Source organism: Amborella trichopoda, chromosome 10 (genome assembly GCF_054954075.1).
Source record: "Amborella trichopoda isolate Santa Cruz 75 chromosome 10, AtrichopodaSantaCruz75HAP2 v2.0, whole genome shotgun sequence".
In the NCBI taxonomy this organism is placed as follows: Eukaryota; Viridiplantae; Streptophyta; class Magnoliopsida; order Amborellales; family Amborellaceae; genus Amborella; species Amborella trichopoda.
The window spans coordinates 4,039,057-4,099,233 of NC_142345.1; the positions used below are offsets into that span (position 1 = coordinate 4,039,057).

Genomic DNA, 60,177 nt, shown 5'->3' on the forward strand with positions numbered 1-60,177 from the left:
GAAAACCACGTCCGCTAAAGGACGTTGCCAGCTGCAAGCAGCAACTGCAAAGACTGCAAACAAAAGCAGCAGCAAAAGTTTAAACCAAGTAAAAAGTTTTGAAAATAGTGATGGTCCCCAAGGACCATCATACTCAATCAGACCATCACCTATTTAAAAGCATCTTTTTTCCCTTTTTTTTTTTTTTTTAAAGTTTTAGAATTGTTACATTCTTCCTCCCTTAAAGAAATTTAGTCCTCTAAATTTGTGTACCTGATTACTGAAAAAGATAGGGGTATTTTTCTCTGATTTCGTCTTCTTGTTCTCAAGTTGACCCTTTTCTTGAATGGTACTGCCATAATACACGGACTAAAGGAATCTCCTTGTTACGCAACACTTGCACCATTCTATCCAGTATCAAAATTGGCTGCTCAATGAAGGATAGGTCCTTCCTGATCGGTAAAGGTTCATATTTTAATATATGGGACGGGTCGGGCTGATATTTTCGTAGTGAAGATACATGAAAGACATTATGGACATTTGCCAATTCGGGTAGTAAGGCAAGTCTATAAGCGACACCTCCGATTCTTTCCAGGATTTCAAATGGTCCGATGTAACGTGGGCTCAACTTTCCTTTCTTGTCGAATCTCATAATACCTTTTATTGGTGAGATTTTTAGGAAAACTCGATCACCTTCCTCAAATTCAAGATCTCTCATTCGGTTATTGGCATAACTCTTTTGCCGACATTGAGCTGTCCTGAGCCTTTCACGAATTAATATTTTTTATCTGTGGTTACCTGGACAATTTCGGGCTTCAAAAGCTTTCTTTCACCAACCTCGTCTCAACATATGGGTGATTTGCATTTCCTTCCATACAGGGCTTCATATGGTGCCATCTGAATACTGGCTTGGAAGCTATTATTATAAGCAAACTCAATCAGGGGTAAATGGTCATCCCAGCTTATTGTAAGGTCAATAACACAGGCCCTCAGCATATCTTCCAAGGTTTGGATGGTCCTCTCCGATTGTCCATCAGTTTGAGGGTTAAAGGCAGTACTAAAGGTGAGTCTCGTCCTCATGGCTGACTGTAGTTTAGCCCAAAATTTAGAAGTAAACCGAGTATCTCTGTCCGATACAATACTGACAGGAACTCCATGCAACCGCACTATTTCCTTAATGTACAGCTGAGCCAGTCGATCCAAAGTGTACGTCGTGCGAATCGGTAGAAAGTGGGCAGCTTTGGTTAACCGGTCCACAATGACCCAAATGCTATCATGTCCTGAATTTGTTCTAGGCAAGTCAGAGACAAAATTCATAGAGATGTGCTCCCATTTCCATTTTGGCACAGGTAAAGGCTGCAACAACTCAGCGGGCCTTTGATGTTCAGCTTTTACTTGCTGGCATGTTAGGCATCTAGACACAAATAGTGCTACCTCTTTTTTCATATTATTCTACCAAAAGGTTTTCTTCAGGTCTTGATACATTTTAATACTTTTGAGATGTATTGTATAACGAGAATGATGTGCTTCTTCTAAGATATCTTTCTTTACACTCTCATCATTCGGGATACAAACCCGACTTTCGAATCTTAGCAAATCCTCACTACATATAGAGAATTCATCTCTCTTTCCTTGCTTCACCTCTTCTATAATTGTTATAAGCTGAGGGTCTTTCTTTTGTGCCAATCGAATCTGTTGGATTAATTGGGGTTCCGCCTTAATGTTGGCAATCATACTTATCACACCATTAATGGACGGAGTTGGATGCCAATCCACTATTTCCTTTAATAATCGCATTTCTTGGATCATTAGATGAGCTAAGACTCTCGTAGCTTTTCTACTTAGAGCGTCGGCCACAACGTTAGCTTTTCCTGAATGATAATGGATTGTACAATCATAATTTTTTAAGAAATCCATCTATCTTATCTGTCGCATATTTAACTTATTCTGAGAGAAAAGGTATTTCAAATTCTTATGATCCGTGTATATTACGAATTGCTCACCATATAGATAATGCCTCCATTTTTTCAAAGCGAATATTTTTGCGGCTAGCTCCAAATCATGAATTGGATATTTTTTCTCATATTCTTTCAACTGTCTGGATGCATATGCCACTACTTTCCCATATTGCATTAATACACAGCCCAAACCTTTATGTGAAGCATCACTATAAATCACAAATCCCCCACTCTCCTCAGGAATAGTTAAAATAGGTGCTGAAGTTAACCGAATTTTTAGTTATTGAAAACTCTCCTCACATTCACTTTTCCATTCAAATTTGACACTTTTCTGTGTCAATCGAGTCAATGGGGTTGCGATTCGAGAAAATCCTTCTACAAATTTTCTGTAATATCCTGCCAATACCAAAAAGTTTCGAACTTCAGTCACATTGCTTGGTTGTTTCCAATTAACAACGGCTTCAACCTTTGAAGGATCAACTGATAGACCTTCTTTTGATATGACATGTCATAAAAATGTCACTTGTTCAAGCCAAAATTCACATTTACTAAGTTTGGCATACAATTTCTTCTCTCTTAATATTTGCAATACTATTCTTACATGCTGCTCATGTTCCTTCTGATTCTTGGAATAAATTAAAATATCATCGATGAATACCACAATAAATTTATCCAAAAAGGGCTTAAAGATCCGATTCATCAAATCCATAAATGCAGCTGGTGCATTGGTTAATCCAAAAGGCATGACTAAAAATTCATAATGGCCATACCTTGTTCTGAAAGCTGTCTTGAGTACATCTTCACTTTTAATTTTAAGCTGATGGTATCCAGATCTAAGATCAATTTTTGAAAACACTTGTGATCCTTGTAATTGATCAAATAAATCATCAATTCTAGGTAATGGATACTTATTTTTCACTGTCACTTGGTTCAATTGTCTATAATAAATACACAATCTCATAGTCCCATCTCTCTTTTTGACAAACAGTACTGGAGCACCCCAAGGTGACACACTGGGCCTGATAAAACCTTTATTTAATAATTCTTCCAATTGTTGTTTCAGTTCTTTAAGTTCTGCAGGAGCCATTCTGTAAGGTGCCTTAGAAATTGGTGCTACCCCTGGCAATAATTCAATGGAGAATTCAATTTCCCTGTCAGGCGGTAATCTTGGCAATTCTTCAGGAAAAATGTCGGGAAATTCTCGGATAACCGGAGTGGTATCCAAATTTATTTCTTCCTTCCTATCTTCTTTGATATAGGCAAGAAAGCCTTGACATCCTTTTCGAAAGAGGCGATTAGCTCGAATACAAGAGATTAAATATGATGGGGAGTCTTCTTTGATACCATTGAAGTAAAATACTGGTTGATTCGGAATACTAAAGGTAACAATTTTCTTATAACAATCAATACTTGCATGGTATGCAGAAAGCCAATCCATGCCTAAGATTACATCAAAATCTTGAATTTCCAGGAGTATTAAATCAACCAACAGTTCCTTTTTTTCTATCTTTATTACACATGATTTGTACATTATATTGGTGTTAATTGAATCTCCCATCGGTGTGGCTACCTCTAGAATGTATTCTATTTGTTCTGGTTCTATCTTTAAGTGGCATGCAAAGTGTTGTGACACAAATGAATGAGTAGATCTAAGATCAATCAAAACATGAGCTACTTTTTGGAAGATGGTAAGAGTACCTTGGATCACTGATTTTGAGGCCTGAGCGTCTTGCTCGGTAATCGCAAATACTCTTCCCTTCATTTGAGGCTTCGGAGCTATCTCTCCCTGCTTTGGAAGCTGTTGTGTCTGTAAGCTAGGACATTGTTTAATCTGGTGTCCCAATTTTTCACATTTAAAACAGGCTCCGGTATTCCAATAACAAGGGTTTGATCCATGATTTTTCCCACATTTTCTACATGGTTCTATTGGGTTTTGAAATGGTGAGGGCCTTGGCTTCTTGTTTGGCCTTTCAAACTGTTGTCGATTAGATGATGTAGGTCTAACATGACTGTTCTGATTTTTCGTCTTTTGGTAATCTTCAAAATCTTTTTCGACAATTTGGGCACGATCCACTATTTCAGCATAAGTTCTTAATTTCAAGACTGATATTCTGCTTTTAATAGCTGGCCTGAGACCCCTTTCAAATTTCTTCACCTTTCTTGCCTCATTGTTAATCATATGTGGTGCAAACCTGACCAATTCAGTAAACTTGGCCTCGTACTGTGCTACTGTCCTATTTCCTTGGATTAATTCTAGAAATTCTATTTTTTTTTTGTCTCGAATAAAATTTGGGAAATATTTTTCATTAAATGCCTCTAGAAATACTTCCCAAGTCAAGGTTTTATTTTCTTTGACCAATACTCCTTTTGCCATTCGCCACCAGTGTTGTGTTTCACCTTTTAACATAAAGACTGTCAAGGTCACTTTCCTATCATCAGGACATTCTATTACCTCGAATATTTTCTCCAATTGCATAATCCATCCCTCGGCTTCCAGTGGGTTTACAGCACCCTTAAAAGAAGGTGGGTTCAATTTCTTAAATTGTTCGATACTACTCCCACCATTTCCTTTAATTGACTGCCTGGGTGGATTGTTGTTTTCCATCTGATGTTGCATTAAAGCAACCATATTTTCCAAGGCTTTGTGAATTCCTTCCATATTGGCTGCAGCTATTCTATTGCTCTGATACGATAGTTGTCACACCCTAAGAATTTACAATACTGTTATTCCTGAGATGTGACAGACAAAACATATATACATCTATTGATAGGACAAATTTACAGTGACGAGGTCTTACAAAGTAAATAAAGAAAGCTAGTACAACAACAGTATCTTCCAAGGTTGATCTTGACTAGTACTCAAAATGAATCCGCAGTTATCTTGAAAAATGTTTACCATAGTTTGATGAGTTTGGCTACTCAGTAAGTGATCATCATAATCCTAAAAATAATCATGATTGAAAGATATCAGTATTTTCCAAAATGAGATCTATTAACAGAAATGTATCAACAGTTTCACTTTCATAATTAAGTATAATCCGAGTAATTGAAATGCTTATAACACTTTTAACGGCAGTATATAATTCAAAGGATTTCACAAAATACCCTACTGGCGTCCCAAGTAGATCACCTATATACCCCATCAGCGTCCTGATGGGTCCACTTAATCCCTATCGGCGTCCCAGATAGGTCCACTTAATCCCTGCAGGTCCACTTATACCTCACCGGCGTACCGGATGAATTCACATAATCCCTATCGGCGTCCCAGATAGGTCCACTTATACCTCATCGGCGTACCGGATGAGTCCACTTGCATACTTAAATTATTTCTAAATCTCTTTAAACATTCGAAAACAGCAATATCATGTACTCAACATATCACTGAAACCATCAATATGAATTTCACTTAAACCATTAATAACAGTCACTCTCTATAATATTTCAAAAAAACCAATCAAATATTTTGGGCTCAAATTTAGAAAGGTAGCAGTTTGTGAAGGCATTCTAGCATAATTGCCAATTTAATATGTATAGAAAAACTCTTACAGAAATTCAAGAATACGGAATTATCACAATTTATGGGATATCAATCCACAAATAAACATTTCACAACAATATTATAATCAACTGCAAAAAAGTCAATTTTTAAATAATAAGGCAGTCATTTGCACATGAATTTTTCAATGTCTAAATATTCAAAACAATAGAAGGAAATATCACAATTTATTTCTAACAATAAACAAGAAAAATAAATAAATTTATTTTTCTAATTTAAAGCATTCAAAATTTCTAACATAGATAAAATATCACAATTTTTATTAAAAAGATTATTTTTCAAGATAATGAGGTCACGTGCGCATAAAATTTTTCGCACCTGAAATTCATGATACTAAGCAGAAATAATTATTTCATTTTATTTTTAAAAAGAATGGATTATTTTTCGAGACAATGATGTCACTTACACATAAAACTGATAAAATAAAGATCCTAGACGGAAATATCACTATTTATAAAAAAATAGACTAATTTTCAGGAAAACGATGTCACTTACACATAAAACTGATAAAATAAAGATCCTAGACGGAAATATCACTATTTATTAAAAAATAGACTATTTTTCAGAAAAACAATGTCACTTACTCACAAATATTTGAGAGGGAGCTTCCGATAAAAATTCGGTTCAAGAGAGGAGTTCACTGTGTTTCGATCAGAGAGAAAGAGAGATCTCAAAATTTTCTAGGGTGGGAGTGCTCGCCTCCCCTATTTAAATTCTTATAACGTATTATTATAATATTTTATTACGCTCTACCTCATACTTGAGGTGTCGCGTTAAGCGTCTGCTTTTAACATACGAAAACCACGTCCGCTAAAGGACGTTGCCAGCTGTAAGCAGCAACTGCAAAGGCTGCAAACAAAAGCAGCAGCAAAAGTTTAAACCAAGTAAAAAGTTTTGAAAATAGTGATAGTCCCCAAGGACCATTATACTCAATCAGACCATCACCTATTTAAAAGCATCTTTTCTCCCTTCTTTTTTTTTTTTTTTTTTGAAATTTTTAGAATTGTTACAATACTGTACATTTGCTCCCTAGGGCAAGTTACCTGGTTATGGTTAGTTTCTTGACTTGAAATTTTGGGTTCGATTTTTAAATCATTTGTTGAGTGATTTCAAAGAAAAGAAGAAAAATAAGTTTAAGTTCTCATAATGTAGATGTGACTATCAAATATTAGGTTTATGTTCAATACTTGGGTGTGGTTTTTCTTAGGCAGTTTTAGAAGGGTGTGATTTCCATGAGGTTGCAATATTAAACAATCCAATTAAGGCACATCTCTAAATTTTATGATAGATGTAATTTTGATATAAAAAATTCTTGGGATGGTTTAAAAATCTATTTTCATCTCTAATCGTAAAATTTTAAACTCCAAAAATCGTTCAAATTAAGTAGATCTATAAAAACATAAAAATCTTAAAAATAGACAGTCCAGACACTGTGTTGCAATATACACTATTTTACGCGTTTGAAATCATTTTTTCCTTTCTTATTCATAGAATCGAGATGATCAATTAGAGGGTTTTCCAACATCCAAACAACCTTTTGTAAACATGCACCTTTAATTTTACATTTTAAGGTTGCAATATTATATAAATTTTTTCCCTTTTAGAATGTATATTTACTTATTTATGGTTGATCTCAAGGTTGGGTAGGTTACATCCTTTCTAAAGTGTATTTCGCCTTAGGGAATTAAAACACACCATGCCCGAGGGAGTTAAAACACACCAGCTAAGGGTTAGGTTTTCATTTTCACCTAACGTTTAAAAAAATCGCCAACGATTTAAAAAACGTGTAGGCCCATCATCCCATTGAATTACCCAAAAAAAACAAGAAGCTAAGTAAATAATCTTTTTTTTCATGGAAACAATAGTTTGCTTTCAAAACTCCATAAGTTCAAACAAGTTTTGCATAAGATAATATTTGTCTTACAATTATTCATTGGGAAAATCAATTCTGTCATTTGCTTTCAAAAAAAATAAAAAAATATCTATTTTAATCAGTGCACAAATGGATGGTTTTAGAGCTTCTACCACTGCTGTAGTAGTAAAGGACACCAATCACGCAAAATTTCCCCCTAATATAGCAAATATTCAAGTTATTTTAGTGTGAATAATGTGTAGAGCGTGCAAAAGAATAATACTTGGGCAAAAGAATAACTCTGGAGATTTTTATTTATCTAAAATTTTGGGATCCATTTAAGTATCATCAAATGTTTAATTTCAAAGAACAAGATTTGGATTTTAAGTTCTTGAACACCTAAATCTTGCCCTTCAAAAATTGGCAGGTTCTTGTTCAATCCTTGGATGTTAAGTTTTTAGGGCCATTAAAAGTCATGTTTATTTATTTATTTATATTTATTTTTAGATTATTTAGATTGGGGGCTACATCCCCAAAATTGGGATATATAAAAAATAAACCCAACATGAGTCTAACCTTGAGGGAGCAAATATACAGTACGCTCCTGCATGAGCAACCGGTCTTTTCACTAATGTATATTCTAGGGATTGTATACTATAAAATTATTTACTTTAAGTAAGTTGCTATCACTCTTAATTATGACATATGATATCTGAAAGATTGAAGTGTACCCTGACAATTGAAAAAAATTATTTTGGACTCGATGCTCTCGACCGCCCGAATTAGAATCTAACATACAATAACAATTGTAACTGCAATGTATAAATAGTCTACATTTCTATATTTTAACTTTTTCATCATTTGGAACAATAGTAAGACAATAACTCAGCCTGAATCTTGGCCAATATGATGGTCAATGTAGCAGCACTATATTTGATTTTTAATACTCGAACTTTAATATAACTATAGTAATTCTTTTTACAAATGATTGCTGAGTCAGACTCCATTAGAATTTGATTAATCAATTTTTCTGTTGTTGAGGTTGAGAGCCGAACCAGGAATTACTTTTCTTCATCATCAATCAAATCACTATTTTCATCATTCAATTCTATTTTTCCACCAATCCAATAGATGTTCATGTTTTTAATTTTTCTTATCAATAAAAAGCATGCACACTGCGCATCCTAGGGAGCATACTTCACTTCTACTCTCTCGTTCAGAAGACTTACTTGGGAGGATTATTTTAATCTCAAATTTTGGGTGCCACTTAAGAACTACTAGATGCTTATCCTCAAAGCATTATTTTTTCAAGTGCATAGAGGGGGCAATTAGGATTTTTTTATTAAGAATAATCTATTGGTTGAAAAAGTTATCATCCTAAAAATTTAAGGTCCTAAAGTTAATACAAGGTGGATTTTTGCTTGAGGGAGTACATGAACATTCATCTTGTGGCATCAATCCATAAAGGGAAAAGTTTATATAGAGCCGAGGCTCTAAACAATCAAATTTAAACTCACCTCAAAAAGTTCAAGAAGTTGTTTTGATGCCCAAATATCTTTAAAATGATCATCTCGACATCAAGATGCATGGACATAAGAAGAAAATGGATTTCAAATTTTGGAAATAATGTATTTTGTAACGCATTTTTAGACCGTCAATTTTTAAGATTTTCAAGTTTTCATAAATATGTCAATCTACACTATTTTTGAAAAATTAAACTTTATAAATAAATATGGAAATATATTTTAAGACTATCACAAAGATTTCCACTAGTAAAACCACATTTCTCGACATGTAGGCTTTGATTTGGTCGTTTAAAGCGTAAGCTCTATACAAAGATGACTCACAGACAAAAGAGTGCATATAGCGTGCTCTCATGGGAGCATACTGTCCAAAAACTCTCTCAAGCAAATAAATAAGTCAGGACGATTTCTTGATCTAAAATTTTGGAATCTATCTTAGTCATCCAGTGATTATTTTTAAGGAAAAAAATTGGGTTTCAAGTTTTTGAACACCTGCCATTTGAAAATTCGATAGTTTCTATTCAATATTTGGTCGTTAATTTTTTGGGGGTACACAGAGTTCCTATTTAGTTTTTTTTCCCTCTAAGAATATTTGTTCGATTGTAGAGGCTACATCCCCAAAGATTGGGATTTATAACATATTTCTACCGAGAGTTTTACCTAAGGGAGCGAATGCACAATATGCTCATGCCCGAGAAGCAAATCTATTCATAGTCACATGAAATGTATGGTTATGAAGATTAAATATGAGCCTTCATTGTCAAAAAAAATAAAAAATGAAAAAAGACGCATTGAACTAATACTGTTAGGTCAGTAATTGAGTTAACAATTTCTCCAATTATTTGTAGAAAAGGTAACTTAGATGGGTGAGAAGTCAGATGCACCTATAAAATTTGCTTGGAGATGTCGTTTCGGCGTTGATAATTTTATGATGGTTTCAAAATTTAAAAAATGGTATAGATCGAGCAGATCGATAAACATTTGAAAATCTTGAAAACAAACGGTCCAGATGATTCTTTACCATATGTATGATTTTTTGAACTTGAAATTCTGTTTTTTCTTTATGTCTATTCATCTCAAGATTGGGATTATCAATTGGAAGGTTCTCCTATGTGGGAACACTCTCCACTGTAGGATTTTTGAGATGGCCTTTCCTCAGCAGTATAAGGTTGCAACCTTACACAAAGTTTTTCCAACTTAGATACATTTACCAAAAACTTGTGGGAGGAAAAAAAGAAGGAAAAAGTTTATCTAAGGATACAACCTTATAATGTAAAACTACGGATGCACCTCAAAAATCCGTTGGAAAAAGTAGTTTTAATGTTGAAAAACCCTTTGATTGATCATCTCGATATCAAGATGTATGACCATGAAAAATAAAAAGATTTTGAGTCTCAGAAATAATGGATTTTACAACATATTATCTACACCGTCCATTTTTAAGATTTATATATGTTTATAAATCTATTTGATTTTAACTATTTTTGAAATTTAAAATTTTATAATTAAATATAAAATTTGAGATAATCCTAAGAATATTTTACATCAAAATTATATACCATGATAAAATTTGAAGGTGTACCTTACCTCTACAGCTACAGATGCATACGTATGTCAACTGCACCCAAAAAAGAAACTGGTAATTTATTGAGCACAAGTAAATTTATATTCTAATTTTTCTGGCTTCTCATGTAGACGACCAGTGGCTAGAGAGATGGAGCAGAAAGAGAGAAATGAACATGGTAGCGTGCGGCCAACCTTCATATTGTAAAATGGGAAAGCTTTCTATGTTTCCCCTACAACATAGAAGTTCTATCCTTCCCCTACCATCCAGCTGTCCATTTTTTATCAAGAGAGCCACTCACCATTTGATCTTAGATCCGACGTCTCAAAGGATTTTATTTTTAGTTTTGTTAATACACATTTTCAGAATATGAAATTTGGTACGTGCAATCTTCCCATTGGGGCGCATCTATAAAAAATATTAACAATAATTTTTCGATAAAAAAATAATGACCAAAATACCTCTTAAAACTTTCAAGAGTATTTGGTCATTTTATTTTATTGAAAATATTTTTTTTTTATATTTTTCGTTAGTACGAGTTTAATAGAGGAATGGACTTTCAAAATTTGGTGTCAAAATAATTCATAGAAAAAAATTAAAAATAAAATAGTGTAGAGACATGACATTGTGATTGGGGCATCTTAGCCCTCCATTAAAAATGGATGGTTGGATAAAGGGGAGGATAGATCTTTTATGTTGTAGGGAGACATAGAAAGCTTTCCCAAGTAAAAATGGGGCCTAGGCAATAAATATATTTTTAAATATAGTTTGACCCCTACTGCCAGAGAATATAAATTTTATTTGGAGGCATGGCAATAATATATTTTTAAATATAGTTTGATCCTTACCGTCAGATACTATAAAATTTTACTTGGGGGCTTGGCAATAAATATATTTTTAAATATAGTTTGTTCCTTTACTATCAGAGAATATAAAATTTCACTTGGGGGCGTAGCAATAAATATATTTTTAAATATAGTTTGATCCTCACTGTCAGAGAACATAAAATTTTACTTGGGGGCTTGACAATAAATATATTTTTAAATATAGTTCAATTTTTACTGACAGAGAATATAAAATTTCACTTGGGGGCTTAGCAATAAATATAGTTTTTAAATATAGTTTGATCCTTACTGTAAGAGAACATAAAATTTTACTTGGGGGCTTAGCAATAAATATATTCATCATGAATATGAATCTGGAGATCATGAAGATCATGAATATGAATATGAAAATCATGGAGATAATGAATATGAAATCTTTAACATGGAGATCATGAATATGAATCTGAACAGCCAACTATGGAGATCATGAATATGAATCTGAACAGCCAACTGTAGAAATTCGGTCCAGCCCGCATGAAACAATAGTTCGGGAGACATTCGTGGTTAGACGGAATGAAGAGAGAGAAAGAAAGATGGTTAGAGAGAGAGAGAGTAATAATTATTTGTATCGTCATTTCTATCTGTTGACTCACCTGGTATTGCCACCTACCACAAGCGACGTTCCCTCCACCAAACCCACTTTTTTTCAAAGTATTCTTCTCCTTCTCTCATCGTATTCTTAGTCCTCTATTTCTCCCCTCTGAAACTACTTTTCTCTCTCTACCCATCAGAGTTCCAAGGCTCTCTCTCTACCCATCAGAGTTCCAAGGCTCTCTCTCTACCCATCAAAGCTCCAAGCCTCCTCTTGATCAAGAATGGATCTTAAGCTATTGCTTCCATCTCCAAGCATCCAAACCACCCATCTTCCCAAACTATTCAAGTCCAACTGCTTTTGGGTTTCTCAAAATAGGCAAAAACCATGGTCTTGTTTCAAAGTTTCAGCTTCTGCAACAAATCAGGTTCAGCCCATTGGAGCATATGCAACTTCTCCTTACAGGTACTTCAGCATTTTGATCGGGCATTCAGTGCAGTTTTTCAAATTGGATCATGGGTTTCATTCTCCTTGTTGGGGCTGTTTTTGTAATTCAATTTGGGTTTTTACTTTTCTTGCATCCAGCAAATCTTCATTTCTCGGCATGATCTCTCCAAAACTGCAAAAATGAGAGCATTTTTAATTTGGGTTTTCTTTCTTAGTTCATAAAAATCTCAGGGGATAGAGCAAAAGCACAAAATAAAAATGAATCATGAACTTATGATCTCCATGGTCATTACCTTCTCTCTCTCTCTCTCTTCCTCTCATTATCTGTATGAAACTGCAAAAATGGAAGCAATTTGACTTTGGGTTTTCTCTCTCTGTTCATAAAAGCTCAGAGGGAGAGAGCAAAGGCCAAAATCAAATCGAATAATAAACTCACAGAGCCATTAGCCCCCTATCTCTGTCTCATTTTGTGCCTTCTCTATATTTCATTATAGGTTGGAGAAGAAGAAAAGGGTAGATGAGAGTGAAATCCTGACTCTTGACAATATAAGGCACTCTTTGATCAGACAAGAGGATAGCATAATTTTCAGCCTTCTTGAGAGGGCTCAGTATCGCTATAATGCAGAGACTTACAATCCTAGAGCCTTCTCCATTGATGGGTTTCAAGGCTCTCTGGTTGAGTACATGGTCAGAGAGACTGAAAGGCTTCATGCACAGGTAAAACTGAAAGAAAATGTGAATTTGTTCAAATTCGTTTTAGCTTTGCTGTTTTATTGATCAGTTTCATGATTCCAATTGATCAGATGGGAAGATACAAGAGCCCAGATGAGCATCCCTTCTTTACAGAGGATTTGCCTGATCCTCTGTTGCCTCCTCTGCAGTACCCACAGGTATCTCTCTCTCTCTCTCTCTCTCTCACACACACACACACAACAAACACTCTTTTCAATTATTCAGATCTTAAGCCATAACATCTATTAGCTAGCAAATATTTTCATTGGAGAACTGTATCAGACATGATTGAGAGAGAGAGAGAGAGAGAGAGAGAGAGAGAGAGAGAGCAGCAGCAGCAGCAGCAACTTATTGTTGAGTCCCCTTAATGAAATGTGGGTTCCTAATTTTTCTATCAGGTTTTGCACCCAGCTGCTGATTCCATTAATATAAACAAAAAGATCTGGACTATGTATTTCACTGATCTTCTTCCTAGACTGGTCAAGCAGGGAGAGGATGGAAATTTGGGATCCGCCGCAGTTTGTGATACAATTTGCTTGCAGGTATTCACTCTTTTTCTCTGAATCACTTATCCTTTTCTTTTATGGGTTGTTTTATCTATTTAAGTATTTATTTAATTTTGTTTATTTTATTTTTACTTGTGATAATATTTGCCTTTTTTTTTTTTTTTGTTAAGTTTATTGTATTCCTGGTAATGTTTTCTTCCTCTCATACTTATTTTTGTAGATTTAATTGTTGTGTTGTACAATCATTTGATTTTTACCTTTCAATCTGTTATTTTCTTTCTTCATTTGTAGTTCTTTTCTTTTGGCTACTGATGACGGTTTTCTTAAGTTACTCATTTCCTCTCATTGTCTTCTTCCTCTTCTCATTCTTATTTTTGCAGATCTAATTTCTGCATTGCACAAGTCTCTTAGTTTTGCTCTCTCTATCTTTTCTCTTTTCTTTTGTGGCCCCTGTTTTCTTACTAGTGACCCAATATGCAATTGGTACTCTTTTCCTCTAAATGTCTGTACTACTTCTTCCCATTCATATTTTTTGTAGGTTTGATATTTTGTATTGTAAAATTCTTTCACTAAATCTCCATTTCAGTTTTTTTATTTCCAGAAACTTATTTCCAAGTCAGTAGTAGCATGCAACTAAAAATGGCCCGGCGACATGTTCGAAGAACAGAATGTAACGATAGCAAGGTGACACGTTCTGATAATAAACTGTAAAAGTGGCACGGCGATACGATTGAAAAATAGGTCATAATAATAAAAAAACGACACGTTCGAACAACGAACTACAAAGTGGCATGGCAATACGTTCGAATGATAAGTTCTACAAATAGCAAGGTGAAACGTTCGAACTTCGAACAATAAATTGTAAAAATGGTGGCGAATAACAAGTTTTATTATGTATAAGCAGCCAAACATAGCAATTGCCAACTGGAGCTAGGAAAATGGAGGGCTTATGATTTTCGACTACAAACAAAGTACCTGTCACAGGGCTCAGATTTGAAAATTTGCTAAAATACATTTGTTCTCATTTCTAGAATGCTGAATGAATTAAAATAAGCTGATTTAGGGGAGCACCCTTAACTGATTCAAGGGAGCATACTTATCTCTTATGCCAGGCTAATTATCTTGGGGTTTAGTGTCCAGTAACATCATGCCTTAGTCCTTGCAATAAGTAGAATTGCCGCCTCTTTTTCATGTTCTTTTCTTTTTTTCTTGGAGAGAGAGAGTCCATGCCATCTAACCACTGTGTGGCTCCTTACTACTCCCCTTCTTGCAGGCACTCTCTAAGAGAATGCACTATGGCAAGTTCGTCGCAGAGGCAAAATTCAAGGATGCCCCTATCGTCTACGAGTCTGCAATCCGAGCAAAAGTACTCCATTTCTCTTCAAACATCTCATTCCCCTCTCTCTCTCTCTCTCTCAAAATTATTTTCCTTTCCTCGAACTTTAATAAATATTTGATCATGAATTTCACAGGATGGTGACCTATTGCTCCATCTTTTAACTTATGAGAAGGTTGAGAAAGCAGTCAAGGAGAGGGTGGAGGAGAAGGCAAAGATTTATGGGCAAGAGGTTGAGCCAAGCAAGAAGCAATTATGGGTTAATGGTGAGAAAGATGAAAATGAATCAAATCGCAAAATAGACCCAACCTTGGTTGCTTCCCTTTATGAGGACTGGATAATGCCTTTAACTAAGGAAGTTCAGGTCTTATACCTGCTTAGAAGGCTGGACTAAGCACTAAGCATTAAAAAAAAAAAAGGAAGTTCTAAACAAGAGAAGTTGGCAGTTCTAGTACAGTTGTGAGTGATTTCTTAGTTAAACTTCAAATGCTTTGAAGCTATAGAGTGTTTTCCTAATGCAAGAGTGAATTTCAAGGAGTGCTGTTCAATGTAAATAAATAAAGGTGTTCATATGCATGCTCCTTTTTCTTTATGAATAAATACCCCTTTTTACTGAAAACACGCACACACTCTCTCTGTAAACCTCAATCCTGGGGAGACAGATTCTAAATATTCAGACCAGATAAAATGCCATATGAAAATAGAGTGGTAAATCATGAAGAAGGGAATTCAATGCACACTGGTAAAAAATTTCCATGACTTTGTTTCAGCACTGTACATAATCATTAAGGAAAAAGATATTAAGGTATTTTGAAGCTTTTTCCTCAATGGAAGGGTTAAATACCATTTTCTTTCCACCATTTTTGACATGTATAACTTTTTGGCTACACATATGGGGAAGAATGAAAGCGCACAGATGAGGTTTGAAACCAAGATGTCTCCCATTAAGTTTACAAGGTCTACCCATTGTGCACCGACTCAGTAATTTTCTATTGCCTTTTTTTGTCTTGGATCAATTAGAGCCCATTTTATTTTGGATAAAATGCCGGATTAACTTGACACTTTTAACAAAAATAGGCATTTTTTTTTCATTAACAAGTATTATTAGATATGGACTTAATAAAAAAAGTTTATATAAGATGACCACCTCACGTGTAAAGGTTGGGCTGGTAATTTATATTGTCTATTTCAATTAGGCGGCAGATTTGACAATGTCTGAAAGGACATGTGAAATTTATGCGGTCCCACTAATCTGGATGGTCCGCCATTTGCAAACCACCACACTTTAAAGTACTTCGGATTTTTTAATTATATAGATGGTCAAAGAGTATTTTATATTATGAACCAATGATTTAAAAAGCGCGGACTTGGGCACCTTAAAAACCAATTCAGATTAGTGAATCAATAGTTCAGATCGCCATTTTATTGTGCAGAAAAAACAATGAACCTGCGAAAAAATAGTGAACCGGCCAAAAACCGTGAATCGGTAATCCAAATCTCCATTTTACTTTGTGGGACCTTTGGTTTTTTTCTGGACTCGACCTTTTTCCTATGTACAGGTTGAATTGGATCAGGGTGATCAATTCCCATATCGAAGCAGGCGAATCTATGCCAACCCGATATTTTTTTAAAAAATCACTACTATGAACCATATAAATTAAATTTTCATACTAGGAATGAGCTCATGGTTGTATCGTCAAGATGATAGGGCTCCACAATATAATGTCTTGAGTTTCATTTCTGTCATGGATAGACTATTACGACGTAGAATTAAACAGTAACGAAAAAAAGTGGCTCTGAACATGTTATTTGTGGAATCCACCCTTTTAATTTGTCATACCCTCACCGCTTGTAACTATTAATATAGGTCATGAGCTTTTGAAATTTTTAAAAATCAAAACCGTTCAAATATTATTTTGTTAAAAGTTTCTGCCTCCTTGAAACGTAGATACTTCAATTAATCTTTCCACCAATATAATCTCCCGCTCCACCCAACATCAAAGACCAGTAATCTCTCTATTTTTTATTTTTGGAAACACAAATATATCAGGATATTTAAAAGGGTGCGGTTAATATAGAGCGAGGCTCCAAACAATCAAATTAGAGTATACCTTCAAATAGTATCCAGAAATGTGGTTTAAATATTGAAAATAATTGTGATGGCCTTAAAATATAATTTTATATTTATTTATAGAGTTAAAGCTTAAAAAATAGTGAAGACCGACATATCTATGAAAACTTGAAAATCTTGAAAATTGATGATAAAAAAATACATTAGAAAATATACTATTTTCCAAGACTGCAATTCATTTTTTTCTCATGTCCATGCATCTGGATGTTGAGATGATCAATTTGTAGATATTTGGGCATCAAAACAACCTCTTCTAATGAATTTTTTAAGATAGGCTCAAATTTGATTGTTTAGAGCCTCAGCTCTATAAAAACTTTTCCCTATTTAAAATTTTATTTCAATGCCACCTTTTCTATTTATTTTATTTTATTTCCAAAATATTCTTTGGTAACCTCTGTTTTGAATCGAGTCGAATATGGTTTTCTTATCTAAAAAAGTTATTCATAAATGAGAGTACCGAACATGTTCATTCTTTTAAAGGCTTTGATAAAGTTTACGTTCATTACCCAACTATCGTTTTTTGTAGTGAGAGTATTGAACTAAATGACATTTTAGAAAAGAGGCAAATCGAAGGAAAAATGAGATGAAAATAAAAATCAAGATTTTTAAGATATTTTTTCAATATCTCTGAAAAATACATATATTTATGTTAATTTCCCTAGTTTTTTCTATAAAAAATTCATCTCTCACAATCAAACTTTATAAGAAAATGGTTTAATAGGGCTGCATCCCTTTTCAAAATAAGCAAAGCATCACCACATAACTCATTGAATATTGTAATTCAAGTTTTAAAGACCTTTATATCAATCATCTTGGCTTAAAACATTACGGTTATGAAAAAATTTAAAATTTTCAAACTCTAAAAATAGTTTGTATATTGTAACAAATTATCCCAACCATCCATTTTATCCTAAAAATAAGTGTTCATAGATTCGCAAGATTCTTATATTTTTTTAGCTTCAAATTATATTGTCGTATTGAAAATTAATTTCAGAGCTATCATAAGGACTTCTATTGCTGAAAGTGCTTTCCGAATAAGGATTTGTGATGAGGATTTATTTTGTTTTCATAAAATCTAGGCTCTATAGAACTTCATCCACCTTTAAAACTAGGGGTGGCAATGGACCCGGACGGTTCTGGGTATGGGTATGGGTTCAAAAATTGGACCCGGCGATCGGATCCAAGTCCAAATATTGACCCGAAGACTATTCGGGTTCGGGTCCATGTTGACCTAACCCCGACCCGACATGATTAGTGACATTATTATTTGACATACTATTTAAATATATTCTTATTATTTGTGGGTCGAATCCAATCGGGTCCGATAACTTCAGGTCCAAGTCTGGGTTCGGATCCTGCAAATTGGTTCTGTTTATGGGTCCGGGTCCGACCCGGCGCTGCCCGTTGCCACCCCTATTTAAAACTTGAATTTCTTTCTCCACCCCATGACTCAAAGACTTCAACTCTCTCTCTCTCTCTCTCTCTCTCTCTTTCTCCCCTCAGCCCACCACAGATATCGTCTTTCTTTCAACAAACCCATATTTAAAAGGTGTAGACTCCCAGGATCAGAACATTCCTTTTGTTTCTTTTCCTTTTTTCCATTGAATACCACTATCCAGATGCCACTGCAACAAATCACATTACTTTCACAATCCTCCTCTCTGCTCAAGAACCACACACTATAATAGTAAATGAAGAGAACACTTCAAAACCCAACAAGAGAGAGGGATCTTCTTCCATATTTCAAAATCACCAGGGGAGAGCAACCAAGAAGCCAACCACCAGAAGAAAACTCACCTGAAAAGCTCTGCTCAATCCTTTAGAGAGAGAAGATGGGGACCCATTTGGGGTTGGTGAGGGAGATGGTGATTCTTCACTTTCTCTCTCTAAGACCAGAAGAGACATCTTCATTCCTCCAAAGCAGAAGCCATTTCCACAGATAAAGTAATAGTGCCCCGTATCGTTGAGAAGGACGACGATTCGGCCACTGCTAGTGGTCAAGTTAGCAATGGCGTCTTGGGTAGAGCAGGTGTTGTATGAACTCTCATTGACCCGGAATAGGGAGTACATGCCCTTCTGGTACCTGAATGCTTCATTCCATGGCCAAATTTTGGTTGATGGAAGTTAGAGAGACAGAAAGATTCATTTCATGGATAGATTTTGATTGATGGAAGTTAGAGAGAGAGTGTGTGTTTTACACGGTGTTCAGGTACTTGCCCTTGAAGGCGAGTTGTTGTGGCGAGTACACTCGCTACCTGCGGACTCGCTCGAATACTAATGGAGGCCAAAAGTCTCCCAAAAAAAAAACTTCCAAAAAAATATAAAATATAAAAAATATAGCAAAAAGTATGCGGTTTGTATAAAGCCGAGGCTCTAAACAATTAAAATAAAACGCAACTTTAAATAGTGTAAGAGGAATGTGATTTCAATATTGGAAATCTTTGCCATAGCCTTAAAATATATTTTTATTTCTATTTATAAAGTTTAAAGCTTCAAACATAGTGTAGATCAACAAATCTATGAAAACTTGAAAATCTTGAAAATTAGGAATCCAAAAATTCATTACAAGATACACTATTTCCAAAACTTGAAATCCACTTTTTTCTTATGTCCATATATCATATTGATGTAGAGATGATCAATTTGAAGATATTTAGGCATCAAAATAACCTCTTTTAGTAAAATTTTTGAGGTGGGCTCTAATTTCTAATTTTATTATTTAGAGCCTCGGTTCCATATAAACTTCCTCCAAAGTTAAATTAAAATAAACGAATTTTAGTACAAATAAGCTTGAAAAATATAGAAATAATGGATTTAAAAAAAATTGATTTTTAGTGGAGGATATTAGAAAACCCAAAAAAATAAGAAATATAAAAAATTGGGATTATGACAAGAAAAAAACCAGCAATCTTTGTCAAATTTATACAATAATGGATTAAAAAAAAAATTGGTGTGGTTTGTATATAGCCGAGGCTTTAAACAATCAAAGTGTCAGAAATGTGGTTTCAATATCGAAAATCTTTGTGATAGCCTTAAAATATATTTTCATCTTTAATTGTAAAATTTAAATATGTAAAAATAGTGTAGATCTAGCATATCTATGAAAACTTGAAAATCTTGAAATTTGACAGTAAAAAAATGCATTATAAAATACACTATTTCCAAAACTTGAAATCCATTTTTTTCTCATGTCTATACATCTTGATATCAGGATGATCAATTTAAGGATATTTGGGCATCAAAACAACCACTTCTAATGAAAATTTTGAGGTCGGCTCTAATTAGATTGTTTAGAGCCTCGGTTCTATGTAAATACTTTTCCAAAAAAAATCTATGTATTGCGAGTTGTATAATCTCTTGGCCAAAACACCCCTCCAAAAACAAAAAAGTTAAAAATATAAGTCTAGAAATCAGGGTTTGAAAATATTCTTTTAACATGATTTTAATAGTTTTCAAGATGATTCGAGAACTTTCATATTTTTATTTTTTTAAAATATTCAAGTATAAATCAATATTTTCAAAAATCTATTTTTATAAATGTCTTTTATTATTTCAGTGTACTAATGATTTCTGTTAACTCTTTAAATTTTTAAATTTTTTACTTTTTATTTTTTTTTTATTTTTGAGTGATTTACCTATTGATTTCAAAATTTTAGATAAAATATAAAATGTTCCCTTTATGGATGGAAATTATAAATATCGCTCAACCCACTTTTTTTTAATTTTGTTTTTCAAAATTACCCTTCAATTGCACCGAATTTTGATTCTTTTTTTAGTTTTTCGTTGGAAGGGCCATGCTCAAGCTTTAAGGTTCCTACTAACAAAAAAAAAAAACTTTAAAAAAAATAATCAAAATTTGAATCGAGTGAGAGACAATTTTAGGAAAAAAAATAAAAAAAAATGGGTTAACTGATCTTTGTACTTTCTTCCTATAAATTTATAGAAGATTTTATATTTTACCTAAAATTTTAAGATCGGTACATAAATCATCTTTTTAATTTTTAAATTTTTACTTTTTCGACCTTTTTCTAAGGGTTGTGGTGGTCCAGTTACTCGAGCGGGGGCGATTTCCAAAACAGTAGCGGAACACTGAATATGAACCACCAGAAGCAAAAAGCCGGCGAATGAAAGTGCCTCAAAATGAATGAAAAGGACATGGCATAATTACCTTTCCGGCACTCAATGGGCCCGGAGAATTATTCCGGCGACTGAAAGCACCAGGAAATGAAACCAAATGAGAAGAGACAGAAACGTGATTCACAGAGAGAGATGATTTACCAGAAAATATGATAGAAAAACTTTATTCAGTTCATTAAAAAAGAGGAGAGAGAAACTTGATACACTGCAAAAGCAAGTAGTGAGAGAGACTTGATTCACTGAAAAAAGAGGTGAGAGACGCTTAGATTCATTCAAATTAAGAGAACGGGGAAACTGCATTCTCTCCCAAAGGAGAGTAGAGTGAAATTGATTCACTAAAAAAAACAGAGAGAGAAATTTGATTCAGTAAAAAAAGAAGAGAGAGAAGCTTGATTCAATAAAAAAAGAGGAGAGAAGATTCATTCAAAAAAGAAGAGAGAGAGGCTTGATTCGATAAAAAAACGATGAGAGAGAATATTCATTCAAAACAGAAGAGAGAGAAGCTTGATTCAATCGAAAGAGGAGAGAGAAACGTGATCCACTCAAAAAAAGAGGAGACAGCAACTTCATTCACTCAGAAAAGTAAGGGAGAAAAACTTTGTTTCACACGAACAAAGAAGAGAGAGAAACTTGATTCATTAAAAAACGAGGAGAGAGAAACTCACAGAGATAATCTCCGACGATGAAGCGATCATGACTCGCCCATTCAGTGTAGTTGACGCCAGGGTTCCAGAAACTGTTTCCTCCGACTTTGTGAAGAGTTGCAGAGACCAAAGAAGAAAAAGAGGAAGCAGCCATTAAAGCAACAACCAAAAGCAGAAGCAAAAACCTCTTCTTAATTCCCTCCATTTTCTCTCTCTCAATGAATCTCTTGAGCCCACAGATATAGTAATAGGAGTAGCGAGAAGATTACTGGCCTCCTTTTTATGCCATCCATTTTCTCTCTCTACGAATTTTTCCGGACATTTTTCTCTCTCTAAGCCCACATACGCTGCATGCAGTTCCAGCGCGTCTACCCTGTATTTCCGAGTGCGGCGAAATTTCGTTTTCAACAGGGCTTACGAAATTTCGGGGCGAAAACGATTTCCATTTCTGGAATACGAAGACTCGAATTATGGGATATTAGAAAACTATATTTAGTTTAGAGAAAATTTTGTAAATATTTTTTTTAGTTTCCGTTATTATCAAAATACCCAACACTTTCGATTATTATTACTGTACGTAAATATTCGTTTCAAGAGACCTAAAAGTTAGTCAATTCCAACCGTTCATTTCAAATTATTTTTTTATATTTTTTATAGGTGTTTGAGAGTGAGAAGTATAAAAGCCCCGAAGACAATTTAATGTATATAAATAAAATAAAATTGAAATACTTAGATATGCTCTTACATTATCCCAAAAAAAAATCATTTTTTATGTGATACAGAGCTCCCATTTTGCTAGACCGATCATGGATGTGCTATAATTTTTTAAAATTTATTCATTTAAGAAACATTACAATCTCATTAACAAAACTGTGGTTCAGTTTTATTTTATTTTCTATACGTTGGATTAAGCTAAAATCAAGGGCATCTGTGTTTTTCGCCCTCTTACACTTGTAAAAAATATTAAATCCTTAAATATATATATATATATATATATATATATATATATATATATATATATATAAAATGAATGGAACACCCCTAAAACTCCATATTATAGATCACCTAAAATACTATGTATCCCAACAATTGGACGGTCTAGAGTATTTCAATTTTAGTATTTTACATATATTTTGAAGGATCTGAAATTTAATGCGGATCTGAAATTTAATGCTATGCGATTCTTAAAAAAAAAATTGTGAAAAATGAAATGATCATTTTTCTTCGAGGAGTAGGTTAGTCATTTCATTTTATATAAATAATTTTTTTGATATGTTTTATGAAACTTACTTAATTAGACGCATACACCTTCCAAATTTCAATTCGATTCAATTTTAGAAAACTTAAAATTATTTGAAGTTTTGTATCCATTTTTAAAAATAAGATAGAGCCCAAAAATAGGAAATTCGCTCTTCCATGGGCGGTGGTGTCCATATTCCTCGTTTTTTATAAATGTGGACTCTTTTCATTCTCGAATTTCCAGTTGTCAAACAGGAAAATGCTGTGAATTTTTAGAAATTTCTTGCTTTGGCAAATATGTTGTTGGGAAGCAATTACTATTTTTTCTCTTTTGGGTAGTAAATAGATGGAGCACATTGTACATCAACTCATTCGGCCAAAGAGATACTAACATAGGGATTCCCTAAAGAAGTGCTCTATTAGTTATCTTTAAACTATAGATTTTGATTTTTTTAACACTTGAATTTTGCCCCTCTAAAAATTAGTCAATAATATAATTATTGTGGCATCATTTTTTTTTTCATTTATATGATGATGACTTTGTGGTTTTTTTTTTAAAGGTTGAACTCTATGTATACGGATTTTAGTTATGGACAGGGTTTATATGAGTATGTATAAAAATGAGTCAGCTCTTAAAAATCTATTTTTGAGAGATTTTTTTACATAATTTTTAAAGATATGAAATCTCTAATATGGAGATCATGAATATAAAAAAATAAATAGATTTTAATAATAAAAAATGATAAATTTATTAAAAAAGCATTTGGGCCGTTAGTTTAAATTATTTTTAGATGGACCGCTAATTTGCATCCATTGTTAAAATGGATGCTTTATGACTTGGGGACAGTAAAATATAGTCCCCGCCGCATGAAACAATTTTCCCCTAGTTATATACAAGGGAACATATGCACACTATGCTCCCATGAGTAAGAAATATGCAGTTGTTGGGTGTGTAGAATATTTCATGCTCCCTCGGTCAAAGAAATAGTTTTCGGATTCCAATTTTTGGGATGTAATTTCAATGGCGCAAGTTTTCTGTCCTTCTCCAACAGCATAAAACTTATATGCTTCTCCTTGTCCAACGGTCCATTCTGAATAGAGGGCTCAGATTGCTCCAATCACAATGTCACGTCTCTCTACTATTTTGTTTTTAGATTTTTTATATAAAATATTTTGATACCAAATTTTGGACGTTCATGTTTCTATTAAACTCGCACTAGCAAAAAATATATTAAAAATATTTTCAATAAAATAAAATGACCAAAATACCTTTGAAAGTTTCATGTATATTTTGATCATTATATTTTATCAAAAAATTATTTTTAATATTTTTTATAGGTGTGCCCCAATGAAAATATAGAACGTACCAAATTTCATATTTATACAATTTGTATAAAAAAACTAAAAATAAAATACTTTGAGACATCAGATCTAAGATCAAACGATGAGTAACTCTCTTGATCAAAATTAGACGGCTGGGTGGTAGGGGAAACATAGAACTTCTATGATATAGGGAAAGTATAGAAACCTTCCCCATTTCTAGAAACCAAGGACCACCCTCAAACAAAACATATATATCTTGCACTTTACATGTGTCCTTAAATTAAAACGAATTGTCTAATTGTTTGAGAAAAAGATCCAGATTTCAAGAACTCAAAATTCATTTTTTTCTTGAAAATAATAATTTAACGACATTTGGAGAAATCCCAAAATTATAGATGAAAAAACTCCTCCTTAGTATTTATTTTACCCGAGGGAGTTGTTGTACAGTCCCTGGAGCATCTTATACGTGCTCATGTGGGGGAACCTCTAAAAGTTTTTTAAAAAGGTTCATAACAGAACGGAACCAGGAGTGTCCTCCTGTTAAATAACAATATCGTTGTGAAAGAACATACTGAAAGGGGTGAAAATTGGAGAAAAGATGAGGAAAATAGGAAATTAATGGAGAGTAAAAAAAAGTCCAAATCAGTGGTTAAACAATCGGTGGCTCAACGCGAGCCACCCCTGTTCACTTGTTACATGCTGGATGCGGTATCCCTCGAGGCGAATCGCATCCGAGTCACTGATTTTGTTAAGACTCAATCGAGTCCAGCGTCTCTTACATGACTGAGTTGGCCTTCGACTTAATAGAGCCAACCTCCATCTCTGGCTCAAGATCCCGGAGAACCCAATCCTAAGTCCTGATGATCGGTCAATACTTGAAATATTATAAAGTACATGAAAAGTATACAAAGAGGCCATTTAGGGGGTCACGATCACATTTCTCCATTAGAATTCAAATCGGGTAGTTGTAAGTGTATTATTGATTAAGACTTAAAGTTAAAAAAAAAAAAAATTCAAACTTTGTGACACACCAAACCAGTGTTTTAAAAAACGCCGAGTCAAACAGGACTCACCCGGTTCGACTCGAAAATCGCAAAAAGTGGATCGTATCGGCAAAAAAATGGGATATCGTCCGGTTCTAGAGAGAACCGGACGATTCTGTACAGCGACTCGCCGATTCACTGTACGGAATTGGCGAGTCCGAACAGTGAATCGGCTAGTCCTGTACGGAATTTTTTTTTTTTAGTAATCCATGATCGAATTGTTTTTGTTTTTTTGTAATCCATGATCGAATTTTTTGTTTTTTTGTAACCCATGATAGAATTTTTTGTAATCCATGATCAAAATGTTTGTTTTTTTTTCTTGTAATCCATGATCGATTTTTTTGTTTTTTTTTTGTTTTTGTAACCCATGATAGAATTTTTTGTAATCCATGATCGAATGTTTTGTAATACATGATTGAAATGTTTGTTTTTTTTTTGTAATCCATGATCGAAATGTTTGTTTTTTTTTTGTAATCCATGATTGAATTTTTTGTTTTTTGCTTTTTTTGTAACCCATGATAGAGTTTTTTGTAATCCATGATTGAATTTTTTGTAATCCATGATCAAACTGTTTTTTTCTTTTTTTGTAATCCACGATTGAATTTTTTGTTTTTTTTTGTTTGTTTTTTTTTGTAATCCATGAACGAATTTTATGTAATCCATGATCGAATTTTATGTAACCCATGATCGAATTTTATGTAATCCATGATCGAATTTTTTGTAATCCATGATTGAATTTTTTGAAAATTTGTGATTTTTTGTTTTAATCCATGATCGAATTTTTTTTTGTAATCCATGATAGAATTTTTAGAAAATTTGTGATTTTTTTTTTTAATCCATGATCGAATTTTTTTTTGTAATCCATGATAGAATTTTTTGAAAATTTGTGATTTTTTTTTTAATCCATGATCGATTTTTTTGAAAATTTGTTTTTTTTTTTTGTAATCCATATTATTCAAAGAGAAAATGAGAGAGATGATGATTCTGAGGCCACCCTATCTCAACCATATTATTTACATATCGAGTCCCAACATCAACAGTGTAGGGATGAGCACGAAATACTGTAAATTAAATGCTGAATGGCGGTTCATGCAGGGAAAGAACATATCAATATTCGCATATTCATTCAAAAACATGAAAATTCTTAATGGAGTACCCTCATTTCTTATTAAATTCCTAAAAAACAATATTTATAATGAATTTTAATAATTTTTTCGGATTTTTTTTAAGTTTTATTTTGACCGATTCACCCGATTCCCTATCCGGATCGCCGATTAACCGATCCGGATCGATTTTTTGGAAGCCCGATCTGGGTCACCGATCCGTTTTTTAAACCATTGCACCAAACAATCTAATTTGATATCTAATGGCTATAGGTGATTGTGACCTCCTTGTAATAATGGTAAATTGTCGCATAGCATACAATCTTTGAAGTATATTAGTTTATTTTAAAGATATATTAACTTATTTATTTATTTGTTTTTGTTTAAAATTGAAGATATATTAGCTTATTTCCTATAATAATTGATCATTATAATGAAAATGGTTGTGTTTCATTATTCTACAGTGTATGATATGCATAACGAGAATCAACCTTAAACAATCAAAGGAAGGCGCATTGCCGAACCCCCGGCAAAAGATGCAGTTCTAGCGTTTGAAATCCCTGCCATGGCCCAAAAATTCATTTTCACCCCTAAATATGAAATTCAAAGCTCCAATGGTGCAAGCACAGCTATTAATATTTAAAAATCTTGACAATGAATGTTCATTATAAGATGCACCTTTTTGTATGACTTCAACTCCTATTTTTTTATATCCATAGGATCCATACATATCAAAGTTATGCAATTAATTTGAGCGTTTTGAACATTGGAATAAACTTTTCTGTGGGTTTTTAAGATAGGGTGTGGTTTGCATAAGGTTGCAACCTTAAACAATCCAATTATAGCGTAAAAAAATCTTAAGATTATTGGAAAATTTATTTTCATCTCTAATTATAAAATTTAAAAATTTAAAAATAATTCAAATCTAATAGATCTATAAATATATAAAAATATTAAAAATAGACGGCCTAGATAATGTGTTGCTAGATGTACTATTTTTGGGGCTCAAATTTTTATTTTTTATTTTTTATTTTATATTCATACATCTTGATGTTGAGATGATCAATTACATGGTTTTTTCAACTTTTTTCAATAAATTTTTGAGGTGCACCTTAATTCTACGTTGCCACTTTATATAAACTTTTTCCTTTAAGATAAGAGAAAGGATTCTTTATTTTCCCTACAACATAAAAGATATATGATTCCCCTCCCATCCAGCCATCCAATTTAGATCAAGTGAGCCACACACCGTTTGATCTAGATCCAATACCTCAAAATATTTTTTTTTTAGTTTTTTCTACAAATTGTATTGAATATAAATTTTGGTACGTATCATCTTCTCAATGGGGCACACCTGTCAAAAATATTTAAAAAAACAATCGATTAAATATAATTGCCAAAATACCCCGCATAGCTTTCAGGGGTTTTTAGTCATTTTATTTTATTGGTAATAATTTTTTTATATTTTTTACAAGTATGAGTTTAAGAGAGGAGTTGATGCTTTAATTTTGGTGTCAAAATAACTTTTAGAAAAAAAAAATTAAAAATAAAAAAATGTAAAGACATGACATTGTGATTGTGGCCATCTTAGCCATCCATTCAAAATAGACGGTTGGATAAGGAGAAGCATGTAAGTTTTAAGCTAAAGGGGAAGCATAAAAAAACTTGCCCTTAAGATAAACCTTATTTTAATAGTACAAAGTTGACACTTTATATAAACTTTATTTTCTTTTTATTTTATGATTTTAAATTAGAACCATCTTAGCATTATAAAAGCCCTTAAGAGTTCTATACCAATAAGGAAATGTTTTTTGCTATGCAGGGAAAATTTTCTATACCCCATGTTACCTTCATGTAACATATTGGCCAGGGGTGTCCTTTGCAATGGCCACTATAACAATAACATTCATTTTACCCTATCTTTTTATCCTGAAATAGAGAAGTTTGTATGACAAGAAAAGACCCAGAAAAAAGAAAAAGTCCTAGAAAGAGAGAGGCCTAGAGAGAGAGAGAAATAGAGTGAATAATATGTTGCCATTTAAAGGAACCACTTTGAGGACTCACCATATATATAAACTTCTTTTTGGTACTTAAAGGAACCACTGAGAGTGCACACCATGTACTTCAACTTCCTTTGATCTGTTTAAGTAAAGAGAGCTATTTGTATTTTAAACTTTGTATATCGTGCCTCTACATGAGCTTATTGTGTATAGAAAAAGTATATGAAGAGACCACTTATTTTTAGTATAACGAGATTTATTTATTTTTAGTACAATGATATCATAATCACTCTGGTCTTTTGGATTTCAATCTGGGTGGTTATGAGCATGTTATTGACTAGACTCAAAGTTAAAAAAAAAAAAAAAAAAATATCGAATTTTAGGACATACTTCAAGTCATCCAAGTCGACATCTAATGGCGGGGAATAGTTGTGACCTCTTTGCATGAAAGATAGATGATCTCATAATACACAATCCCTTTTGTTTATTTACACTCTTGGGTAACTTTTATACACCCAAGGCCTGAGGCAATAATATTGGCCCAACAGTACATATTGAATATGGGGTCAATCTAACAATCACGATCGTATTTCATATTTGAATTTTAATATTTTTTATATACTTTGAAATCACTTGAAATTAAAATGAAGCATTTAGTGTTCTCATTAGGGCGCATCTAATAACAAATATTTAAAATTATTTCTTAAAAAGTAAATTGATAAAAATACCTTTAATACTTTCAGTGGTACTTTGGTCAATTTATTTTTATAAATTATTTTTTATATTTTTATTAGGTTCCACCTATTTTTAAAAAGTAGGTGTTCAAAATTTCAAATAATTTAGACTTTTATGAAAAACTAAAATTCTAAAATTAAACATGACCATGATCATTCAATCGGCACAAATTGAATGTGGGTTGTTAAGTGCCTACTATTGCATCAACACTTTGGGCATTCCCTTAAACTAACTTATGCGTTGGATCTTTTGAATGCAGATTGTGAAACATATAATACGGTAACAAAATAGCAATAGGGATCATTCTCGTCACACCATGACCACTCATCTTAATGATTGGACAGTGTTGAACTATGCCATAGTATGATCCCAGGGGATCATAATATACTTGTCCACCCAACATGATATATCTCTCTCTCGAAAACAGACAGAAAAGGCCGATTTAGAATAGTGGTGCTGAGGCCCATATAAAATTGGATTTCTTTTAAGGGGTGATGCTTGTATAAAGCGTGCGGTTTGTATAGAGCCTAGGCTCTAAACAATCAAATTAGAGCTTACTTTCAAATAGTGTCAAGAAATGTGGTTTTAATACTGAAAATCATTGTGATAGCCTTAAAATATATTTCATATTTAATTATAAAGTTTAAAGCTTTAAAAATTGTGTAGATTAATAGATCTATGAAAACTTAAAAATTGGCGATAAAAAAATACGTCACAAAATACACTATTTTCAGAACTTAAAATATATTTTTTTCTCATGTCCATATATCTTGATGTCGAGATGATCAATTTGAAGATATTTGGGCATCAAAACATCTTCTAGTAAATTTTTTTAGGTAGGCTCAAATTTGATTGTTTAGAGCCTAGGCTCTATATAAACCTTTCCCTTGTATAAAATGTCTACCTTTTTATACATTATACAAGTAAAATGTTCTTCTAAATTTTGCAGGAAGATGTTGTTCCAGTGTTAGAAATTAGAAATCTGATGATGACTTAAAAATCTATGTTCCAACCTAATTATGAAATTTCAAATTTCGAAAAAGACAAAAACGGTACAAATTAAACAAATATATAAACACTTGAAAATAGGTGCTCCAGGTAACTTGTTACAAGATGTATTATTTTCAAGATTTAAAAATTCCCCTTTTATATGTATATCTATACATTTTAACATCGAGATGATCAATTAGAAGGTTTTTCAACCTCAAAACACTCTTTTCTACTAGATTTTTTAGGGTGTACTTCACTTCTATAGTATAGCTTATTCTTTCTTTATGTATCGAAGAGGGATATTTCCTTGACTATCCTACTTTCCCATGATTGTTTCGTGAGAAAGCAGCACGGAAGAAAGTGCTAAACACAACACTGATAGACCATATGTAATTTAGTGAAACTTTTGGGGAAAGCGGCTTTTGTGAAACCTCTTTCCTAGAGAGATATTTCTATCTTAACAAACAGTGCCAAAGATAAAGAGAGTGTGTGTGTGTGTGTGTCAAATCATTGTAGCAGACATAAACAACGAACAAAAGGCCCAGACAAACAAACCCTCCCCCAAACCTCGAATACGCAAGGTATGCTCCCTCAAAGCATTTTTTATGAAAATATTATGATTTTTCAAACACCGTTTTGATGCCATGACTTTTCAAATATCTTAAAAGGACTTTTTAATTAATTAAAATATTAAAATCCTTTCTCAGGGGCCATTAGGATCTCTGGAAAGAGATTGCCATGAAATGGTTTTCTAAGGAAATTGCCATTTCCGATGTTTGGATTCAAATCTAAGAAATTTTTCTGGCATAAATCTTCTGCATTTTGAGCCCAAAATATAGAAACCTATTTCCATGGCTTCACCCTAGAAAATCTTTTTTCCAGCCAGTTTTCCATCAGGAGCCAAAAACCTACTAATCCAAATCTCTCTCTCTCCTCCCACCCCCTGGATAGGCGTGTAAATGGGTTGGGTCAGGTCCAAGCTGACCCGATCTAGAGTCTAGAAATAAAAAAAATATTGAAAACTTATTTTATATTAATATTATTTATATGAATCTTATATATACCAAGTCAAGTCAAGATGACCCTACTCGGACCCGACCCGATAGGATCCAACCCAGACCCGGACCCAACCCGGGTTGAGTCATGGTCAAGTGGATCTAGAGCCGACCTATTGGGTCCATTGTTTGGGTCCGGACACAAACTTGACGAGCTTGACCCCTTGGGTACATAGGTTGACCCGACCCATTTTCCACCCTTAGTATCATATACCTTACCCTTAAATTTAATAAGTTTAGTGGGTTTTGCTTGATGATCTTTTCAATATAAATTCAAATGCAATTTTTTCTTAACAATAACCAGCTTGAGTAATAACCAGCTTGAGTGACCAATTTCTAAGTCCAGGGAATTCTAGAGTGCATCTAGATGCTATCCAAACAACAAAAAAAGTATGTTCTAGAAAATATTTTTGCTAGAAATGTATTTCACATGAAATAGATTCTTTAAGATAATATTTTTCTAGAGATCCAAAAAGCCCTTTTCTAAACAAGATTTTTAGGAAAGCTTTAAAAAATTACCTTTTATATCCTTCGTTGCTATCTTTTTATTGTCACCATTTTATTTTTAAAAGGGAAATTTTCCTAAATATTCATAAGATACGTACTATTTAACATTCTACCCATATCTTTTGACCTAACTTCAAATTACCTATCAAAAGTCACATATGATCATGACTTGGGATGGTTGTAAATGGGCAAAATGTTAAATAGGTCAACTCTTATTAAGTAGTTTGATAAATTTATCTTTAAAATAATAAATGATAATACCGTTCCAACATATATGAATTAAATAAACTATCAAAAAATATAAATAAAACATTACTATATCCAAAGTCACATATGATCATGACTTGGGATGGTTGTAAACGGGAAAAATGTTAAATAGGTCAACTCTTATAAAGTATTTTGATAAATTTATCTTTTAAATAATAAAAGATAATATAGTTCCAACATATATGTATTAAATAAGGGTGCGGTTTGTATAGAGCCTTGGATCTAAAGAATCAAATTAGAGCATACCTTCAAATAGTATCAAGAAATGTGGTTTCAATGCTGGAAATCTTTTTGATAGCTTTAAAATATATTTTCATCTTTAGTTATAAAGTTTAAAGCTTCGAAAAAAGTTTAAAGCTTCGAAAATAGTGTAGATTGATAGATCTATGAAAAGTTGAAAATCTTGAAAATTGACAGTCCAAAAATGCATGACAAAATATACTATTCCCAAAACTTTAAATCAATTTTTTTCTCATGTACATGCATCTGGATGTCGAGATGGTCAATTTTAGGAGATTTGGGTATTAAAACAACCTCTTCTAGTGAAAGTTTTTAGGTAGGCTCTAATTTGATTATTTAGAGCCTCGGGTTGATATAAACCCTTCGCATTAAATAAACTATCAAAAAATATAAATAAAACATTATTATCTCTCTACTATGCACGTAAATAGCTCTCTTTTTCTCTAATACAGAAAACAGGTATTTCTCTCAAACCTACAAACCGTTGGGCTTGGTGACACCAAAATGATCGACTTACTTAAAAGAAGGATAAGTGTAAGCATGCAAGTTCCTATTTTATAAAAACATTATTAATAATATTGTTTCTTAGTTGTGAGGATGTAAATCCTACCCTTTTCATGATCAATGTCTTCCTATAATAAAGTACAAAAAAATAGTCGATCTGGAATAACTAGAATAAAGCTTCGATGATAATGATAATAAACTAAATTACAAAAGAGCAGTACATTATGGATTACTTTTTGAATCAAGCTAGAAATTAAAAAAAAGCATGTATATGGCTTCTATATAAGTGAGCTTTGTCTGCCCTAATTGAATCACCATATGGGAAATGTATGTTTCATATAGAGAGATTGAAAGAGAACCTACTGTAACAACCAAGAGAGAGAAACGTGTGAAGCTATCAAGAGCAATGTTGTCGGATTCACTTCGAAGTCTTTTTTGGTTTGATGAGAAAAATGAAGCAATTCACTGCTTCGGCCAATTCAGGGGAAGACATTGGATTTTTTTTAATTGAATATAAATAAATTAGATATTTATATATAAAATATATACAAATAATGAAAAATAAAAAATAAAAAAATTAACAAAAATAGAAAAATACATTTATATAACTATTTCTTTGCTAGCCGAAATAGACCTGAAACATTCTCGAAATAGTCAAAATTTGACTAAAACAGCCCGAAGCGGTCCAAATCGCTTCTCTTCGGTTTATGCCTAAAATCCAAAAGCTTCAGCCTTTTCAGCTGAAGCGAAACGAATTTGATAACATTGATCCAAAAGAAAAAAGTACCTATTGCGGAAAGAACGTTGCTTTTGAAGAAGAAACAAAGGGAGAGAAAGTACTTGAAGAAAGTCGAGAGAAATATCCTCTTAAAGAAAGAATGTGAATCCTCTTAAAGAAAGAATAGAAGAATTAGAAAAGCCCCAAGAAAGAAAGATTTCTTCTTGGCGTTGCTCTTAGGGTTAGAGAGAGAGGGGGCTCTTCAGCACACACACCTAGAGAGGGAGAGAGAAGGGATCAGTGACCTCCACCAATCAATGTGCTTTTGGAACGTTATTTTCTCACCATCAAATATTGCATCCTCATTGTTTAGTGAATTCGTTTGCATCGCCTATGGATATAACCTTGATGATGAACTATGCAAATCTTTGTATCCTTATAGCAATTAATCTTTGTATCCTTATAGCATTTGTAATTTTAGCTCATATTATGGTACGTGCTCATTTTCTAACGAGTTAATTACACATTCCTAATTGGATTCCAAACATTAGGATTCATGTTTCCCCAAGGTCTCTCAAAATCCAACACAAACCTCTCGAATCTAATTCTCTGCAACCAAACCCACGCCCCTGGCCCGGCCCGGCCCGGCCAAAATAATCTCTCATTAAAAAATATGGGTCGAACCAGCTCTCTCCCCTTGCCTACAAATAAGGTTAGGTTAGACCAGCCTGTAGAGAGCAAATATTTGGGTTGCCTTGGTGTAGCGAAAAGGGAGCTGAGTTTTGTGGGCTGGGTTTCAAGAGAGAAGAAAGTGGGGTAGACTTAGTAATAGGACTGTAACAATTTGGAATTTGGCTGTGCAGAGAGAACTTTGGGGACAATTTGGGTTTTGTATAGAGAAATTGGAGAGAGATTTCTGGTTTCGAGAAAGAGAGCTCGAGTTTGCGGGTTAGGAGAGACTTATGATAGAAAAAAATGTAAAAGCAGTGTTTGAAAACACAGACTAGTCGGGCGTATTGTCCATCGCACATATCCGTCTCAAATCGTTGATATGAATAAATCTAGATCCGTCCAAATTGGCGATCCAAAAATATTATAATAAAAAATAAAAACATAGGGTTTATTGAGGGAATAAAGGGACATTAGAAAATATTAAATAAGCTACAAGAAATTGAAAAACACAAAAATAATGAAAGGCAGGCCTTCCCAAACCCAGTTCAATCCCGACCACTTCCTGAGCGAGATCAACAATTCCTGATCCAAAACGCTCAATTCTCAAATACAACGCAAAAGGAAGTAGTGATATCAACATTTTTTTTTTTTTGGGTTTTTGTGGGGTTAGGAGGGGCGGGGTAGGGAAAAAAAAAAACAGTTTAGTAAATAATACATACAGTACACAAAAAGTATATTTTATACTTTCAGCTATCAACAACAGGGGGAACATCTACACCTTTTGAAGTCGACAACAGACTTTTGATACCAAGAAGGGAAATGAAAGGCAAGATCATTGCCCTATTTGAAAACTTTTGTTACATTTGAAGGGCAACACCTCATCCTAAAGCAACTCAAGCTTCAGCCTCACATAAATCCATAAAAATGAATGGACAAAAATCAATTTTTCTGTAACAAAGGCAGAGATCCCGACTACCACAAAGTCTCAGAAAGTTGTGAGCGAATCCACTAAAAAATGCCCCTCGCCAAAAATAAGCAATTTTATGAATAAGCTAAATAAAATGAGTTTGTTTTACTTTACCCAATTCTCCAAAATTGAGACATGATTCAGCCCCACAGGTTGTGTATATAACGGGTTTCTGCTTTAACCTCACTTCTTAGAACCAGTTGGGCTCTCCAAATTCATCTCCTGAAGGTTGAGCAAGAGGTCATCCGAGCTCAAGAAAACACGGTTTGCAGAGTTGGAGATGGTATGAGCTATCTCTCTTGCAGCTTCAATCTTCCTCAAGGTGATGAAAGCTGCGTTATTAGCAATGGCCTGACCAATAAGTTGAGCACTCTTGGCTTCTCCCTGATCATCAAAGCATCAAAATGGGGAAGTGATCACATTTAGGGTTTAGCCTGAAGGGATTGTATAGAATCAAACCATTATGTATCATACAAAAATATCACCCCCTAGTCATCAAATGTGAAATCGAATGGCTGCATGTACATTATTCCACACAAAATCTTAGGAAAATTATCTCAACTTCAAGCATGGTGAAAGGTGCAGCCCCAGCCACATGATTATCACACTTTTGTACCAAAGATAAACAGCATTACTGTATATTTTCCAAAGTTTAAAACAGAACAAACAAAAGATGATATTCAGTTTCCGGAAAGAAAAACAAAATATGATATTTAAAGAAAGGAAATATATACCTATAGAATGCTAAGAATATGAAAGAAAATGATAATGCCATTGGCCCCAAAAATTGCAGAGAAGGGCATATTTTATATTAAGGAAGTTTCTTTTTTCTTCCTCTTTTTTTTGAGGGCAAGATATTATCTATAATGAACTTTGTTAACATGCCCCAAGACATTTTCAATTTAAGGTCACTATTTCTAATCATTTTAGGGCAAATAATAGTAGTCCTTTATCAAGGTGAAATGCAAAAAGTTCATTGGACCATGGGCTGACATGTGGATGCCGACCTCCTCCCAACCAAATCACCTTTCACATTTACAATTAGCAAATACTTAAAACTTACCCAACCAAGGAATAAAATTCCTTTTTGACGGTTCTCAATTGAAAGGCAATTTGTAGTATGTCCACAAATTTCAATGGACATTACAGTAGCGTCATCATACATAAAGTATACAGGGCTGTGTTACCTAGATACGAACATGGGTGTCCGAATTTTATGGGTATCTAAGTGTAATAATTCAGCCTAAAAATCTAATAAGGCACAAGTTTGTATGATTATTATTTTATAACTAATAGACTTCTAACGCATATATAACAAAAATTCATGACATAATGGCTTCACCCCGCTCTTGTGCTCTATACATTTTTGTAATATGCCGGTTAGGAACGGTTGACACCAATGTCCAAGTATCGATCATGCATCAACAATACTTCTTCAAGAATGAAGAACATGCATGACATAGATGTAGGATATGTTAATATTCCATACCTGTGCTCTAATAACAGCGCTCTTCTTGTCTTGCTCAGCTTTCTCCACAACAAACTTTGCCCGTTCTGCTTCTTGAGCAGCAACTTGTTTGGCTTCAATTGCAGCGGTGAACTCCTTCCCAAAGGTAAGGCCCGTAATAGAAACATCATCAAGGGCAATATTGAAATTTGCAGCTCTCTCGGTCAATATTTTCCTTATTTCTCGACTGACAGCCTGAAAGTACCCACAGATTATAAAAAGTCATATGTGAATATTATCATCATGCTTAGTATCAATTGATCTCAGATTTATGTGTGGAAAGAGAAAATAAGGAAAACTACCAAGCTCATACAAGAACCACCACGAAGCTAATAAAGGAAGATGCTCAAAAGAACCACCATAAGGCATAATACTTGAAGATACTCAAAACCAATACCTCTCTCTGAGTGATGAGTTGACTTGCATTGTATTGGGCTACCACTGCTTTTAAAGTTTCATGGATAATTGATGGCAGAACCCTCTCATTATAATTCTCGCCAAGGCTTCTATAGATAGTGGGTAATTGATCTGGCAAAGGACGAGTAAGAACTCGAAGACCTATCTTGACCTGAACAAAGCACCAAAAGGATATTTGTCTTTCATATTTATTTTGTGATAGGATAAACAGAAAAGTTAGTGAAATGGGGAGTATTTCCATGCCATATTTCCAAATAAAGGATAACGTGAGGGAAAATAAAGGGCAAACATTTGACAGAAAATGAAGTCGATTAAATGTGTAAATTCTTTCAAAGGATCCCTATATGAAACTATATACACATATAGAGACAGAGACAAACACGTGCCTAAAAAACTTTATATCAACTTGCCAATACTTCAATCCCTTGAAAAAACTAGAGAGAGAGAGAGAGAGAGAGAGAGTCTGAAGACAGAGCGAGAGAGAGAGAGAGAGATATCAGGGGTTTGGTGGTCAATGCATGCCCTGTTCTGCACAATGTGTGTGTGTGTATGAGAGAGAGAGAGAGAGAGAGAGAGAGAGAGAGATTAATGGAATCCTACTAAGAAGGGCTGACATGGTTGCAATCTCCTTAATATGTGAATGTAGTGGTATTTTTCCCAAACCAATATCTCCCATAGTAATTTATTAACATTGAAAGAATGAGCAATTACAACCACAAGTCTGTAACTGATCAGAATGTACCATTTGAAGATCACGACTTCCAGAAGTACTCTCAACAAGGTGGGGGCGAGCACGGACATCATAAATGACGGGTCTATCAAACCAAGGAATCATCAAATGAGTCCCCTCAGGATAAACCTGAAAATAATCTTAGACAAAATTAGAATAAAGAAAATTTGCTTCCCAGATAGGCCTTGCTACTGATAAGGAGGCAAGATAGGATAAAGAAAATACATTAGAGAATGTGCTAAAACTATTCTACAGTTAATAGTAGTTTTATTTATTTCCCTTTCTTTGCAGTGAGCATATAAAAAAGATGCATCAGATAGACATGCAGTAAGGATTACCACCGGATAACACGAACCATTCCATATACATATCAATTTCATTCCTACATATGTCAACATTAATCAAAGCTTCCGATTAGAACCCAAATAATAGTTCAACAGTTCTGAAATGGGTTCCGTTCTTCAATATCTATTTCTTTTAGTACAAGGACATAAGGACGACTAAGCAGGCAAGGTAAAGCATTGCTATTGATTATAGCCATGAGAATCATTAACAGAGGACCACAAAATGACTTGTCAAACCATGAGTACCATAATCATCAAATTTAAGCATTTCACAACCATCAGACTGGAATAGATGAGTTCTCAGTTAAAAAGACTGTTTTCCATATTGTTCATTTTAAAGCCCTTTTAAAATCAGTGAATTATTTTTACTTTTGTTAACAAGCATAGTGAAATGTTTTGCTTCAGTTGTAACTCGCACAGAAGACAGCATTAGCAGAGAACCATTGAGTTGAACTTGATACACAATACAAATAAGTAGTAACCATAACTCTGCTTCCATTAACATCTCCTTGCCATCATTCTTTTTTTTTGGAGCTTGTTAATTTTCTATTACAAGAAAAATGATTTACAAAGAATAGCCCACACAGCCAGGGCAGTGTACCCACTCAAGGTGGGATATACACGAGAAGGTACAAAAAGGGGTCCAAAGAACGAATGCTATACATCTTTAAAGCTTACAAAAAAGGAACCCATAGCTCAAAAAGGTGCTGAATGGATTCCGGCCGGAGCTGCTACTGAGTGTGCTCCTTCCCTGGCTAGTGCATCAGCTGTGGCATTAGCTTTCCTCACCATCATTCTTGCCAGAATTAAACAAAACCAAACACTGCCTCTAGCATGAGCCCCCTTGTTGATTATTCACTGTTGATATTACAATACCTCAAAATGTATGGTTGTATGTGCATTTTCTTACTGCCTCTGCGTGACTGGACCAAACGTTCGTCTAGAACTGTAAAATGTGTCTTTGGGGTAATGCTGATTATGATCCTTGAGCTAGAAAACTTAATATTGATAACACGTTAGTTTTCCTAAAGAACCTTTTTTTAGTTTCAAACTACAGCAGATCTCCACTTTCTCCTTAAAATTCTGAAAACCCTATAGCTAAGAACACGGCTACTAGAGAGTAACACACACGAGAAACAAATGCTAAGCATATAGGAGAAAGAGAAATAAAACTGTAGCTTTAACAAGCTAAAGCACTGTCAAAACTAAAGACCCTCAATATTTTTAGGCTCTCACAACATGATATGGAGACTATTGTTAAAAAACGTGGCAAAGCACTCCAGAGGGGCAAAGCCACAACTGAGTTGCCTCCCAACTTCAACAAACTAACTTGGTGAGTTTGATTTAGAAAAAAAGAAAGGCTCAGCCCTACAAAGAAAATAAGTACGTAGTTATAGAAAAAGGTGAGAAAATTTTCTGAGACTTGAAACATAGGAAAATCTCAGTCATTGTATCCAATGACTTGCCTGAGTTTCTTCAAACTAAAATATTGAATCATTCTCAAAAAAAAAAGTTGAACTCCTTATTAGCCAACTTCAATTCAGCAATCAAGTCGACTTAGCATAACTCTTGGGACACTGATGTCGACTATAGCTAAGGAAGACATGAAACTGAACTCACGTCCAAGCGGCCTCAGAGCTTTAACCCACACATCACATATTGCTATGGTTCCCTCTTCAGCTCATTGCCAAAGAGCATTAACCACCATTCCTATCAAGTTAATTTTGCTCTTCAGTTCATCACCCAGTTACTCTCATTTGCAGAACACCAAAAAAAACCCAAAGTCCTCACCTTAGAGATTCACCAATTGGCCTCTATTTACTTCTTCAAAATAAAAATTCAGGCACAAAGTTCCCAACAAGTATGAGTCTAGTAGAGCAACACAATATTGGAAATCTTTCCCCCATCATGATGACACCTCACCCATGGAAGTCATCACACTTAAATATCCTTTCCAGCCACCTCAAAAGGTTCAATTCTTTCATCCATTCCTTCAGACTGTTCAGATGGTGGGTCAATAAGAATATCCCGTTCTCCTACCATTTCACCCCCAGGCAGCCCCGTGATCAATCTCAATGACAAATTAACTTTAACAGCTTTAGCTACTAAACTAAGCAACTTTTTCCCTGTACTTGACAGTCATATCTTATAAATGAGGTCTTCACCAGCTGCAATTCAAGAGAGAAAAAGTAAAAAAAAGAAAACTAAAAAAAAACCCTGACAAGACAAAAAGTACAAACAAATGACAGAGAAGAGAGAAAAAAGAGAAAACATTTTTTTTAAAAAAAAAGAGTGCAAAAAGAGAAAAGCATACATCAACTTAAAAGAGGAACCTCAATTTAATTGCTAGTATGAACTACTACTCGACTTGATCCCTCTTTAGCAGTATGGGAATAACCAAATTGGATTCATGATCAGAGTATCGCTAAAAAATGAGACCTCTAATTTTTCTTTTTATGGATAAATAGAACTTGGACATTTATTATGCAAGTCAAACATCTCCTCCATAAGATTATTAGTAGCAAGTCAACAAGGTACACTGTCTTGGATATATCCCACCTGATAATGTTGAGGAAGTAGCCCTTGATTATCCTTGGGCTAGAGAAGAATTGGGCAAACTCAGCCTGCAAACCAAAGCCAACTTCTCTTCTGTGGTAAATCACAAATACCCAATGGACGAGGGAACACTCTCAAGGCATAGGGCAAAAGAAAATGCATGGATAATCAGAAACGAGGATCATCATACCAAAGTTTAAACTATTAAATGTGCTTAATCATTCTTGAGGATTAAGCATCAATAACTGAGTCTTCAGGGAAAATGAAAAACTCATAAAGGAAGTAATTTTATGACCCCAAGTATTTGATCTCAACATCAAATGACCACATTACTCAGCACTGTGCAACAAGACATTTCTTATGCAAGGTTAATTTAAAAAAAAGAAAAAAGATTTCAGGAAGTACCAACTGTGCCATAGCCTACCATTGAAGTCTAAAACATTTATTGTAAAACATTTATCAAACTGACTCTGCAACCAATCCAGAGCCAAATTCTGCAGCATCTCTGAGTAACAAAGAAGAAATTGCTTGTGCCCACATAATCCCATTTCTCTTACCCAAATTTAAGACCCTTCAGAGCTTGACGTAAACCAGAAGCAACTAACATTCTTAATCTTAATTAGCTCCTCCTCTATGCCTATTTTAATTATGACAACCAAATAAACTACAAGTACACTAGGTGAAATGAATCCATTGTTCTCGTAACTATCAAAATATCAATGCACTGCTACTATTGCAAATCCCATGGGTTCTTTTTATGAAGCAAGCATGGCTTGCCCACTGAAAACAATAAAAAAGGGAAACACAACATAATGAATGCTAAGGACAAAACATCTACCCCAAGCAGAGAATAATGCATACTGTGGTCAGTTAAATCGATTCACTTAGAGAAAAAAAGCAAATTAAATACCTTGTCTTTGACACCCACTAAACGGTTAAAAACAATAGCTCGATGACCTCCCTCAACATTGTAGAGACTATTTAATGCTGCATAGATGCCAAGCCCACCAAGTACTGCAGCCTTTGTCAAAGCCGAGGCAGCACCGCCCCCAGGCACTTTTGGAACTCTGACATTTTTGAAATTCATAATGACTGGAAAACCAAATGCTGAGAATCAAAATATTAGCTGGAAGTTCCACAAACTTAAAAACACGCATCATTAAATGGCATGATTAGAAATAGTGAAAGAATGACAAACAAGTATCACCGCATGCTCGCAGAGAAGTTCAGAATAAAACTTATACAAAGTTCCAGTCATACAAGGAACATTCCTTTATTAATCAAAAAAAAAAAATTAACTGTACTGCAGAGCTGGAAGTATCCGTACACCAACACTATTGAAAATAGCTCACCCAGTTGGCACCAAACAATTCCTAGCCTCCAAAATCCACTTTTAAAGCTATGTTGCATGAAAAGAACTACTTGTGTAAGTATCAGACAATGGTATAGGGCATGGGATTCCCCAATCCGTGAAGAACAAGATTCAGTGAAACGAGTATCTTCTTAAGAAAGAAAAAACAAAACCGGACATTAATATTCTATGTCATGATCAGTAGCCAAAAAATTCAATTATGCCTTGATTCAATTAAGACACGTTTTTACTTTATCTGGAAAAGAATCCATATATGTTTTTAAAGTTCGTACGTTTCTAATTTAAAAAAAGGAAAAAGAAGAAAAGACCAAAGTCTGCATCAATGATGCAGGCAACAGACGGTGTGCAAGCAAAAAATCCATAAGAATCTGTGTCAATATACATAACTCCGTTGTGCAGATAGCTACAGTGATCATAATATCCATCTTCCTTTGCATAAAGAGCACACTCTAGAAGACGTATAGCCCATCTTTATAGTATTACAGTTCAATAACTCACCAACAGTTTTTCTTCAAAAAAAAAATAACTCACCAACAGACCAAACAGACTTCAAGGATAGCTAATAAATTCCAAATTGGTCCTCAAAAGAAAAAGGAATGTCCCCTTATACACCGTAACTATGTAGATACCACATCACCAATAACTCAGAAAGGCTTCAAAGACCATAAAAATAATCACATATCGGTTATTGCCCAATAAAAGACAAAGCAATGAATGTAACAGTGAAAATAATCACATATCGGTTGTTTCCCAATACACTAATCAATGAAATGAATCCCTTTTGCCAATATAACAGTTAGAAGCAGTGAATCAAAAACCCAGCATGGCATACGGCCAAGTCAAAAACCAAAGCCATGGGAATTGACACAGCCCAGCCAGTTTCCCAAAATTTCGATATTATGTTCCTAGGATTCAGCCAAGTCTGACCAAACCGAATCGGGCTTGGGACCCTAGCAAGTCCTAACCGAGTCCTTGTTCCAAATCACTGGCTAGAAAGAACCAGTAATAGTTTATCAAATAATGGGCAAAATTGTTTACATTGAAGAAAACTAACCCTCAAGGATAGTGAAATACCGAGAGAAAAAGAAATGAATTCTTTTACCCTAGCTCAGGAAATCAATAATGTGAATATACACTGAGATTGAAGATAGCTCTTCAGAAGTAAACAAAGGTGACATTAAGAAGGTGAGAATAGAGAACTGCAACATCAATGACTTAAAAATCTAAAAATCGACTGCATAGCTCTGGAATATGTCTTTTGCTCACCTTCTTCACAAATTGTTTAGACACTGAAAGATTTCTTGCTTGTCCAATAAATTCGGCTTGCACTCCAATAAAAGAAAATTTCAAGTGATTTTCCATCTCGTCACAAGAGACTTAGACCAGAGTGTTTCTTCATGGCATTTTACAGAACAAAATCTAAGCATTTTTACAGAACTACCACGCCATTTGAACATCATTTCAAAAATCCATGGAGACCTAAATATCAAGAGAGAGCAAGAGCTGGGGAGGACAGGAGATGGACCGTACCTTCGTCTTCTTCTCTTCGTCGTGTTAGAGAGGGAGCTCTGGTCCCTAGCCCTTGAGTCCTGGGGAGGGAGAGAGACTGTCTAAAACCCTAGAGTCGGAGACAGATGGGTTCCAAAACCCTATTATCGAGATATTATGGCCTGGGGCTTACTATTAAAAACAAAAAAAAACTTTAAAAAATGAAAAATTATGTTGGACCGTGTTTTTATATATGCAGTCGAGAAAATATAAACTATCCATCTTTTCCATCTAAAAACGATAGAAACTAATGGTGTAAACGTTTTCTTACTAAGATCATTATTTCTAGTTTTTAAAATTTATTTATTTTTTCATATCCATGATCGGAGATTACTTAAAAATTAAGCCTTAAAATCCACTTCAAAAATAGATCTATTAAGATGTCCACACTTCTATATATGCCGGCTTGCCAGCAAAGACACCGGGTCCTTTGTTATCAAAATTAGGGTGACATTTATATAGAGCCGAGGCTCTAAACAATTAAAATAAAACCCCACCTTCAAATACTATCGAAAAATATGGTTTCAATACTAGAAATAGTTGTGATAGCTTTAAAATATTTTTTCATCTTTAACTATAAAATTTAAAACTTCAAAAATAGTATAGATCGAGCATATCTATGAAAACTTGAAAAGTTATTAGATGTACTATTTTTAAAACTTGAAATTCATTTTTTCTCATGTCCATGCATTTTGATGCGGAAACGATCAATTTGAGGATATTTGGGCATCAAATCAAGCTCTTCAGGTGAAATTTTTGAGGTAGACACTAAGTTGTTTATGTAGAGCCTCGGCTCTATATAAACTTTTTCCACAAAATTATTCTTATAATTATATTCATTATTCTATTTCCACCTTCTTTTTAAATAGGGAAATTATCGCTAATATACCTTAATTTTAACAAAATTGAGAAAAAAACCCAAACTTCCAAAAACCTCGCCCACACCTTTTTTCCCAAATTTCATGATTTTTTGGACAAAAATGCACTTTACGGTAGCCTTTCTACTGCAATGGCATGATAGAACTATGGTACTTAAAGTACCATATTACCTTGAAAATATAATACGGTACTTAGGGTATCGTAATACCGTGAACATATGTTACGGTACTTGGAGTACCGTAGTATCGTGAACATATATTACGGTACACGTTGTACCGTAATAATTCCTCAAGTTATACGTAATGGTTCCCGCTTTTTTTTTTAACATGTTTTTTTATAAAACCCTATTTTGATGATGTTTTAGCCCATTAATCCAATTTTTATGTCTCTCATCTATTTACTATTATATCATATTATTTATCAATCTTTGTACGAGGTCTCTACGAACATCAAATATACACACCAACACTGATATTTAGGTATGTCATCAAAATATTATGTTGTTTTTAGCATCTAAAAATAATAATTATGTTGTTTTTTAGCATCTAAAAAAAATATTATGTTATTTTTCTATAATACTTGATATAATTTGATTAAAATATTGCATAAAAAAGTAAAGATTTATTTATATTGTTGCATAAACAAGTTTCTTAGATTTATTTTATGGTTGGCCATCAAAATAATGTTTTGGTATAATACTTGATGTACTTGGTTTGGCCATTGTATTTTTTTTATTATTATTATTTTTATATTATGACATTTGTATTGCAATCTAATGTCCCTCATGCAACCTCCTCAGTATTTGCAATCTAAGTTTTTTGTATATGTTTCCATATGAAATTTTTATACAATGATTCAACTTGTATATAACAATAATTGGTGAAAATATAGTGAAAATCGTTTTATACTTTGGTGGTTTTTTCAAGAGGAAACTTAATGATGGAAGTATTGTTTATAACAGTGGGGACGTAAATGTTATATTTTTTAAGGGGATCCTATCATTTGAACAAGTTAAATATCACTTGTCAAAAGTATCAAATTATGCCCCAAGTATCATGACTATTAGGTATATTGACCCAGGGTTACCAAGTAACAGTAATATGATACGTATTGATGATGATGATGATATTACCAATATGATGGAAATGTCTTCTCCCATGGCTATGTACGTATCAAACATATCACTAACAATGCCCGATATTGGTTCGTCTGACTATGCTAAATATCAACCAACAACAATGCTCGATAATGGTCCATCAAGATTGGCCATGTAAGAAATTTGTAATGAAAATCATTAATTTTCTTATTTGTCAATTATTTGTTATAAGTTAGGATAATTTTGATTTGTATTGATTTTTTTTTTCTACAGTACATCATGACCAGAGCAAGTAGGTGACAGTGAATGTGCTACTAGCATAGGCGTACAAGATAAGAATGAATCAGAAATCGAGCAGCATATCGACGACATCGATCCGACAGAAAGCCCCCTGAGGATTAACCGTTACGAAGTTGTACTTCTAGAGGGTCAGAATTTTGATGATGTACAGGCATGTCGTAATTACCATATTGATTATGCCGTATCATAAAACTTCAATATGAAGTTTATAAAAAGCGTGGAGAGACGTGTATGGGCGAATGTGCTGCAGATGGGTGTTCATGGGAAGTACGTTGTTGGATGGTTAATACAACAAATTTGTTCAAGATAAAGAAGTTTGTAAACGTACACTCATGTGTCGGCGGAATAGGTAGGGTTCATCAACCACTTGCTCGAAGCCACTAGGTGGCAAGCAAGATCAAAGACCGGTTGAGTGATATGCATAATCTTACACCTAGAGATGTGGCTAATGATATACAACGTGATTATGGTGTCATGTTATCCTACTAACAAGCATGGCGGGGCAAAGAGGTTGCACAACAGATAAATGAGGGTTCCCATATGAAGTCATACGAGGATCTCGCTAAATATCTTCACATGATCCGAGTCACTAACCTTGGAACCTTAACGACTATTCAAACAGATGATCATGATAGGTTTGAGCGTGTGTTTATAGGCAATCATCCATATTTGTATGGTTTTATGTTTGGTTGTAGGCTGCTAATAAGACTAGATGAGACATTTCTGAGTGGAAGATACAAAGGGATATTGGCTGCAATTAGGGTAGATGCGAATGAAAATATATTTCATATCGCATATGCAGAGGTTGAGAGTGAACATACACTAAATTGGACTTGGTTCTTAGAGCTTCTGAATGAGCAGTTTTGCGAGAGGCCTGACTTGCCAGCATTGACTATTGTCTTAGATCGTCAGAAAGGGTTACAAGCTGCAATTGAAACAATATTTCTAACCAGTGAACAAGTCTATTGTATGAAACACCTTGTCGATAACTTCAAACAGGCTTATAGAAATTCGACGCTCATAAAGCTCTATCGGAAAGCTGCACATGCATTGTATATATCAGTTTTCGATGAGTACATGGCAAAGATTAAGAGTGCAAATGTTGAGGCATATGATTGGAACATGTTACAACATCCGAAATATTGGGCAGACGCACATTTAAGGAGTGTAGATACAATCATCTGACATCGAACATCTCTGAATCATTTAACCGGTGGATATTACAGGCTCGGGAGAAGCCCCTTATTAAACTCCTTTAATGCCTACGGGTTAAACTCATGGAATAAATTTCAAAGAAGATAGCCATGTCCCTATAATGGAGCAACGTGTTTATACCAAAGGCTCAAAAGGTAATAGACCTGAGGAGGGATTCCTTCATACCGTCACGTGGCGACATGATGATATACATGAGATCAATGCGGATAAGAAATATATTGTTAAACTGACGACTCATACATGCAGTTGTCAAGTGTGGCGTCAAGTGTGGCAGGTTAGTGGTTTGTCGTACAGTCATGCAATCGTTGCTATATATCATAGGCATGAAAATGTTATAGATTTTTGCGATATTTATTTCACAGTTCAAATGTACCGTAGAGCATGTTTCATTCTCTTCAACCCAATGCCTGATGTACTAGAGTTGCCAGAGATTGTCTATAAAATTGTAATGCCACCAGCTGCAAGGCGAACCGCGGGTCAACCAAAGAAACGTCGTAGGCAAATAGAGTACAAAGAGATTAGGCCTCTTAAGTGTAGTCGATGCGACGTTGTAGGCCATAACCGGAAGACATATAAATCAAGTATATAAAATGATGTAAATAGGTCATTAGTGCCAATTGATCTTTTTTTAATATGTAATTTTGTAAAGAGGTCATTGCCTATGGATATCAAGCTATCCAATTTCATATCATATGGTTATAATTATTCAAGCTATCCAAGTTCAAGCTAAATGGTCTCATTGTATTTATATAATTAATAGTCTCATTCTATCTAAACTTTTATGCGATCCAATTTGAAGGTGTGCATTACTTCGATTGTTTAAGGCCTCAGCCATATACAAACCACACCCTTACATGATTCTACATAGTAAATGTACTCTATACCATCTCCAGATGGTGATGAAAAAATCACAATATAAAAAAAAAAAAAATCATTATCGTATTCTTAGTACCGTAATGGTCTTAAAGAACATTACAGTACTAAGAGCACCATAATGTCAAAAAGACCGTAATGGTCATTATGGTACTTTTAGTATCGTAATGTCTTTTAAGACAATTACGGTTACAAAAAGACCGTAATGGTCCAAAGTCCACTGGAAATTTCAACGGACTTTGGACCATTATGATCTTTTTGTGACCGTAATGGGCTTAAGGAGCATTACAGTATTAAGAGTACCATATTGATTTTTTTTCTTTATATTGTGATTTTTTCATCATCATCTGAAGATGGTATATAAAGTGCATTTACTATGTAGAATCACTTGCCATTTCTTTTTCTAATTATGAAATTTCTTGAGGGGTTTTATCCAAAAATTGAATGTTTTGAGGTGTTTTATCACTTGCCATTTCTAATTTTGGACTACGTAATGCATCTTGAGGTGTTTTACGAATTGAGCCAACTATGTTTTTTAAGATAGAATATCATTATGCTTTCTCTTCCAGTGTGATTGATAAATGATGTTTTCTCTGGCAAACCACTTTGCTATGAACAAGTCTTTTTACTTGGGGTGCCCTCATTAGTTATGCATGTGATATATCTAATATTGATATACAAAGCAATTCACATACAAAACAATTGATATACAGAGTAATTCACATACAAATAAAGCTTTTCAACCATGCATCCAGCCATGTACATAAAATGGCATAGGCACTAATGGCCACTTTACACAGTTTAAGAACAACAAATTCAACCATGCATTCAACCATGCATCCACCCATGTACACATCATGAACGTTTTCATCGTATTGGTAGTTTCTCAACCTACTGTGATAACTGCAACTCTGTGTTAGAGATGCCCTGTTGTTGTGAGCTGCTCTCCTCCTATCATGCAACACGAGGACGTAACTGCCATATGTGCTCTTTTGGTTGAATCGGTGTGGGGATGAGTTGTGTATTACTTAGCCCCTCATCTCGGTTGTCTAGGATGTCATGCTGGCACGTTGTCATCCATCTCATCATTGAACTCCAATTCTTCAGACATTTTTTCCCCTGTAAATTTTGGGTCATACATTTTAAGGATCTCTAATGCTTCCCCAGCTAAGTCTCAATTTCTTGAATTGCAACCTTCACGTAGAAGTTCAGTTGCATGACTGATTGCCCTAGGCTTCATCAAGTCATATCAAATATGAAATTAGATTGTTGAGACTTCTAAATTGCATCAAGTTATATGAAATATGAAAATAAAATATTATCATTCTATCTTCATCATTCTAACCTCGAGGTGCATATTTTGAGGGACATTTTATAAATGGATTATGGATCAAGGGCCTAGTCTTTAGTTTGTACCACTCAATGTATTCTCGTGTCGGGTTCCCATTGCATATATCTTCATCTGCTTGACAAAAATAATTTAAGTGGTTCGTCCACATATCGATTGCATCTCTGAGCTCATTTCCCCAGTTGTCATACTTCTTCCCCCTTCTCTATCTCCTCTCCCACTGCAAAGGATCTGCCGGTATCCCTTGGTGCAGTCCAAATTGGCAGAGCACACGATCTAACATATACCCCTCACAGATATGTCCACATATGAGGTATGTGCGACACAAAACAGTCTTATGGGCACGCAGCCCATAATCTCTATCCTCTACAGTTTCCTCTCCTATGTTAAGATAATCATTGTATGGGGTCCATATGACCTATAATAAAAATAAGACATTTTTTTAAGATAAATAACATGCACCTAAAATTAATTAACTTATAAATAAACAAAATAAATTATAATTATATTATACTATACTAACATCATTTATCCATGCGTTTTCAAGCTTTTGTCGCCTATGAGACCGAAGTTATGAGGGTTAACTCATTCTCTGAGAGAGGCTCACTTGAGAGATCTAGATTGCTTTGCCCTTATTTCTTTTGGAATTGAGCGCAACAATTTGAAATGCTCGTACACCCAACACTGAAATACATGTATAAAAAAAATAGAATCACAACAAGAAATATTTATCGAACTTTATAAAAAGTATCAAAACACTAATATACTACCATTACCAGCAAAATAGTACTTAGGTGTTGATGATCAGCATGAACAACCTTTGACAAGGCTCGAAATAGAAAAGCTAATGCAGCTGCACCCTATGCATATTGACCAACTACATCGATATCCTAAAAAGTTGTAAATAGATTGTCGAAACTATACCATCTATGGAATCCGTAAATATTGTGCACCCGACTAGGTATAAGAGGTAGGCACGATATCGCTTAAATATGTTCCTTAGCCATGTCAGTCGGATAATAGAATGGCTACAACCAGGTGGTAGTTGTCCTATCATGCAGACTATATGATCCTCGTAGTTCTCCACTCTCCTTACGGTTACAACTACACCAGTCACCTTTAACCGGAGAATTTTTCATGTATCTGCGAGTATATGCATCATCTCTCCGATATCTACATTGAAGTGCCCCGTGTTCGTCTTAGCCCGCCACCTCTCGATGATTGTAGATAATGTGCCACGGTCATGCTGACTCATCGATATTATGATTAGATGATACAATCCTAATCTCCTGACCAAATCAATTTGATCGTTGTTTGTTAATGGGCACGACAAATTTGCATTGGGCTTCTCGTCGATCTTGAGGGTATTTTTCCGATCCTGAAATATAATTTGTCATTTCTGATACTAAAAAATATATATTGATTAACTAACATGATAGACAAAAAATATAACTTTAAATATTTTTACATACATCTCATTCCTATATCTTTTGTGATATATGTTCTCTTTGTCTAGTGAGCAATGTATGAATCTCAAGACCTCCAGGGAAGAGTGTATCTTCTGCCATGATCACTGTTTAAAAAGCCATCATACATCAAAAACCATTGTAAATCAAAAAGCCAAAGACTATTAATTAATAAATATTTTCATAATAAATAACAAAATAATATGATATGTTAATGTCCTAGCAAGTATTCCTTAAGTCACTGATGAATTTGGTACTTATATTTAAAACCACTATATCTGCGACTTACACTCTATTCCAAAGAAGAACTCATGCCATCAAAGAACTCATGCCATAAGAGTAGAATGCATGACATGTAAAGCCAATTCTACTTAAAAACATGTCTAACTTGGTATACATTTATGCCAATTCTACTTAAAAAAAGCTTAATTTGGTGTACATTTATATCAATTCTACTTAAAAAATGCCTCACTCGGTATACATTTATGCCAATTCTATTTAAAAAATGCCTAATTTGATGTATATTTATGCCAATTCTACTTAAAACATGTCCAACTTAGTGCACATTTATCACATTTATAAGAGGAAGACACATTCACTTTCTAGAGACATAATATGAAAGAAAGATCATCAATTTCTTCAAATGACGTGTCCTTTGTTTTGTAAATCAAGCTTAAGATAACTCTTATTTCTACTTATGGTTTTGTAAGACTATAATTTGTGTATAATTACTCATTCTTATGACAAATTGATATTACAAGCAAAAGGAAACAAATCATTCAAATATGACCAGCAATATACATTAGTGGTTAATGTCTATAACTAACATATTTCATATCCTCAGCAATATGGACAAAGTTCATTGACAACATAATGGCATATTCTGATATCAAGAACGGATTTGGTTTGCAAATATTAATCAACTTATTGGTTATAACTTTAGAGTTACAAAGAAACTGTCTAAGAAGATGATTAGGAGAAGAAGGCAAATCATTTTCAAGTTTTTTTTAATAGCTTAAACACAAACTAATAGCAGAAAAAAAAAAAATGTTGACAAATTAGAGATAAAGAATGGATTATGTGAATATTTGACAATTCATCTATATCACCACTTTGATACAACAAATCAATTGATAATGGAGTTAACAAACTGCGATTATGTAGAGGGCTCTTGAAACTAATTTCAATAGCTTAATAACAAACTGATAATCATCCAATTTGATGTAGAGATTAGAGAGAACAAAGATGGTTGGTGAAAATATATATTTTTGCTCAAATAACCCAAGAACAAACAATTCCATGGTGATGAAACTTGGTCGATTTGCGAGTCAGAACATGGATTTTTGTAGATGATTCCAATATATTAAAAATAAGCCAACAACCAGTCTATTTGATGGTAAAATAAGAGAGAACAAAGATGTTTGTTTATTGCTCAAAGAACTCCAAAAGAAAATATAAATCTTTGAAATTAAATCTTACCTAAAATATGTGATGAGGGAGAGAGAGATTGAGATTGAGAACACCACCGTGAGTAGTAGCATTGATACAACAAAATGAATACCGTAACAATGAGGGGGTTTTTTGGGTCTTTGGCTTCAAAGGTTTACAATTGTTAATAGAGATGCTACGAAGTATTATGGTACTACGGGTTACAAGTGTTAATAGGGAGGCTACGAAGTATTACGATACTCGTAGTATCATAATATTGTTTGAAAGTTATATGGTACAACCTTTACTGTAATACATTTTCACAATACTACGGTACCATAAGTACCATAATGTTTGTTCTGTGTATTACAGTACTCTAAGTACCGTAATTCAATATATTACGGTATTACAACTACTGTCACATTTGTTATGTATATTACGATACTACGTGTACCATAATTCTTTCAAGTCATTACAGTAGAAAGATTACTGTGAAGGGCACTTTCGTTCGAAAAAAAGCGAAAATACGGAAAAATGGTGTAGGCGAGGTTTAGGAAAGTTTGGGGTTTTTTTCTAATTTCATTAAAATTGAGGTATATTAACGTTAATTTCACTTTTTTTAAAAAAACATTAACATGAATTCTATTTCCACCTTTGACCCACTATAATTATGTCTATCACCCCCTCTCACACATGCACATCTCAAATCTCTCAGGACACCCTCTCTCTCTTTTCCATCCTGAAGACATACTCTTTCTCTATCCGTACCTCATTACCACTCTTTACCCAAGTTTTCAAGCTCTCTCTCTCTCTCCTTGAATCAATAGGGTGAGAGGGGTGACTTGTTGGGTAGGTAAAGATAGAGAGAAGGGGGAGTGGGAGAGAGTGGAAAGTTTAAGTGAGTTATGGTTTGTGGATTTCTTTTGTTTTGGAGATGGATTAAAGGTGGGATGAGAATAAAGAATAATGTTAAAATAATAATTACAGTACTAAAACATGAAAGAGAGGGGGTAATTATTATTAAAAGTTCCCAAGGGAGGGGGTCCATGGGTTTTTTATCAAATCAAGGGTGTACACGGAATAAAAGTACACAAAGGGAGCTGAGCATCCTTTTCTCTTAAAAAATTATGTATTGGTAACTAAGAGGCCAATGGCTCCTTAAGACTACTGAGGGCTCATTTAGGGGGTTACGGCCTCTTATAAAAATTCATTGGACTATTTTTTTAGAAAAAATTGGTAACACGGATCCTCGATTCTGATCTAGATGGGCCGAATTAACAATTCAGTTCAACGGTAATTTGAGAAAAAGATAAAAACATAAAAAATACACGCAAACATACACACATAAAAAATGTCTTAAAGTGCCTCAGTTCTTATTGAGAATCAATACGGTCAATAATGATTGATCCAAAATGGGGAATTTTGAAATATTGATTCAACTTTTTACAAAATCATTGAAGGGTCAGAATATTGCTTATTTATAATTTTCTACTTATTTCTAATTTTCCTTTCACTCTAGTACCTCTTCAAATAAATCCCTAGCATATCTATTTTGCTTTCAAATAAATCCCTAGCATATCTATTTTGCTTTGAGGTTGGAAACCCTAGTTTAATAATTTGACCTCAAATTATTGAATGCCAATGACTGCTCAAGCTCTTAAGTAAGAGCACTTTTGGCACTTTTAGAGATATTTGTTGAGAAGATAAATGAACGAAATTTTAGTTATAATAAACTACTCGATGTTAATTGCGATGTTTTGTAATTTCAGGGAAGTTGACAAATGATCATGAGTTTGAATAGTTGCAAATGGGTAGAATAGTGGATAGTTAAATTTCTTATGGGCATTTTAATAAGGGTGTCGTTTCTATAAGGTTGCAACCTTAAACAATCCAATTAAGGCGCACCTCCAAATTTTATCAGAACATATAATTTTGTTGTAAAAAATTCTTACGATTATCTTAAAATCTATTTTAATATCTAATTATAAAAATTTCAATTCCAAAAATGGTTAAAGTCAAGTAGATCTATAAATATATGAAAATATTGAAAATGGACGGTCTAAATAATGTGTTGCAAAATTCACTATTTATAGAATTCAAAAGGTTTTTTTTTTTCATATTCATACATTTCGATGTCGAGATTATCAATTAGAGGGTTTTTCAAAATTAAAACAAGATTTTTGATAGATTATTGAGGTGCATATGTGATTCTACATTTTAAGGTTGCAACCTTATATAAACTTTTCCCTTTTAATAAATTTATGATGTAGAGAAATAGAGAAAAGAAGCAAAGGTAATTCAATTAACCATCAGAATAGGCCGGATTTGAGTGACATGACTTCCATTCACAAATAAGAGACTCCAAAACCTAGATTGGGTCTGATTTTACTATTCATACTTTGTTTTTACTATTCATGCCCCAATAGTATTAAAAACCCTAACACACATTTACCTTTATTATATTATCATAAAAAAAAAGGGACCAAAATTGCCACTACTTTAGTTAGAAAAGTATAAACATACTCCATAAATCCCTTCACTTAAATTAAAACATTAAAGGTCCCTAAATTGCCCATAATTTTAACTAAAGCATTGTAAATCACTAAGAGATTGTAAAAAAAACAACAAACTAAAATTGAACTCCTTCAAAAAGCTAATCTTCCCATCTTGGATCTCCTTATAAACTTGGGATGTAGATCATTATAAAAGAAGTCATCAGAGGAAGGGCTGAATGGGTCAAAAAACCCATGAGAACTATATTGATTAGTCAAATAATTGTCCAATGCATCATTCTCCCCCAATTGGAAGCAAGGCACATCAATTTCAGCTCCTCTTATGTTGCTACTTTGGGTCCATGGTACTCGAAAAGATCAACAATATTGAACTCATTCAATGTCTCAATCTCAGTTGGATGGTCTATCGTATAGGCATTACTCCATATCTTCCTCAATGCCCTTAGCCGTCCAATTTTCATATTATTCAACATGTTGTATTTACCCTAGGATGCTTGTCTTTGAATAGATAAAACATCAACAAATCTCTCATATTAACGATGCTTGAGATCAAGGCGTGTCATGCTCTTACACGCCCCAAACACACTTGATCAACCACGTTTTGGGCCCATTAGGAACTACCATACTTATAATATAGAAGCACAACATAGTCATGAATGCATCAGAGAATACTTTACCACAAACTCTGAAGTGACTCAAGATTAATGATGCATTAGCCCCTTGATTTCCTTCAGCTCGTGCATAGTGATTAGATATAGTGATTCACTCAAAACCAAACAACGGCTAAAGTTGAGCCCCAATATCAATAATCACATAATCAATCATTCGATGGGCACCTTTTATATTGAACTCACAGCAAAAAGCTCATAATAAAATACCACCAAATCCTTGGGGTGCACCTCACATGATACCCCATATTTGAGCAAGTCATCAAGAGAAACGACATCTTACCACCATATCTCCTTGATCTTTCATGCCTTTACCTTGTTTGTCTCCATACACAATAGAACCTACTAAATCATCATCAACGAAAAGATCCTCATTAAAGATGGGACCTCCATCTCTATCACAAGGTTCCTCATCAAAAATTGGAACGCCCATGAAATCACATAGATCACCAAGGATTTAGGGAATAAAGTCCATTCCTAGTTCTATGTCTACTACTTGGGCTGTAATCATGATTCTTTGGATCCTGAAAGCCTCCCTATGATCACTATAGGCTACTTTCCAGTCATTTTCATCAACTGGCTCATTGTAGATGGGATCACCTTCAAAAGAGTACGTGTTGTCCTCAATATAAAACTCCATATAAAGGTTAACAAATTTGTTATTTAGGCATTGTGAAGAGACATGCCCGATACCGAAACATTTGTAGCACTTGACATTGCTACTGGCATCTCTTCCAAGTCACCCAACTCTTAAAACAACCCCTTGGTTTAGGGCACTCTGGTTGATTGTTCTAATAGTGCGAGATGTTGAACTAGCACTTGTTACATTGCCTTTTATTTCAAAATCACCACCAAGGGTTGTTGCCATATATCCCCAATGACTCACACCTGCACTCCACCTATTCAAGGTCATTTTTGCAGAGTTTCAATCATCTTTGCAAAGTTATAGACCTCATCAAGGATCAAATGCTGTTGCAAAACTACTGCACTTTGAATTGATTAGTGCAGTCCATTTATATGCCTAGCAAGGGACTGCTTCTCCTACTCAATTACCTAGCTGGAATTAGCACTTGTCACATTACCTAGCTGGAATTAGCAATTTCTAGGTTGATTTGACAAAACTTAGCATAAAACCCTAGACTTGGATATAGATTCTCAATTTTTTGTTGAAGAAAACCTAAACTCTAATGCCATTTGACATAGGAAAATAGAGAAAATAGGGAAAAAGAATATACTAGGCAATCAAAATATGACATATTTGAATGGACCTCACTTTTCTTGTACAAAGAAGAGACTCTAGAACCCCTTGATAGGGCCTAATTTTATTGTTCACAACATGATTTTATTATTCATGCTCTAAAAGTGTTAGAAACCCTAATACCTCATACCTTTTTATTAAATTATAATAAAAAAAAGATAAAAACTACTCAAACTTTAGTTAAAATGTTATAAAAATACGTCATAAGTCCTTTCAATTAAATTAAAGCATAAAAGGTTTCTAAATTGCCTGTAACTCTAATTAAAACAATATAAATAATTGGGATACCACAAAATAACAATAAACTAAAAATGAACTCTGTCAAGATGTGGGCCTTCCCCTCCTTGTTCTCCTTGCAATCTTTGGAAGTGGATCATCATAAAGGGGGTTATCAAATAATGGATTAATTAGGTCTAACGAACCATGATAATTGTCTAAACTAGTCAAATGATTGTCCGGTGCATCAATTTCCTATGATTTTTTTAAATGAGAAATTTATCAAGATGCCTCTACAGTATCAACTACTTGGCATTTTACAACTATTCCAACTCATTGTTCATATGGTTTTTTGAAATCAAATAAAAAATGGATGTACTTTGATAAATTTCCCTATAAAAGATTGTGACTCTTTAAATGATTTTTTCCAACTTAAAAAAAGGTATATTGGTCCATCGTAAACATGGCTTGCACTAAAAAGTCATAATTAGGGAAAAATCACTAAACTAAATAAGAAAAAATTCTAGATCAACTTTTTGTTCTTGTTAACATATCCCAACATGCAAAAAGAAACTTATAGATTAGAGAAGTTACGAATGGACCGGAAATAAGTTGTGGTATTATCACATGGTCCATAATCTGGATTATTCTACATTGAGGTCCTTTTTTTGCATCCCTTATCTAATTCTAATTTTTTTCATAGTTCAATATTCACAATATAGAAAATCAACCATATTTTTAAAAAATTTTCAGTTTTGTTATGAATAGGGTGGTAAGAAGCCACTACATTCAAACCACCCTATTTATGGGCCGGTTCGAAAATAACTACCTCAAACTGCCCTAACATAAATTTTTGTAAGTATGGAGCAATTAGTAGGTGGCGCCTTCGAACTTCCTCATACTTAAATCTTTTTGAGTTGGTAGCGTTTTGAGATTGCCACATTTGAATATCTTCATTCTTGAAATATTTGTTTTAAATATGGAGCAATTTGAAATTGCTTCAAACTTTTTTTTTAGTTTTTAGTTTTTTAATTGTGGAGTGGTTCAAAGGTGTTAATTTCGAACCACTCCATACTTTGGAAAATGTTTTGAGCATGGAGCATTTTGAAAGCGCTTCTTAAGTATGGAGCAGTTTAAATGTGGCAATCTCCAAGACTCCAACTGCTCCATACTTGGGGTGCTTTTTTATCTATGGAGTAGATGGCACTCTTGAATCGCTCCATACTAGAGAAATATTTACATTTGGGGCTTTTCGGAGTTGTTACTATCAAGCTGCCTTAGAAATAGGGCGGTTCGAGCACAATGGTTTCATACTCCCGTATTCACAACCAAAATTGGAAATATAGAAAAAATATGGCAGTTCTATGATACTAATATCAAATTGGGGGCAGAATTGGAATAAAACATGATGAAAGAAGAGGACTTCACTGTAAAATGATCCAAATTTTGGACCATGCGCTAATATCATAAGCTGTATCAAAATATCCCAACTTTGGATCATGAAGTAATATGCCAAGATTTTGGACTATATAATAAAATCCAAATTTTGGATCATGCGGTAACATTCAAATTCATGGTTGTCAATTGGTGTAAAAAAATGAGCTTGGATCAATTGGTATGAAAAAACTGTCGTACTTAACCACATGGGGGAGCTCCTTACATGAAAATATTTTCACTCAAATTTTTTCATTACAACTAAAAAGTGCACTAAGTATTTAGAGAGGGAAAATGATTTGATAGGGCTGCAACCCTCTCAAAATAAGTAAAACCTCACCTCATAACTCACAAAAAATTACAATTCAAGTGTTGAAAACCTTTAAATCGATCATCTCAACTTGAAATTAAGGTTGTGCAAAAAAAAATTAAGATTTTAAAATCTAAAAATAGCGTATATTACAACAAATCATCTAGACGATCCATTTCGAACTAAAAATAAGTGTTCACGGATCTGCGAGATCTGCACTAGTTTTTTAGTTTCAAATTTTATTGTCAGTGTCGGAAATTAATTTTAGAGCCATTATGAAAATTTATGATGCCGAAAGTGCTTTCGAATGAGGATTTGAGGTGAGGCTTTATCTTGTTTTCATAAAACCTAGACCCTCCAGACTTTTATACGTATATTACTTATAGAGGAAGTCATAAATTAGTCATTTAGTCTCACTATTTGGAAACGATCAGTTTTATAACTCGCCAAAAGTTCTCTCAAAATGTGGGACTTTAGTGCCGGAAAAATATGGCCATGCAATATAAAGTAAAAGACATTTTGCGTCAAGTGAAGTAACATTTGGTTTGCCTTTTTGTTTTGGTATAAAGGACATGACCTCTTTTTCTTCTAAGTGACTTGGTAATATGGTCCATTAGCTTGGGCCCGAGTCTTGCTTCATATCTTCCATTGATGGGTCAAGCCTGGGTATATCTAGTATGATCTGAACCAATATTAATATATCTACATGATATACAGTTAACTATGTATGGTTATGTCAGGGCACCTATATATGAGCATTTAATAAATGTATTAAATATTTTTGGACATTAATTACTTTTGTCCCATAATGTAATAACATTTTGTCTAGAGTATTTTAGGTAATTATTCAAAAACAAAGTAGAAATTCATGATATAAAGAATAACTTTTAATAACCATAGTGGATGATGACATCATCTACATAAGGCGTAACATCACCTACACAGATATATAAGGTGTAACATTACCTACGTGGAGCATTAAATGCCATTAAATTTTTATAGAAATATCTATCTTACCGCTCATAATGACGAAAACTACTTTTACTATAATAATTATAAAATTGGATATTGGTAAAAATAATTTATTTTTTATTAGAATCTTATAATTCTATTATAATTATAACTAATTTTTGTCCCCAAAAAGTAATTAAAAAAATAAAGACGAAAACAAAAAATGTTGCTACATGAAAGGTTCTATAATAATTGTAAAAAATAAGTATTAGTAAGAATAATTTATTTTTGGGTGCAGTTGGCATACAGATGCATCCGTAACTGTAGAGGTAAGGTGCACCTTCAAATTTTTGCATGGTATATAATATTGATGTAAAATTTTCTTAGGACTATCTCAAAATCGATTTTTATATCTAATTATAAAATTTTAAATTAAAAAATGGTTAAAATCAGGTAGATCTACAATCATATGAAAATCTTGAAAATGGACGGTGTAGATAATATGTTGTAAAATGCACTATTTTTTAGACTTAAAATCTTTTTATTTTTCATGGTCATACATTTCGATGTCGAGATGATCAATCAAAGGGTTTTTAACATTAAA

General features: G+C 33.8%; 3 protein-coding genes across 4 annotated transcripts; 1 reads left to right on the forward strand and 2 right to left on the reverse strand.

Annotated features, from left to right (window-relative positions):
• Positions 1 to 12,104: 12,104 nt before the first annotated feature.
• CM3 (chorismate mutase 3) lies at positions 12,105 to 15,488 on the forward strand. The gene is made up of 6 exons (XM_006844803.4): positions 12,105 to 12,313; positions 12,790 to 13,012; positions 13,099 to 13,185; positions 13,426 to 13,569; positions 14,807 to 14,899; positions 15,006 to 15,488. Exons 1-6 carry the CDS (start codon positions 12,132 to 12,134, stop codon positions 15,261 to 15,263), a joined length of 987 nt encoding a protein of 328 aa, XP_006844866.1. The 5' UTR covers positions 12,105 to 12,131; the 3' UTR covers positions 15,264 to 15,488.
• Positions 15,489 to 18,562: 3,074 nt separating this feature from the next.
• LOC18434739 (early nodulin-like protein 19) lies at positions 18,563 to 22,063 on the reverse strand. Its single transcript, XM_020667481.2, has 2 exons — positions 21,803 to 22,063; positions 18,563 to 19,090 (listed from the first exon to the last, which is right to left on the reverse strand). The coding sequence occupies exons 1-2, from the start codon at positions 21,984 to 21,986 to the stop codon at positions 18,750 to 18,752; spliced, it is 525 nt and encodes a 174-aa protein (XP_020523140.1). The 5' UTR covers positions 21,987 to 22,063; the 3' UTR covers positions 18,563 to 18,749.
• A 12,835-nt stretch (positions 22,064 to 34,898) lies between these two features.
• Positions 34,899 to 43,727, reverse strand: LOC18434737 (prohibitin-1, mitochondrial). 2 transcript variants are annotated; one of them, XM_006844800.4, is made up of 6 exons: positions 43,601 to 43,727; positions 41,609 to 41,790; positions 37,811 to 37,927; positions 37,049 to 37,219; positions 36,634 to 36,846; positions 34,899 to 35,528 (listed from the first exon to the last, which is right to left on the reverse strand). In XM_006844800.4, exons 2-6 carry the CDS (start codon positions 41,783 to 41,785, stop codon positions 35,328 to 35,330), a joined length of 879 nt encoding a protein of 292 aa, XP_006844863.1. In that variant the 5' UTR covers positions 41,786 to 41,790; positions 43,601 to 43,727; the 3' UTR covers positions 34,899 to 35,327. The 2 variants fall into 2 exon arrangements, with proteins under 2 accessions (XP_006844863.1, XP_011623590.1); XM_011625288.3 differs by having other exon boundaries at positions 41,609 to 41,805.
• Between the last annotated feature and the right edge of the window lie 16,450 nt (positions 43,728 to 60,177).

Excerpts from the sequence above, each read along its gene's own strand:
- CM3 (XM_006844803.4), top strand. The coding sequence starts at position 12,132 with ATGGATCTTAAGCTATTGCTTCCATCTCCAAGCATCCAAACCACCCAT. Across the intron at positions 13,013-13,098 it reads CTGAAAGGCTTCATGCACAG|ATGGGAAGATACAAGAGCCC; the intron begins GTAAAACTGAAA and ends CCAATTGATCAG. Across the intron at positions 13,570-14,806 it reads GTGATACAATTTGCTTGCAG|GCACTCTCTAAGAGAATGCA; the intron begins GTATTCACTCTT and ends CCCTTCTTGCAG.
- LOC18434739 (XM_020667481.2), bottom strand. The coding sequence starts at position 21,986 with ATGGAGGGAATTAAGAAGAGGTTTTTGCTTCTGCTTTTGGTTGTTGCT. Across the intron at positions 19,091-21,802 it reads CATCGTCGGAGATTATCTCT|CATTCAGGTACCAGAAGGGC; the intron begins GTGAGTTTCTCT and ends CATGGAATGAAG.
- LOC18434737 (XM_006844800.4), bottom strand. The coding sequence starts at position 41,785 with ATGAATTTCAAAAATGTCAGAGTTCCAAAAGTGCCTGGGGGCGGTGCT. Across the intron at positions 37,220-37,810 it reads GAAGTCGTGATCTTCAAATG|GTCAAGATAGGTCTTCGAGT; the intron begins GTACATTCTGAT and ends TGCTTTGTTCAG. Across the intron at positions 35,529-36,633 it reads GCGCTGTTATTAGAGCACAG|GGAGAAGCCAAGAGTGCTCA; the intron begins GTATGGAATATT and ends TTTGATGATCAG.